The 60,948-nt window shown below is 41.5% G+C and overlaps 5 protein-coding genes across 6 annotated transcripts in view; 2 read left to right on the top strand and 3 right to left on the bottom strand.

The window, feature by feature from the left end:
• Window positions 1–19,293: 19,293 nt before the first annotated feature.
• On the bottom strand, window positions 19,294–21,349 carry LOC113108937 (C-type lectin domain family 4 member A-like). The gene is made up of 4 exons (XM_026272370.1): window positions 21,241–21,349; window positions 20,409–20,878; window positions 20,237–20,340; window positions 19,294–19,973 (listed from the first exon to the last, which is right to left on the bottom strand). Exons 1-4 carry the CDS (start codon window positions 21,347–21,349, stop codon window positions 19,823–19,825), a joined length of 834 nt encoding a protein of 277 aa, XP_026128155.1. The 3' UTR covers window positions 19,294–19,822.
• A 1,318-nt stretch (window positions 21,350–22,667) lies between these two features.
• LOC113106091 (CD209 antigen-like protein C) lies at window positions 22,668–25,151 on the bottom strand. Its single transcript, XM_026268080.1, has 4 exons — window positions 24,360–25,151; window positions 23,612–23,997; window positions 23,440–23,543; window positions 22,668–23,174 (listed from the first exon to the last, which is right to left on the bottom strand). Exons 1-4 carry the CDS (start codon window positions 24,466–24,468, stop codon window positions 23,027–23,029), a joined length of 747 nt encoding a protein of 248 aa, XP_026123865.1. The 5' UTR covers window positions 24,469–25,151; the 3' UTR covers window positions 22,668–23,026.
• Window positions 25,152–26,119: 968 nt separating this feature from the next.
• Window positions 26,120–27,674, bottom strand: LOC113108928 (CD209 antigen-like). Its single transcript, XM_026272360.1, has 4 exons — window positions 27,504–27,674; window positions 26,704–27,134; window positions 26,532–26,635; window positions 26,120–26,267 (listed from the first exon to the last, which is right to left on the bottom strand). The coding sequence occupies exons 1-4, from the start codon at window positions 27,610–27,612 to the stop codon at window positions 26,120–26,122; spliced, it is 792 nt and encodes a 263-aa protein (XP_026128145.1). The 5' UTR covers window positions 27,613–27,674.
• A 19,408-nt stretch (window positions 27,675–47,082) lies between these two features.
• On the top strand, window positions 47,083–53,816 carry LOC113057135 (lipopolysaccharide-induced tumor necrosis factor-alpha factor homolog). 2 transcript variants are annotated; one of them, XM_026224377.1, is made up of 5 exons: window positions 47,083–47,237; window positions 47,502–47,611; window positions 48,254–48,337; window positions 53,102–53,243; window positions 53,319–53,816. In XM_026224377.1, the coding sequence occupies exons 2-5, from the start codon at window positions 47,512–47,514 to the stop codon at window positions 53,422–53,424; spliced, it is 432 nt and encodes a 143-aa protein (XP_026080162.1). In that variant the 5' UTR covers window positions 47,083–47,237; window positions 47,502–47,511; the 3' UTR covers window positions 53,425–53,816. The 2 variants fall into 2 exon arrangements, with proteins under 2 accessions (XP_026080162.1, XP_026080069.1); XM_026224284.1 differs by lacking the exon at window positions 47,502–47,611 and having other exon boundaries at window positions 47,120–47,237.
• A 5,337-nt stretch (window positions 53,817–59,153) lies between these two features.
• LOC113105402 (lipopolysaccharide-induced tumor necrosis factor-alpha factor homolog) overlaps window positions 59,154–60,948 on the top strand; it is a 2,486-nt gene continuing 691 nt past the window's right edge. The window contains exons 1-4 of the mRNA XM_026266845.1: window positions 59,154–59,247; window positions 59,658–59,755; window positions 59,834–59,935; window positions 60,286–60,439. Of these exons, the coding sequence (XP_026122630.1) occupies window positions 59,668–59,755; window positions 59,834–59,935; window positions 60,286–60,439 (344 nt within the window). The 5' untranslated portion in view covers window positions 59,154–59,247; window positions 59,658–59,667. The remainder of the gene's footprint in view (window positions 59,248–59,657; window positions 59,756–59,833; window positions 59,936–60,285; window positions 60,440–60,948) is intronic.

The following is a 60,948-nucleotide window of genomic DNA, read 5'->3' as shown; positions in this document are numbered from 1 at the left end:
GCTGGACTAAAACATATCAAGAAACGCTCTCAAACTCTGACATCAGCTACAGTATATAAAAAAAAAAGCTTCATCAATATATCATGTGCTAATGAGATGTTAATGGTTTTTGTTTTAGAGGTAGTGGTTCCTAACACGAGCAGTTCACAAAGCACTTGTCCATGCATTTAAAAAGTGAAAGAGAGCACAGCACAGGGTTTCAAGAGATGTTTTTTAACAGTTTTCTAAAAACATGACGCTCATGGTGCATCATGCTAATTAAATAACAAGACGTGATGCAACGAACAAAGATGTGTGTACATCACTTAATTAAAAATAAAATAATCATCATTTTAATATCAATTAAAAAATAGTATTAATCCAAACAATATCAATTAATATTGAATTTGAATATGAGCACATTTATCCTCAGGTGTGGAAAGAAAATAGTCAAAATACAGCCTAAAATAGTCCTAATGTACAATATAAAATATAAGTAACTGTATAATAAACAAAAACATACAAGATAAAAATGAAATATTATATACTCACTACTTCATATACAACCTTATAATACCTATTTGTCTAACTACATCATATATAACCTTAATTTATAATCATCTTTCATTTCTTTATATTAAATATGAATGTTCAAATTCATATTAATTATGCAAGAAGTCACTGAATTGTTTCTGCATCGATAACCTGAAGTCAAATCGCAGTAATGCACAACTTGTCATGACTGGTTTCTTGTTTCTTCCTCATTGCATTGACCGTCTGTGTGTTCACTGCTAACAATCTCCACTACATCTTCTGTTAGTCCGGTGTCAGTGTGCTTTATGAGCTGTCTGCACGTCCAAAACGCAAACGAACAACTCTAAATATATCCCTCCTCTTCATTTGAATCTGCAGTTAAGAAGTTATTTTATTCGTCTGTTCTACCACACAGTACACCACATTCAGCCTCTATAGTTTACTGTAAAATAAATGTCACTTGCCTTAATATGTTATCTAATGCAATGCCATTCAGATATTTATACTTAGCTATGACAGCACTTGTTTATTTTGGTGCGGCTGCTTCTTTCATTGTGTAAGAGACATTCTCTGGAGGCCTTGCCGTTTGAAGGTTAGCTAAAGCGTTGTGATTTTAATGTCCTGTGACTGAAATCTTTAATAATGAAGATGCTCTTATGTAATGTGTGATTAGTTTGATGGCGTGGGCTGAGAAGGCCATGACAGCGATTCTCCCCGAGGAGCTGACGCACCTGTTTCAAACACCTTGAACTCCTGCGTCCCTCCGCGGCAGGAATACTGAGTAATCGACCCTCGCTGTCCGTCTCGCACCTTCATTACTGTTAAAGAGATAGGTCACCCAAAAAAACATTTAGGTTTACTCTGAAACCTCCAAAAAGAACAGAATGTCCAGCTGAATTAGTCAGTTTTTTTATCTCGTTTTCAAATTCTTATAACTTTAGAATAAGTGCTTCGGTCCCCAGTGTGTCGATTTATGATGTTTCTGTTAATGCAAGTTGCCTGCCGGAAATTCACATTCACTAGAACCAAAAGCTGCTTAACTGCGGCTGTTTTATGACTGAGGAAGTGGAACTCATCCAACATTCATTTGCATGTCAAGGTGCAGAAAAAAAGAACAAAGAAGAAAAGGAAGAACATTTCATGACAAGCACATAATGGAGATGGCACAGTGAGAACAAAATTGTTAAAAAAGAAAATCTCTGGTCTCTTACGTGTGGTGACTCGCTCATATTGAAATGTTATAATTGAGTCAGTTGGTGTTTAGCACACTACAATCAAACTCATTTCCATTTTAATGAGGCTGAGAATACGGAGAAAAGGGAATCAACACCAAACTGATTGACCGCTTTTAAAGGAAGAGGGAGAGAAAGAGCAAATGAGAAGAAAATGGGAAAAGAGAAGGTTTTGAGGATGAAAGGAAAGCGATACATACTGTGCTATGAAGCAGAACAACTGCTTTCAACATTGATAATAATAATACATGTTTCTTTAGCAGCAAATCAGCATTTTAGGATGATTTCTGAAGATCATGTGACACTGAAAACACAGCTTTGATCACTGGAATAAATTACATTATAAAATATATTCAAGTGGAAAACCGTTGTTTTAATTGTAATAATATTTCACAATATTATTGTAAATACTGTCTGGATAAGAGACATCATTCAGAAACATTTTAAAATCGTATCGCCCTCAAACTTCTGAATGCCGATTCATTTTAAAAGCATTACTGCCTCTTCAGCTTCTTCTTTTGATTACTCATTTCTGGACCAAGTGCATGTTTTCTTTTGAAATGCAGTCATTTTAGACATTCCCACTCATGTCAAAAATGAGGACTAAGCAGGAACAAATCCACAAAATCCAACATGTAAATACACCGTACATAATTCATAATTCTGTCATGCAATATCAAACTGCAGCTTAGATCAACTGCTTTGATTTTCGGATCGCTACAAAAACTGCACATTTATTTCATTTGTGTGAATCTGTGTATAGGAGCAGGTTTTTATATCTACGTCCCCAGACAAACATTTTTGTAGGGGCATCCGACCGGGCATCACACACAAGAAACAAAGACCTGAGATTGATTAAATAATAAATAATAGTAGATAATTAATTTAAGGTGTATTTTAGGCTTTGGGTCAATTAGATATGAATAGGAAATCCCAATAAGAATATTAAACAGGCACACATGTGTGTGTGTGTGTGTGAGCTTGTTTATGTGGTTAACGAGGACACAAATTTGTATAATGACATAGGTATGACACAGGTATTACAATGAGGAGGTGGTTTATTAGGACATTTTTAGTGTCCCCGTAATTCAAAACGCTTATAAATCATACAGAATTAGTTATTTTGAAAATCCAAAAATGCACAAAGTTTCCTGTGAGGGTTAGGTTTAGGTGTAGGGTTGGGGTAGGGCAATAGAAGATACAGTTTGTACAGAATAAAACCCATTACGCCTATGGAGAGCCCCATAAACCACATTTACCAACGTGTGTGTGTGTGTGTGTGTGTGTGAGAGAGAGAGAGAGAGAGGGCAATGTTTTCCAAAATCTTGTAAACCAGCACATAAAGCTCAATTAGATTCAGAAGTAAATATTACCATTTCTCTGGAGCACAGGGAGGCTGAGACGCAGGCTGGTCTTACTCTCCATCAGTCGTGTGTCTGTGCATCATGAGTCTGACTGCACACCCAAAAAAGGTAAGGACCGACTATAATAGAGACTGACACTCGTGCACATTCCAGTCAGGCAGACTCAATCAAGATCTCTTCTGAGAGTTCAAATATGTGCGTTCGGTCCATGAGAGCTGCGGTTTCAAAGTCCCTTATAAACACTGTGGCGTGGACGCTTGTACTAAATGAAGTGAAACAGACAAGAAAAATAAATGTTATTTCTCAAACATTGGCCATTCTTCATGTTTTATGCAACTCTGCCTGGTACAGTAATAGCTGAATAGACATCAGTATTCAGGCCTGCATTTTTTTATTATTCTGGTCTGTGCACATCCACAATGCATCACTGTATATGTCTACTATTGACAAGATCACAATGCATTGTCACCCACACTTGGTTGACTGGCACTGACCTTCACTGAAAATTGAAAACACTCCACATTTATTGATGAAAAAGCACTGATTTGTTAGGATTTATGTACAGACAATGCATTCTTCTAGGTCTGTTTTTCTTGACAATCACGATTTTCTCACTAGTAGAGAAACTCAACTTTATGTCCACCTATGTGTTTTATAACATGTCACTGAAAAATTATTTAGGCCTAAATGAAAGATTTATGTATTTGAATTGAATATAATATTTCCATTCATTTAGATTTCACAGTTTTAAACAGCATAATTTAAAACTAATATACATAATAATACAAAAAAAACATGATGTTTTGCAATGTCAGTCATACATAAATTAAACAGGTAAAATATAGGAAATTAAAGATTAAAAAATATAGGAGATTAATATACAGAATTACCAGGTTCATGTAATTGAATCCAATTTCTTTCAATCTTATACAGCCATATTTCATCTATGTTCATATTTTATAACTGAATAAAATGAATTGTTTTCACAGATTTTTGTATGCTTATTCTAGAATAAATGAAATCAAAAATCAAATCAAACATATGCAAACAAAAAATAGTTTTATGTATGACTGACAAATATTCATCCAGTTAAGTTTAGTATTGTATGTTAAAGCGGTGTTAACAAACACCTTACATTTAATGATGGATGGATAGATAGATAGATAGATAGATAGATAGATAGATAGATAGATAGATAGATAGATAGATTGGCTGGATGGATGGATGGATGCATGGATGAGGGATGGATGGATGGATGGAGGGATGGATGAACGAATGGATGGAGGAGGGAGGGATGGATGGATGAACGGATGGATGGATGAACGAATGGATGGAGGAGGGAGGGATGGATGGATGAACGGATGGATGGATGAACGAATGGATGGAGGAGGGAGGGAGGGATGGATGGATGAATGGATGGATGGATGAACGAATGGATGGAGGAGGGAGGGATGGATGGATGAACGGATGGATGGATGAACGAATGGATGGAGGAGGGAGGGATGGATGGATGAACGGATGGATGGATGAACGAATGGATGGAGGAGGGAGGGAGGGATGGATGGATGAACGGATGGATGGATGAACGAATGGATGGAGGAGGGAGGGAGGGATGGATGGATGAACGGATGGATGGATGAACGAATGGATGGAGGAGGGAGGGAGGGATGGATGGATGGATGAACGGATGGATGGATGGAGGGATGGAGGGATGAACGGATGGATGGAGGGATGAACGGGTGGATGGATGGATGGATGGGTGGATGGATGGATGGGTGGATGGAGGGATGGATGGATGGGTGGATGGATGGATGGGTGGATGGGTGGATGGATGGATGGGTGGATGGGTGGATGGAGGGATGGATGGAGGGATGGATGGATGGATGGATGGATGGATGGATGGATGGAGGGATGGATGGGTGGATGGAGGGACAGATGGATGGATGGAGGGACAGATGGATGGATGAGGAATGTGTCTGTGAGTGTCAGGCAGCAGGTATTCCTCAGATAAGAAGGACAGAAGGGCATGATCTCCCTCGCTCTCCCTCTTTCTTGGCAGAGATGGAGGATACGCTTCAGTTCTGACAGAAGCTTCTGGAGTGACACGGACTGAGAAACAATAATGAAATTTTCAGCAGAGCGAAAAGATGATTTTGATGGTCGTTGAGATGGCAACAAAGGGGAGGATGTGTTCACCCCATCGTGGAATGATATGACTTTCATTTTCTTCTGCCCTCAGTTCCAGCATGTTAACAGTGTTTCGTTGCGATGAACAGGATATGATGTCATTCTCTAGAGAGATACATAGCGAATAATGATAACTTCAAAATGAAAAGACACACAATCTAATATACTACAGCTTTTAATGTTGTGTCCCTTTAAGTCAGTCTGCAGCCCATTCTTTAGAGCAGTGGTGTGAAACTCATCTCCTGGAGGGACACAGCTCTGCACAGCTCTCCTCCAACAACAATCAAACACACCTGATCCCGCTAGTCAAGGACTTCAGGATCATTAGAAACTTCCAGTCAGGTGTGAGTTGGAGCTAAACGCTGCAGAGCTGTGGTCCTCCACGAATCGAGTTTCAGACCATTGATTTACATCCTCGATTCCATTCTTAAGCTCTATAATACCTACAGTAACCTCTATAATAACTTCAATTCAGACTGTTTTCACGCTGAAGCACTATACACTATGGAAAGTAAAACACATTACACATTCTTAAAATAAAAACTCCATAAAAACTGTCATGTTTGTTTCCTCCAGACAGATTCTGGCCGGTGGGAGTTGTGCCAATTTCTATTATTCTGTAAGCACTCATGACTTCCCACAACCTCTTCCTACACGTCATTTCCAGTCAGACTCTCTCTGTGTGTGTCATTCCCATGTTTCAGTATAGCTGTGGCTCAGTTACACACATGTAGCCCATCACTTGGGAATCCAGTGAGTCGATTACACCTCGGAGAGCATGGAAACCCACCACGAGGTCATGAGACCGTACTATCATGTCACGGCTATTTCTAGCACTGAATAAAAACTAAATAGTGAATCAATTAGAATGCCTTCACACCTTTAAATGCGACTCTCCATTAATAACATTCATGTGCTGTTTACAGCAGCAGGACAAACTGTTTATCTGTGTGTCTACAATACAAATTAGAGTCATTCAATACCAGTCCACAGTGTTATCAGAAGTGAGGACAGATTCATGACATGCGAGAAGCACGTGTGTCACACCGCTGACGGTTCTCACGATCACATGTTTATGACATGCTCGCTGAACTGTGCTGAATTCGTCTCTGGGCGCTAAGTTTCTGTCAAGTGTTTTTACATATGGAGTGAAACCATATGGAAACGTTTTGGTCAATATTTCTAGAAAAGCTTTAAATAGCACTAGAAAAGAATGAAGTACAACAGGAAATTGATCACAGACCTCTGAACCTGGAATTACAAAAATCTGCACATTGTGTTTGTATAGCAGAGGTTACATATCAGTGTCTATTAGAGCATCCCACAACGTCAGAAACTGTATGATATTTTACGTGTGTTTGTGTGAAACTGCATCATCCTCCTCACTCAGTACATCGGTCATCTCTGTGAGTGAGTGTTTATGAATCTTCATCCTTGTGCACTCGTGAGTTTTCTCAGACACCTTTTGATCCAAACGTGTTTTACAGCAGGGGGTCTCGAAGTCTCCCGAGCGCACCTCACTGCTGTGCTGGAAGAGCAAATAATGCACATGTAAAATGCAGAAATGTTTGTGTAAGTGTACTGACATAACATCCCATTTGGCTTCTGTGGGGGGGGGGGGGGGAATATAACAAGCATTAATCTTAATGAAAAGTATGTTTCTTTAAAAGTTATACTAAATAGAATTAACTATAACTATAAAATGCAAGCCAATTTAAAGTGCCAGTCGTGGTATAAAAATAAACACACAAGGGTGTAAGATGTTGAATCGTTCTGTCTATATCCCTGTGAAATTTGATTTCTTATCTCAGGGGGTTATGATAATTTGTAAATGATGTTTCTGATAAGGAAAATGACTCGCACAGATTCAAAAAGCTGCCAGTTGTTTTGCATTTTTTGCCTAAGAATATCTTAACTCTTGGCAGGCCAGTCAAACTGCATTAAAATCACAGCTGATAATATAAAAATTAAAGGTCAATTGTGCATTAGTTAATGCATAAATGTGCTTTTTTTGGTATTCCATGCATTCATTAATTTTGCATACAGTGCACACCACACATGCTGTACTGCAGAAATAGTACGGGAAGTATGATTTCAAACCTGGCAGTAACAAGAATAAATGCAGACAGAAATATGAATGATGGCTTTGATGTCGAGAGGGGGAAAGAGGTTAGAATGAGAGGTTTTGAAGTGAAGTGAGCAGCCTAGAAAACACACACACACACACACACACACACACACACACAGGCCTCATGTGTCACTGAGGCCCTAGCAGTCACAGTATTGACTTTGATGAGAAATTCTGTATGAAGCTTCGGACCATCCTGTCTATCAGAATAAACATCCACTTGGAGGCTCTAAGGGGAAGGAGCATAGAAAAGTCCAAACCCTGTGTTTAAAGAGAGGAAAGCTTGCATCCAATTATACTGTTTTAACATAAATTAATAAACTTCGTATTATGGACGTTTGTCAGTCATACATCAATGAAATATATAAGGTAAGATTTCTCTAAGGTAAGATTTCTCACTCAAAAAGCATGGCATAGTTAAATATGAACTATTTGCATATAATAATAATCATGTTTCATGGATAGATGGATGGAGAACTTTTCTGTGACTCAGTCAAACAGAGAACAGAGGACTCGATGCTAAGCACAGCACAACCTTCAGAGCTCCATTCATCCATCCACCCACACCATCCCTTGTTTTTATCTCTCTCACACTCCTCCGTTTCTCACGGCACAGTCTATTCTGCACTTACAACCGAACTCATCAAAAATGAATTATTCATTCACACGTGTTGAACTGACCAATCAGGATCATGCAGTTCCCATGATTCCTGAGCTGAAAGGCTGAGCACAATCAAGGCAGAATGTGCTGTTTCATGCATGGCTCTTACAGATGTTATACTCTGCTGAATCTTCGTCTGTGAAGAGGGTTTTGAAGGTGTTCATGCTGTATTTATATAGTCTGCTGCTGCTTTAGAAGCTTGTTAATGAGGTAATCAGTGATTGAGTTGACACTAATTACCCATACTCAGACCTTTAAGATGATTAAATCCAATATAAACTGTGTGGGTCTCAGTGGAAACAGGAACTCTTTCTGTTTTTTTATTTCTTCACTGCTAAATCATTATCATTGAAATGATGACATACTAAATATTAATTATTAGATAAAATATCAAAACTATGACTTACTAAGAAGCCATCATGACATACACATTTTCTGACATGATTAACTTTTTATGTCTTAAATATGACTTTTTTATGACTAAAATCAGAATTATTCTAACGCTTTTAAAAAAAAGGTTACTAGTTTCAGAGCGTTGAAAGGACATTTTACAGAAACTGCAAAAAGTCTAGTTTACACAAAATGCTGCATTAACTAAAATCAATGAATGATCAAGCACGTATTAAAATATTCAACAGCCGTGTGAGTTGGTGGGCACATTAGAGCTCTTGCTGTTGCACAGCCAGTGATTGTCTTTTTTGACAACAGTGTTGAATCACACAGTGAATGAGCATGAGCTGAGCAACATTTAGCTAATGCCTTACACCGACAATTAACTCTGTGCTTGATTGTGTGTACATTTTATTATCCTAATGGGAAAGAAATTTCCAAAAATGGCCTAAGAAAAAAAAAAACTATTAAGATTAAACCACATCCTGGACACAGCCTCAACATGATTTAAGGCCCATAAATACTACAAAATGATGCCACAACTCAGGAGCCTATTTTAGTGTTAGAGTTGGTCTGTTGTTATCTTATAGTAGATGTGATTGGATGCCCTCACTTGGATGGAAATGCAATGGTGTATGTCTGTGTTTGTAAAACAGAGAAATAGAGGTTATAACTCCTGACCACACACATTCTCCAAAACAATATTGTGCTTCTTCTCTACTCTTTCTCTCTAAACTAGCATCCTTCAAGATATGACGAGTTTTCATTTACTTAATGCTTTCATCTTCTCCAGATCTCATATCAAGAGGAGGTAAAAAAGAAGAAAAGAGAACAATGAGCAATAGATGTGTGTTTTCATCTCCATATGCAGGCCTACAGCTAAGCTCATAAATAATTATACAGATATAATAAACGATTTTCATCTGTTTATGAGAGACAGAGGTGTGGAAACTGCATAGAAATTGAAAAGGTAAAGATAATTTGTTATGATTTGTTGTATCTAAAGTAACCATATTGCTGTGTAACTACATGATCATGTGTAAGCCTGATTTAGAAATGTGACAAGACGCACATTTTCTCTGCAAACACACACGTAGGTCTCCAAAAAACAGCTTTCAAGGTTTGATCTAAAGTTTGAATCAGAGCTAAAGGGAATAATATCTGAACGCGTTACACTGGCGACAGCTGCTGGACAAAACCATGTAAAAGCCACATGAACACAGACCAAATACATGCATGACACTTTTACAAATCAATTGCAAATGTCAGTGTAGTCTATTAAATGTAATCTACAAAACAAATACATACCATTCAAAATTAAGTGCATGTTTATTTAATTTTTTTTTAATTAATTTCTAATTATTGTTTTGAGTGTCTGGTTAATGCTTACATTTATGGGCAACTTAATGTCACTCAAATATTTTTCCATTATTCACACACGACACGAAGCTTCATTATAAAACTGAACCCCGATCAGCTAAAGCTACAGTAGACACTGGTTTATTTATTGCCCTCTGGCGGCGAAACAATTAACCCCTTCATTAAAAATGTCCACATGATCAGTGCAAACTGTCACATGACTAGATCAGCTTATTTCCTGTTTGCACCTTGAGAAGCTCCAAAACTAAAGGCTAATAAAGTGTCTTAACATAAATATATGACAAATATTTTTTGATCTTCAGCGTGTCTAGTATTTGTGTGGTTATAGAATGAGTAAACGTGTTGATGGTCCCAATAGTGACCGCTGGGACAACAGTGAACTATAGTAACTATAGAATATAAATCCAATTGCAGTTGCAAATGAAAATGACAATAAAAAGTTGTTAGGACAAAATATTTCCATAAATTAAACATTCAAATGTTACAGAAAAAAATACAATACAATGTTGTAATAGCCTACTTGAAACTATAATATAAAAATTTGATGTTATTTTTTACTAAAAAGTAACAATTTTGATTTTTTTTTTTTATTAGTTTATTATTATTATTTTTTATCTCAGTGTTCCTATAAATGTTGCATAAGGTTTTTTTTATGCCTAATAGTATAAAGGGTTACTAATGACACATCATTTGGATATTTTCATGTCTGGGAAAAAAATGGGATTAAACTCCAAAAAGATTCAAACCAAAGATTCAAACCAATGCGTGACGTGACGAAGCCTCGCTTGCTGAAAGCAGTGAACAAGCTGATTGTCTGGTTACAATCTGGACCCCCGATTCAAAACAAAAAAAATGTGAGAAAAGAGTTTGACTTTTCCTATACACATTTTGTATTTTTATATGTACTTGTATATGGCTTTCATTTGTATTGATACTTTGCATGTTTTTCTGATGTTGTATGTAGCATACTTAAGATTCAATATAATCGGAGCAAGGTAAATTAAACTATACTTTGGCTTTTGTGGCATTTTTTGCCTTTTTTTTTTGCACTTGTGCCAATATACAAATCCCATCATTTCATCTTGTGATCAAAAGCACTCAATAATAACCCTATACAGACCTATACAGTCAGATTTTTTACTTAATAGTTTAACAGTTTTGTCTGTATTTGCATCAATCTGTTTGCTCAAAGCAGTCTTTCCACAGATGCCAGTTTGTTTAATTCATTTTCATAAATATTTTTTAATTTCAATGATATTGTTATATTTTTGTAAACACTGATAAAGACTTAAAATACAGTGATAATGGGCTTCATATGTCATGTACGTTTGAGTTTTCATTCATCATTAAACATAAGTCAGTGCTATACAGCTTTACTTTGGACACTGCTGACTTGTAGACAAAAACATTTTTAGAATCAGAATCTTGTGTTCTGCATAAGAAATAAAGCCATATAGGTTTGAATTGATATGGGTCACAGGATACACAGACCAGAGAGAGATACCATTCTAAACAGGATTTAACTCAACAGCATCAATTAGGCAATGGGGGATCAGATAGGAGCAGGAAGAAGATAATACAGGTGTACATTTTGTAAATGTTCATTTTTGTGTGAACTATTCCTTTAAACATTGATAGTCAGTAGTAGTACTGCCATATTTATATTTTATATAAAATATAAAATATTATATTTCATCAGGTCCCGGTCGACCTGTGGTGGGAGATACTGTATGATGCTCACGGATCCGTCAGAGATTCTGCTCCACAAAAACTTCAACTGTGTTTTTAAACATTTGCCTACCTACTAAATCAGGGAACATAATTATTTAAATAATGAGACAGAACGAGATGTGTATAGGTTGTTGTAAAGCACTGCAGCTACCTTGTAAGCATTAACAATAACTTTATATACTGTATAAAAACGTTATAATATGAGAAGCCATAGGTGGTAGGTTAACCTCAGTTTGCTAATATTATAACCAAGTCTAGTTACAGCTTAGTGACATTGTTTGCACAAATAATTGGTATATTTTTCCATCAGGTGGTGTTTATAATGTTTTGGGAGTCACTGCAAGTAATGAGGGAGTGTGAAGATGATCTGAAGCAGTGAAGGCCAGCTGTTATTAACCACCTCTACTGGACTGCAGCTTCCGCTCCTAATGGAGATGCAGATGTGATGGAGGCCTCTTCTTCTGAGACCAAATTGGAAAATGTTTCTCCTCCTAGACAACCACCAAACTAAGACATTGCTATATTTTTTCTAATTGATCTGGCTGACAGTTTTCGTAAACCAGACTATCAAAACCACCTAAAATCCCATAGACTTTCATTGTCTACTGCCAGGGCAAAGCTTAAAAAAATCCCTGCTGAGAATACAGCTAAAACCAGCCTAAGATGATCAGTTGCTTTGGCTGGTCTCCCAAGCTGGTGGTTTTAAAGTGGTTTTGTCCACTGTCACGTTGGTCTCAGCTGGTTTTAGCTGTTTTTTACTGAATCAACTGGTTCTAGCTGGATTAGCATAGAAACATGCTTATAACAGGCTAGTAACTTGCTAATCAGGCTAGAAACATGCCATCGACATGCTAGTAAATTGTTAATCATGCTAATTACATGTCAGTTACTTGCTATTCATGCTAACAACATGCTAGTAACTTGCCAATCATGCCTGCAACATGCTAGTGTTTTGCTAATCATACTGGAAACATGCTAGCAACAGGCTAGTTACTTGATAATCATGCTAATTACATGTCAGTTACTTGCTATTCATGCTAGCAACATGCTAGTGACTTATTAATCATGTAAGCAACCTTCTAGAACTGTAAATAACATGCTAGTCACTTGTTAATCATGCTAAAAACATGATAATCACTTGCCAATAATGCTAACAACATGTCAGTTACTTGCTAATTATGCTAATGACATGCTAATAACTTGATAATCATACTAACTACACACACATTTCCTAACATGTATGCCTATGAAAGATGATCGAACCAACCAGAGTAGGTATGGGGCGGGTTGTCATGTGCAACTCCGCCTCCATCTGCAGGCTGCAGCTTGGTGCTTCTGTCAGGATCCTGCCCTGACAGCCCTGTCCATCTTGTCTCTGTTCCATGTTTCTTTGTTTGTTTTGTGTCTAAGCACATGGTTCTGTCTTTGTTTGTGTCTGCCACGTGCTCCCCTTGTCCCACCTCCTTGTTACCCCTGGTCACGCCCCCTTGTTTAGCCCTTGTCTGCTTGATTGTTTTCACCTGATCCTCATGTGTACTTTCTTATATATTGGGGTTTCTTACCTTGTGTCTCTGCTGGTTCGTTTTTGGTGTTTACTGGTTTCTTGGGCCATAATTGATCCTTTTGATCTTGCTCAAGTTGTTTTTGATCTCCTGTCTAGTCAATCAATATCCTTGGTTACTTTTTGGCTTTTAGTTCTATCTAGTTCTTGTTTTTTGATTGCACACATCCTAATCTAGTTTTTGTTTTAACCCTTTGATTTAGGGTTTCATTTACTCCGTTTGAGAGTGCAGTTCCTTTTTGGATCTTGGCTTTTTGTTTAAAACTGATTTATTTCTTTGGATAGTGTTGTTCATTTTGCCTTTTTTGTTTACTCTTTATTTTCAATCTTGTTTTTCATTTTGAGTCTAGTCTTGTGTTTGTGTATTGTCCTGTCTTGCCCCACTCAGATTTCCTGTCCACTGTATCCCACTGCCTGGAAGCAGCTCTCCTCTCTCACGTCAAGTCTCTGGTCTTGTGAGTCTCTACCTGGCGACTAGTTTGGTGACATTGGAGTTTCACTTGAAGCTACGGGTTTCCTGTGTCTACCTGGCCCTTCCTCTGGAGCTGCCTACTCTGTGCTTGGGCCTGTGGTCATCTTGGACTGTCTCAGTGGTCATCCCTTCTGCCCGTATCGTTGTCTGCCCAGCCCGTCTGTTTGAACTGTTTCACTGCAAATTCCCCAGCTGTTCCAGTCTTCGTCTTGTTAATAAAATACCCTTGTCTGCTCATTCTGCATTTGGGTGCCATTTCTTGCAGATCCCTGACAGCTTCTCGTTTTGTCCAACAAAACCAATATTTTTCTATACATTTTACTTATTTTTTCATGTTATTTTACTCATTTTAAATGATTGATTTTAAGCATCTCATTTGATTAATTCTAATTCATTCTAATGTGTTCAGTTTAATTAATAATATTGCTTGTAATCTGTTGCCACAATTTTATTTAGTAAATATAGAGTATCACTTTTTACAATGCAGTTGGTAATAATGCTAGCAACATGCTAGTTACTTTCTAATAAGGCCAGAAATATGCAAACAACATACTAATCATGCTGGAAATACACTAGTGACATACTAGTCCCTTGCTAAATATGCTAGCACATGCTAGTTTTTAATGTTTAGAAATATATTCATTTGTATATTTATTTTTTATTTCTGAATGCTTGAGACTATAAACTCCTCCTTGAACCACAACCTTATCGTGGTGGAGGAGTTTAAGTACACGAATGATCCTAGGAGCTATGTTGTCCGGGGCTTTATGCCCCTGGTAGGGTCTCCCAAGGCAAACAGGTCCTAGGTGATGGGTTAGACAAATAGTGGTTCAAAAGCCCTTTATGAAAAAAGGACCGTGACGTCGCCTGGCATGGCACAGCCGGGGCCCCATCCTGGAGCTAGGCCTGGGACGTGGGCTAGAATGTGAGCGCCTGGCATTCGGGCTTAGCCCGAAAAAGCAACGTGGGGCCGACCTCCCGTGAACCCACCACCTGCAGGAGGAATCATAAGGGGCTGGTACAATGTGGATCGGGCAGCAGTCAAAGGCAGGGGCACGCGGCGAGAGGCGGCGGGCTGGTGTGGGGTTGCTCATAGCTCCCCAGCTAAGTTGCCATGTGTTTGAGTTTACCCCGGTGAACGAAAGGGTCGCTTCCCTGTGCCTGCAGGTCGGTGATAGGTCTCTCACTGTCAATTGTGCTTAGGGGTGTGATTGGGAGGAATGGCCCCCCTGATCTGAACCCAAATGGTGTTCTGTTATTGGACTTCTGTGCAAGTCACAGTTTGTCTATAACGAACACCATGTTCAAGCATAAGGGTGTCCATCAGTGTATGTGGCACCAGGACACCCTAGGCAGGAGGTCAATGATCGACTTTGTGGTCATTTCCTCTGACCTCCAACAGTATGTCTTAGACACTTGGGTAAAGAGAGGGGCGGAGCTGTCAACTTATCACCACCTGGTGGTGAGTTGGATCCGATGGCGGGGGAGGAAGCTGGACAGACCTGGTGGACCCAAACGTATTGTGAGGGTCTGTTGGGAACATTTGGCTGAGCCCCCTGTCAGAGAGATTTTCAATTCCCTCCTCCGGCAGAACTTTGACCAGATTCCTAAGGAGGCTGGACACATTGAGTCAGAGTGGACCATGTTCTCCGTCTCCATTGTCAATGCGGCCACTCGGAGCTGTGGCCGTAAGGTCTCTGGTGCCTGTCGAGGTGGCAATCTCCGAACCCGGTGGTGGACACCAGAAGTAAGGGATGCTGTCAAGCTGAAGAAGGAGTCCTACCAGGCCTGGCTGGCTTGCAGGACTCCTGAGGCAGCTGATGGGTACCGGCAGGCCAAGCGCGCTGCAGCTTGGGTGGTTGTGGAGGCAAAAAGTTGGATCTGTGAGGAGTTTGGTGAGGCCATGGAGAAAGACTATCGGTTGGCCTCGAAGAGATTCTGGCAAACCATACGGCGCCTCAGGAAGGGGAAGCAGTGCCCTGCCAACACTGCTTACAGTAGAGGTGGGCAACTGTTGACCTCAACTGGGGTTATCATTGGACGGTGGAAAGAATACTTCGAGGATGTCCTCAACCCCACCGACATGCCTTCCGTGGAGGAAGCAGAGGCTGAGGGCTCAGAAATGGACTTGTCCATCACCCAAGCTGAAGTCACTGAGGTAGTTAAGAAGCTTCTTGGTGGCAAGGCACCAGGGGTGGATGAGATCCGCCCTTAGTACCTCAAGTCCCTGGATGTTGTGGGGCTGTCTTGGCTGACACGTCTCTGCAGCATCGCATGGCGGTCGGGGACAGTGCCTCTGGAATGGCAGACCGGGGTGGTGGTCCCTCTTTTCAAGAAAGGGGACCGGAGGGTGTGTTCCACCTACAGAGGAGTCACACTCCTCAGCCTTCCTGGGAAAGTCTATGCCAGGGTACTGGAGAGGAGAATTCGGCCAGTAGTCAAACCTTGGATTCAGGCGGAACAATGCAGTTTTCGTCCCGGTCGTGGAATGCTGGACCAGCTATATACCCTCACCAGGGTGCTGGAGGGTTCATGGGAGTTTGCCCAACCAGTACACATGTGTTTTGTTGATCTGGAAAAGGCATTTGACCGTGTCCCCCGAGGCCTCCTGTGGGGGGTGCTCCGGGCGTATGGGATACGGGGCCCTCTGTTAAGGGCTGTCTGGTCCCTGTATGACCGGAGCAGAAGCTTGTTCCGCATTGCCGGCTGTAAGTCAGACTTGTTCCCGGTGCATGTAGGACTCCGGCAGGGCTACCCTTTATGACCGGTCCTGTTCATTATTTTTATGGACAGGATTTCTAGGCGCAGCTAGGGGCTGGAGGGAGGGTGTTCGGTTTGGGGACCACGTGATTTGGTCTCTGCTTTTTGCAGATGATGTTGTCATGTTGGCTTCATCGGGCCAGGACCTTCAGCATGCACTGAGATGGTTTGCAGCCGAGTGTGAAATGGCTGGGATGAGAATCAGCACTTCCAAGTTCGAGGCTATGGTTCTCAGCCGGAAAAAGGTGGCATGTACCCTTTAGGTTGGTAGAGAGCTCCTGCCTCAAGTGGAGGAGTTCAAGTATATTGGGGTCTTGCTCACGAGTGAGGGAAGGATAGAGCGGGAGATTGACAGGTGGATAGGTGCAGCTTCTGCAGTGATGCGGTCGATGTACCTGTCTGTCGTGGTGAAGAAGGAGCTGAGCTGCAAGGCGAAGCTCTCGATTTACCGGTCAATCTACGTTCCTACTCTCACCTATGGTCATGATCATGCCTCGGTATCCCCCCAGAAGAGCTGGAGGAAGTGTCCAGGGAGAGGGAAGTCTGGGCATCTCTGCTTAGACTGCTGCCCCCACGACCCGGCCCCAGATAAGTGGAAGAAGATGGATGGATGGATGAGACTATAAAATCTGTTTTAATACATTCATAGCCTAGTTAACTGTTTTGAGCTACAACTGTAATTTATAAATAATACAGTTTTTTTTTTTTTTTGAGGGAGGGGGCACAACAATACTATGCTGCTGGTCACCGTGATTTTGCCAAGTAAGACATGTTCCTGGATCTACATCTTCTGATGATCCTGGATCAACATTATTGTCCAAAAATAGACTAAACCCAATCACTACCCCTAAACCAAATGTTACCCATAATTTATTCCTAAAATCAGTAGGAAATAACAGCTGATTAACAAGGGAGTAGAAGCACCTAACTCTGATTGTAAGCTTAAAACAGATATTTTCTGAAAAGTTATATCTCAATTGTGATTGGTTGATTGGAATGTTGTTCCAGGATCAAAAAGGATGTTGATCCAGGAACATGTTGTACTTGGTGAAATCACAACCGCCCTACTCTGCTTATGGGCACCCATTTGGCTAAAAAAAAGGAAATAATTTATAAAACACGCAGCAATTTCTTAATCAGTGTACAAACAGATATATTTTTTCCAAGTAGTTAAAATAGTAGTCAAAATATATGACAGGTAACGAATAAAAAAGTATGTGTGTGTCAAAAATGCATGCTGTTTTATTAAAATAATTTTAAAATATAATAATTATTTATTTAATTTTTTTCTTGTGACAAATATAGGCCAAATACGTGAGAATATTGACATTTTGGATAGAGATCCATAGCTGTGTCTGAAATCGCTCACTCATTCACTCATTCACTAATCCCTACATAGTGTATGGCAGTTGAGTTCACTATATCAAGAAGGAGTGAACAAAAAAATAAGTGAACGGATTCGGACAGTGACACAGTGACGTACAGCCTACACTGCGCGTGAGACTTGGAGCAGTTGCAAAAACATTGCCATATGTAATTTTATATTACATGTACCTAATTTTAGAAAATAATACTAATAGCAATAATACTCAAAATTACTTTATATTGCAGTTATACATACCTCCGCGTCAGCTTCTTGGTTTCATCGATGGTAACGTTATATAATTATTATTTTTTTTTGTTTTGAGCTCAGATAAGATGGTTGTAGAGCGTCCCCAGGGGACTGTTAATTTTACATCAGAATAGACTACCTTTTATTAACAAAAATTTTTAATTATCCACCAAATTATCATCATTTTTGTAAGTTAATGATGATGCCACCTCAGTAAATTAGTCAAATATTAAACTGGGTTATTGCCTACATAACATATTTTAATATAAATAATGTTGGAAAAACGTCAAAACAGAAATAATAAAGATGTAAACTTCATCTCTCATTCAAACTCGCTCGCTCCCGCTCTCTCTTCCAGATCGACGCTACTCCGCATTGGATTGTGGGAAATAGTGCTTCAGCGAGTGTACATCGGTTGTACACTCGAAATCAGAATGAATTGTGGGTAAAAAGTAGTGGACAAATGTAGGGAATGAAGTCGTTCACTCGGAATTCGGACAGCACTAAAAAATGGCTGACACCCCATATAGTGCACTATATAGTGGATAGGGAGCGGTTTCCGACACAGCTCATGTATGTAGCCTAGCTCTCTAAAATAGGCTAAACACTTTTAATGCCCCAATGAAAAGTAAACCACCATTTGTTTAGGATAATATATCAATGTTTAAAGATAAATGTTTCAAATCTAAAGTATGGTGTAATACTGTGCAGCTTAGACAAAATATAAGCACAGGCTCATTTTGACATTTATCCTGCTTGAATTAGTTCTAAGAAACGCACATCACTCCATAAGTACTAAATAAGTACTCAGTATCTCTGCGATCAACATTTTGATAAACATCCTCTAAATCCATCTCTCACTATATCGGACAGTACGTCTTCACAGATGAGCCGTTGTCTTTGAAATGTTTATTAATGTTTCCAAAAGTGTTCAGGCTACACAGGAAGTGGTTTCATTTCACACTGGTCTTTGACAAGAATAAAGTCTTTCAGTCACACTTAAAAACTCTCGGCAGAGCCGTACTTAGTTTGTGTTTTGTACATTCAACCTCATGTTATCAGTTTCAAAAGCCAACAAAAAGAATCTGTAAACACAACACAGTCATGTACACCTAAGATGGCTTGGTAATTTTCTTTTTTGGGTGAATTATCCCTTTAAGCCAAAATAATCTGTATTTTTTTTAATAATTAATGTTTTTTTTTTAATGATTGAAAGATTTTTTTAAAAATCATAAATTGGTAGAAATAAAATGCTGGCTCTGCTGTTCCTCTTCCTCTCTGATCAGTTCAGTCTGATAAACCTGCTCTCTGCTGCACCCTGCTGGACTGAAGGAAACAGAGCAATAAAGCAGATACACAATAATGATGTGTGAAATGAAAACAAAAATGCACAGTTTACTCTGGTAATGATAGAAATAAAAAAATGTATTCAAACAGAAATCAGTTCAACTCAAAAGACACATACACTCAATATAAGAGTAAGAAGGTGATTAAGAGTAATCTGGACACTTTAGACTTCTGTAGTTTACTGTGATTGTCTCCTCAACACTTAAGATCAACACATGAGATCATGATAACAGTTGAACTAAGATCATATTAATATAGAGCTGCTTGTGATGCAGCAAAACATGAACACATCAGAGGTTTTGTGTCCTAGATCACCAAATTCACATCATGAGAAACAAAGATTATTATAACAATAAGAAAATTTGATTTTCACATTTTCCTTCTAACAAATTTCAAAGGCAGGGATCTCAATCAGAACTTATGTGATTACAATTAGAATGATTATATTAGATAATAAAAGCAAAACCAAAAGACGAGATGAACCCTATTTCTCACAAATCCCCTTTTTCTTCACAGAGCATGAAAAATCATTCCAGCTGTTCAGTGGTGACCATCCCGGCTTCTCTCTTTCATAATTCAGTTCAATACAGTCCTGATTTCCATTGTAGTTGTTTGGCTGATCTTTGAACCAAAACCTGAACAACGTATCAAATGTTCAGATTTTCAGGAATACAAATTTATGAAAATCAACAATACTCAGTATAATAGTATGTTTCAAGAGTTAACTAAAGTAGTACAGAAGCTGGAGCAGGAGAGAATAAGAGTTTTCTTTAAATAATTTACAGTAAAAGTTCTTTAATTGTGGTTGTGTTGTTTGTGGAAGAGTTTTCTCTTCTGCTTTCTTCTGAAGGTTGTGATTTTATAATGAGAATCAAAGACAGCGATGTTTATCTCTTACCCTTGTTTCAGTGGTGAATTATCCACCCATTTCATGACGCCCTCGTTCTCTGTGTCAGACAAACCAATCCACACTCTCTCACTGACTAATGAAGATATGAACCTCTGTGTGAAGAACAACAGGAATAAGTGTGATTGCTCTCATTCATTAACAGACTCTCACACAAACTCACCTGCTTCTCTTCAGTGTTGATAATGACCAGATCAGCTCCACGATCCCTGCAGTACTGTCTGCTGTCAGACCAGCTCAACTCAGTGGACATGAACAAATTAACTAGGCCCTTCTTGTTCAAAAAGTCCAAATCTCTCTGTAACTGGCTTTTCTCAGCAGTGAGATCTTTGACTCGGGTCTCCAGCACCAGGTTCTTCTTATTCAAAGAATCAAAATCTCTCTGTAACTGGTTTTTCTCAGCAGTGAGATCTTTTACTTTGGTCTCCAGCTCCAGGTTCTTCTGTGTTAGATCAGTGTGTTTGTACTGTAAGCTGTTGATGGTTCGATTGAACTCTTCAACTGTGTTCTTGTAACTCTTTGTCATGTCTCTCTCTGCTGTGATGGTGATGTTGAGCAGTATGATGAAGACCAGCAGAAGAACACAAATGAGCCCGAGACCCACTGAGATCAACACCAAACGTCTACTTCCTCCTGACAAACATGAACAAAACACACAACTATCTGTTAATACTCTTCATGTTATTCGAAATTAAGTTTCAAATCAACCTGGTTAAGTAATCTACTATTGCTTTTGGTAATAGACATGCCTGTTTGTGTTTTTTGAGTATGTTTTTATAAGTCATCTTAAATTGCGATTATAAAATATGCAAACAAGAACATTTTGAAAAAGTAAATAGAAAGATAAGACCATGCTAATACACTTCATTTACAAATGGAAACAGACATTTCAGTCATATAAATATTTGAAATTGTATGTGGCGGTTCTCATTTCCTCAAACTTTAATAACACCATCTGTGACAACATTTCTACTTTACAGTAATTTTCTTCTTACTGTGCTTGAGATCTTTTTCTTCATCCCGGCTGTGACTCTGAGTTTGAGCTCCAGTTGTGCTCTCAGTATCTCTGCGATCAATATTTTGATAAATAGCTTCTAAATCCATCTCTCACTGTATCGGACAGTACGTCTTCACAGATGAGCCGTTGTCTTTGAAATGTTTATTAATGTTTACAAAAGTGTTCAGGCTACACAGGAAGTGGTTTCATTTCACACTGGTCTTTGACAAGAATAAAGTATTTCAGTCACATTTAAAAACTCTCGGCAGAGCTGTACTTAGTTTGTGTTTTGTACATTCAACCTCATGTTATCAGTTTCAAAAGCCAACAAAAAGTGTCTGTAAACACTCAAATGGACTCAGACAACCTTAAACAGGCCAAACTTGTATTTATGATGAAGGACATGTACAGTAGCAGCAAGTGCACTGGGTGCTTCTCACTACTCAAACTGATGCTCACTTCTCTGTCCTCCAGTCTGTGACCAGTTAAACGTTAAACCATCTAGAAGTACTTTTCCATTCTCTAACTGACCCATGAGGAGGTGAGAAACAAGTAGTCAACAAACAACCAAAAACAAGGAAGAGGTACAGGGTCAGAAACAGGGAACTACAGGCTTAACAATATCAGTGTGAGAGTGTGTGTGCCGTTCTTAAAGTGTGTGACTGATGAGATGATGAGACTGATGACTACAAGTGTAGCTCGGTCCATGCGAACACTTTAATACCACGCTGTTTTGTCCCACTTTTGGTGTGTTTGGCTTCCCATATACGACAGATACCATTTATAGTTTTAAATATTGAAAAAAAAAAACACATGGATTCACTACAGGAGGCCTTTATTAACTCTCTGGATCCTTGTGGAGCACATTATGGATGGTTGCACTTTATGGGACTTTTGGACCATTGATATAAAACACCCATTGACTGCCATTATTAAGCTGGGAAGAGCCATGATATTGTTTATATATTACTTATAGATTGGATTGGATTCATCTGAAAGAAGAAAGTCATGAACACCTATGATGGCTTGAGGGTGAGTAAATTATAAGGTAATTTTCTTCTTTTTTGGGTGAACTATCCCTTTAAGCCAAAATAATCTGTATTTTTTTATTCATTAATGTTCAAATATGAAAATACTTGTTGACAAAATATTATTTTTTTAATGATTGAAAGATGAAAAAAATCATAAATTGGTAGAAATAAAATGGTTTCTCTGCTGTTCCTCTTCCTCTCTGATCAGTTCAGTCTGATAAACCTGCTCTCTGCTGCACCCTGCTGGACTGAAGGAAACAGAGCAATAAAGCAGATACACAATAATGATGTGTGAAATGAAAACAAAAATGCACAGTTTACTCTGGTAATGATAGAAATAAAAAAATGTATTCAAACAGAAATCGGTTCAACTCAAAAGACACATACACTCAATATAAGAGTAAGAAGGTGATTAAGAGTAATCTGGACACTTTAGACTTCTGTAGTTTACTGTGATTGTCTCCTCAACACTTAAGATCAACACATGAGATCATGATAACAGTTGAACTAAGATCATATTAATATAGAGCTGCTTGTGATGCAGCAAAACATGAATACATCAGAGGTTTTGTGTCCTAGATCACCAAATTCACATCATGAGAAACAAAGATTATTATAACAATAAGAAAATTACATTTTCACATTTTCCTTCTAACAAATTTCAAAGGCAGGGATCTCAATCAGAACATATGTGATTACAATTAGAATGATTATATTAGATAATAAAAGCAAAACCAAAAGACGAGATGAACCCTATTTCTCGCAAATCCCCTTTTTCTTCACAGAGCATGAAAAATCATTCCAGCTGTTCAGTGGTGACCATCCTGGCTTCTCTCTTTCATAATTCAGTTCAATACAGTCCTGATTTCCACTGTCGTTTGGCTGATCTTTGAGCCAAAACCTGTACAACATGTATCAAATGTTCAGATTTCCAGGAGCACAAATTTATGAAAATCAACAATACTCAGTATAATAGTATGTTTCAAGAGTAAACTAAAGTAGTACAGAAGCTGGAGCAGGAGAGAATAAGAGTTTTCTTTAAATAATTTACAGTAAAATGTCTTTAATTGTGGTTGTGTTGTTTGTGGAAGAGTTTTCTCTTCTGCTTTCTTCTGAAGGTTGTGATTTTATAATGAGAATCAAAGACAGCGATGTTTAGCTCTTACCCTTGTTTCAGTGGTGAATTATCCACCCATTTCATGACGCCCTCGTTCTCTGAGTCAGACAAACCAATCCACACTCTCTCACTGACTAATGAAGATATGAACCTCTGTGTGAAGAACAACAGGAATAAGTGTGATTGCTCTCATTCATTAACAGACTCTCACACAAACTCACCTGCTTCTCTTCAGTGTTGATAATGACCAGATCAGCTCCACGATCCCTGCAGTACTGTCTGCTGTCAGACCAGCTCAACTCAGTGGACATGAAGAAACAAACTGGACCCTTCTTGTTCAAAGAATCAAAATCTCTCTGTAACTGGTTTTTCTCAGCAGTGAGATCTTTTACTTTGGTCTCCAGCTCCAGGTTCTTCTGTGTTAGATCAGTGTGTTTGTCCTGTAAGCTGTTGATGGTTTGACTGAGCTCTTCAACTGTGTTCTTGTAACCATTTGTCAGGTCTCTCTCTGCTGTGATGGTGATGTTGAGCAGTATGATGAAGACCAGCAGAAGAACACAAATGAGCCCGAGACCCACTGAGATCAACACCAAACGTCTACTTCCTCCTGACAAACATGAACAAAACACACAACTATCTGTTAATACTCTTCATGTTATTCGAAATTAAGTTTCAAATCAACCTGGTTAAGTAATCTACTATTGCTTTTGGTAATAGACATGCCTGTTTGTGTTTTTTGAGTATGTTTTTATAAGTCATCTTAAATTGCGATTATAAAATATGCAAACAAGAACATTTTGAAAAAGTAAATAGAAAGATAAGACCATGCTAATACACTTCATTTACAAATGGAAACAGACATTTCAGTCATATAAATATTTGAAATTGTATGTGAAGGTTCTCATTTCCTCAAACTTTAATTACACCATCTGTGACAACATTTCTACTTTACAGTAATTTTCTTCTTACTGTGCTGGAGATCTTTTCCTTCATCCCGGCCGTGACTCTGAGTTTGAGCTCCAGTTGTGCTCTCAGTATCTCTGCGATCAATATTTTGATAAATAGCTTCTAAATCCATCTCTCACTTTATCGGACAGTACGTCTTCACAGATGAGCAGTTGTCTTTGAAATGTTTATTAACGTTTACAAAAGTGTTCAGGCTACACAGGAAGTGGTTTCATTTCACAATGGTCTTTGACATAAAGTCTTTCAGTCACACTTAAAAACTCTCGGCAGAGCTGTAGTTAGTTTGTGTTGTGTACATTCAACCTCATGTTATCAGTTTCAAAAGCCAACAAAAAGTGTCTGTAAACACTCAAATGGACTCACACAACCTTAAAAAATAAACGCAGCATCAAGTGCACTGGGTGCTTCTCACTACTCAAACTGATGCTCACTTCTCTGTCCTCCAGTCTGTGACCAGTTAAACGTTAAACCATCTTGAAGGACATTTCCATTCTCTACCTGACCCATGAGGAGGTGAGGAATAAGTAGTCAACAAACAGGTCAGAAACAGGAAAACGAGGAGAACACTACAGGCTTAACAATATCAGTGTGAGAGTGTGTGTGCTGTTATTAAAGTGTGTGACTGATGAGATGATGAGAGATTGATGACTGCAGCTCGGTCCATGCGAACACTTTAATACCGTGCTGTTTTGTCCCACTTTCGGTGTGTTTGGATTCTCATATACGACAGTTAGCGGAAGCTGGAGTTTACCATTTATAAAGTTTTAAATATTGATAATATTTAATATTTCTTTTGTTTGAAAAAAAACCCCACATGGATTCACTACAGGAGGCCTTTATTAACTCTCCGGATCCGTGTGGAGCACATTTTTTTATGGATGGTTACACTTTATGGGACTTTTAGACTATTGACAAAAAACACCCATTGACTGCCATTATAAAGCTGGGAAGAGCCATGATATTTTTATATATATAACTCTGATTGGATTCATCTGAAAGAAGAAAGTCATGTACACCTAAAATGGCTTGGTAATTTTCTTTTTTGGGTGAACTATCCCTTTAAGCCAAAATAATCTGTATTTTTTATTCATTAATGTTCAAACATGAAAATACTTGGTGACAAAAGTTTTTTTTTTTTACGATTGAAAGATTTTTACAAAAATCATAAATTGGTAGAAATAAAATGGTTTCTCTGTTGTTCCTCTTCCTCTCTGATCAGTTCAGTCTGATAAACCTGCTCTCTGCTGCACCCTGCTGGACTGAAGGAAACAGAGCAATAAAGCAGACACACAATAATGATGTGTGAAATGAAAACAAAAATGCACAGTTTACTCTGGTAATGATAGAAATGTAACATTTTATTCAAACAGAAATCAGTTCAACTCAAAGACACATACACTCAATATAAGAGTAAGAAGGTGATTAAGAGTAATCTGGACACTTTAGACTTCTGTAGTTTACTGTGATTGTCTCCTCAACACTTAAGATCAACACATGAGATCATGATAACAGTTGAACTAAGATCATATTAATATAGAGCTGCTTGTGATGCAGCAAAACATGAATACATCAGAGGTTTTGTGTCCCAGATCACCAAATTCACATCATGAGAAACAAAGATTATTATAACAATAAGAAAATTAGATTTTCACATTTTCCTTCTAACAAATTTCAAAGGCAGGGATCTCAATCAGAACATATGTGATTACAATTAGAATGATTATATTAGATAATAAAAGCAAAACCAAAAGACGAGATGAACCCTATTTCTCACAAATCCCCTTTTTCTTGTTAGAGCATGAAAGATCATTCCAGCTCTTCAGTGGTGACCATCCTGTGTTCCCTCTTTCATAATTCAGTTCAATACAGTCCTGATTTCCACTGTCGTTTGGCTGACCTTTGAACCAAAACCTGAACAACATGTATCAAATGTTCAGATTTCCAGGAGCACAAATTTATGAAATCAACAATACTCAGTATAATAGTATGTTTCAAGAGTAAACTAAAGTAGTACAGAAGCTGGAGCAGGAGAGAATAAGAGTTTTCTTTAAATAATTTACAGTAAAATGGCTTTAATTGTGGTTGTGTTTTTTGTGTAAGAGTTTTCTCTTCTGCTTTCTTCTGAAGGTTGTGATTTTATAATGAGAATCAAAGATAGTGATGTTTAGCTCTTACCCTCGTTTCAGTGGTGAATTATCCACCCATTTCATGACGCCCTCCTTCTCTCTGTCAGACAAACCAATCCACACTCTCTCACTGACTAATGAAGATATGAACCTCTGTGTGAAGAACAACAGGAATAAGTGTGATTGCTCTCATTCATTAACAGACTCTCACACAAACTCACCTGCTTCTCTTCAGTGTTGATAATGACCAGATCAGCTCCACGATCCCTGCAGTACTGTCTGCTGTCAGACCAGTTCTTCGACTCAGTGGACAAGAAGAAACAAACTGGACCCTTCTTATTCAAAGAGTCAAAATCTCTCTGTAACTGGTCTTTCTCAGCAGTGAGACCATTGACTCTGGTCTCAAGGACCAGGTTCTTCTTATTCAAAGAGTTGAAGTTGTTCTGCAGTTGGTGTTTTTCAGTCTTTAGATCAGTGTTATTGTCATGTAAGCTGTTGATGGTTTGATTGAGCTCTTCAACGGTGTTCTTGTAACTCTTTGTCATGTCTCTCTCTGCTGTGATGGTGATATTGAGCAGTATGATGAAGACCAGCAGAAGAACACAAATGAGCCCGAGACCCACTGAGATCAACACCAAATATCTACTTCCTCCTGACAAACACGAACAAAACACACAAATATCTGTTAATACTCTTCATGTTATTAGAAATTAATTTTCAAATCAACCTGGTTAGGTCATCTACTATGGCTTTTGGTAATAGACTTTTGGTAATATGCCTTTTTGTTTTATGAGTATGTTTTTATAAGTCATCTGAAATTGCGATTATAAAATATGCAAACAAGAACATTTTGAAAAAATAAATAGTACAATAAATCCATGCTAATACACTTCATTTACAAACGGAAACATTGATATTTCACTCTTAATATTTGAAATTTTATGTGACGATTCTCATTTCCTCAAACTTTGATAACACCATCTGTGACACCATTTCTGCTTTACAGTAATTTTCTTCTTACTGTGCTTGAGATCTTTTTCTTCATCCCAGCCGTGACCCTGAGTTTGAGCTCCAGTTGTGCTCTCAATATCTCTGCGTTCAACATTTTGATAAACATCCTCAAAATCCATTTCTCAATGTATCGGACAGTACGTCTTTACAGATGAGCAGTTGTCTTTGAAATGTTTATTAGTGTTTACAAAAGTGTTAAGGATACACAGGAAGTGGTTTCATTTCGCAATGGTCTTTGACAAAGTCTTAGTCACACTTAAAAACTCTAGGCAGAGCCGTACTTAGTTTGTGTTTTGTACAGGTCCTTCTCAAAAAATTTGCATATTGTGAAAACGTTCATTATTTTCCATAATGTACTGATAAAATTTTAACTTTCATATATTTTAGATTCATTGCACACCAACTGAAATATTTCAGGTCTTTTAATGTTTTAATACTGATGATTTTGGCATACAGCTCATGAAAACCCAAAATTCCTATCTCAAAAAATTAGCATATCATGAAAAGGTTCTCTAAAACGAGCTATTAACCTAATCATCTGAATCAACTAATTAACTCTAAACACCTGAAAAAGATTCATGAGGCTTTTAAAAACTCCCAGCCTGGTTCATTGCTCAAAACCGCAATCATGGGTAAGACTGCTGACCTGACTGCTGTCCAGAAGGCCATCATTGACACCCTCAAGCGAGAGGGTAAGACACAGAAAGAAATTTCTGAACGAATAGGCTGTTCCCAGAGTGCTGTATCAAGGCACCTCAGTGGGAAGTCTGTGGGAAGTAAAAAGTGTGGCAAAAAACGCTGCACAACGAGAAGAGGTGACCGGACCCCGAGGAAGATTGTGGAGAAGGACCGATTCCTGACCTTGGGGGACCTGCGGAAGTGGAGTAGAAACATCCAGAGCCACCGTGCACAGGAGTGTGCAGGAAATGGGCTTCAGAGAAGCAGCACTGGACTGTTGCTCAGTGGTCCATAGTACTTTTTTCGGATGAAAGCAAATTTTGCCTGAGGAAATGCCAAAATGCCTGAAGTCCAGTGTCAAGTACCCACAGTCAGTGATGGTCTGGGGTGCCATGTCAGCTGCTGGAGTTGGTCCACTGTGTTTTATCAAGGGCAGGGTCAATGCAGCTAGCTATCAGGAGATTTTGGAGCACTTCATGCTTCCATCTGCTGAAAAGCTTTATAGAGATTTTTCAGCACGACCTGGCACCTGCTCACAGTGCCAAAACCACTGGTAAATGGTTTACTGACCATGGTATTACTGTGCTCAATTGGCCTGCCAACTCTCCTGACCTGAACCCCATAGAGAATCTGTGGGATATTGTGAAGAGAAAGTTGAGAGACGCAAGACCCAACACTCTGGATGAGCTTAAGGCCGCTATCGAAGCATCCTGGGCCTCCATAACACCTCAGCAGTGCCACAGGCTAATTGCCTCCATGCCACGCCACATTGAAGCAGTCATTAAAGGATTCCCGACCAAGTATTGAGTGCATAACTGAACATAATTATTTGAAGGTTGACTTTTTTGTATTAAAAACACTTTTCTTTTATTGGTCGGATGAAATATGCTAATTTTTTGAGATAGGAATTTGGGGTTTTCATGAGCTGTATGCCAAAATCATCAGTATTAAAACAATAAAAGACCTGAAATATTTCAGTTGGTGTGCAATGAATCTAAAATATATGAAAGTTTAATTTTTATCATTACATTATGGTAATTTTTTGAGAAGGACCTGTACATTCAACCTCATGTTATCAGCTTCAAAAGCCAACAAAAAGAGTCTGTCAACACTCAAATGGACTCAGACAATCTTAAACAGGCCAAACTTGTATTTATGATGAAGGACATGTACAGTAGCAGCAAGTGCACTGGGTGCTTCTCACTACTCAAACTGATGCTCACTTCTCTGTCCTCCAGCCTGTGACCAGTTAAACGTTAAACCATCTAGAAGTACTTTTCCATTCTCTAACTGACCCATGAGGAGGTGAGGAATAAGTAGTCAACAAACAACCAAAAACAAGGAAGAGGTACAGGGTCAGAAACAGTAAAAACAAGGAGAACACTACAGGCTAAACAAGAGTGTGTGTGCCATTCTTAAAGTGTGTGACTGATGAGGTGATGAGTGATTGCTGATGAGTCCAGGCAAAGGATTGTGGGAAATGGAGTCCTGGGTGAATATCAAAAGTCATGGAAGGAGTACCCTCTGGTGGAGATCATGGGCATTCCAGTGGGAAATCTTGAAGGGGATTTAAAGGGTTAGTTCACCCAAAAATCTAAATTATGTAATTAATAACTCACCCTCATGTTGTTTCAAACCCGTGAGACCTCTGTTTATCTTCGGAACACAGTTTAAGTTATTTTAGATTTAGTCCGAGAGCTCTCAGTCCCTCCATTGAAGCTGTGTGTACGGTATACTGTCCATGTCCAGAAAGGTAAGAAAAACATCATCAAAGTAGTCCATGTGACATCAGAGGGTCAGTTAGAATTTTTTGAAGCATCGAAAATACATTTTGGTCCAAAAATAGCAAAAACAACGACTTTATTGACTCCAGGTTATTTACCTGTACATCAGGTAAAGTATAGGATATAATTGTTTAAGCATGCAGTGGCAAGTAGGCCAGTAACAGTTAACAGATTAATGACTTGGTCCTTTTTTATACCCTAATCAGGCAACGTGACCTGGGAGACAACTCATAAAATCCAAAATATATCAAATATTTCAAAAATTATTTTGGATATGTTTTACTTAAGCTCAGATGATGTAAAACATGATATAAAAATATTTTTTGCTTATCATTTTCCACTCTTGCCTGTTTAAGGGTTAAATAATATTGTGAATTGATACACATAGAAGTACACTTACCGGAGCAATCACAATGAAGAAAAAAACAGACACCGCTTAAGGAAACTCGAAAATGAAACAGGAAAAATGAAAATGGCGTTGTTTATAAAAAAGCGATCAAACTGTGCATGCACATCAGCCTTTGTGGGCAATACTAATAACCAACTTAAAGTTGTTAGTTGTTATAACTTGAAATATTAATTTGGTGTAACAAATTGATCTAAATTTCTATTTAACTTACATTTCTGTGTTATCTCAACCTTTTTAATGATAAATTGTTGAATTAACTTTAAAAACTGAGTGTGTCATACAAACTGTGAGTTGGATTTTTTACAGTGTAGCGTGAAAGGAAATTGTGAAATCTGTGAGAAAAAAAATCGCCAAATTGCTAATAAAGAGTTGTTTATGAGGAAGTGTTGCAAATGTTGTTCTGTGAGTGTGTTCACGAAGCACAAACAAGTAATTTCGACCCTTTGCCCAACGGGGATGGGGGTGGCAGGGGTGAACGTGGTCATAGTGTCCATAGGAGAGCTGTTGCTGATTGCGCATGCTCTAAGGGCTGATGGTGTAGTGTGGAAATGTTTTTGACAAATTCACGACATTAAACGTGTAGTTAACATAAGATACTGTAATGGCTACAAACACTATAGTATTGTATAGTATGGTAGTCCTGTTTGGTAAGGTGACTACAGTGGTTTCTAGCCCATGTGTACTTTATGAATGCGATGGCATTAGCTTTTGAGTAATGGCAGGTGCATGCTGATTGCTTGATGAGTAGTGGTGATTTTTTTCTTGGAGACTGAAATGATGGTTTGTGCCAGCTTTGGAAAACAGTTGCCGTAGCTGTTGTTAGGTATGTTAAAATGCTGGATGTAATACTTTTTAAAAGTGTGATTGTGTATAATCATGTGCATTTAAATGTTTTGTGCAGATGGCAATGATGGTTTCAGCCAGAGTTGGAAAACTGTTGTCTAGCTGGTATTACGTATGTGATATATATGGTTAAAATATATTTTAAAAAATAAGTTTGTTTTATATTGTGCTGTACTTAAATGTGTATTTTTGTATTCATGTTATTTGATGTGTGGTGTTTTAAAAATGATTTTGAATGTTTTAGCTCAAAAAGGAGGGTGTCTTTCTGGCTCTGTTTTAGGAGCTGGCCTGTGTCACTGTTTTGAATTACTGTTTTTGTCTGGTCTAAAGTATTGCACTTTTGCACATGATATATTGGGGGTTGTTGAACCCTTATGGTTTCAACTTGCTACCAGCTAAGCCTATTTATGTATTAGAACTTTTGATGAGCTGTTAATAAATTTCAGTTATCTGGATGATTTGAGTGGAAAACTTTATTGCTTGACATTGTTATATATATATATATATTGTCACGGGGTGAAGAACCACTCGACAAGAGGTACGTGAAATCAAAAGCCCCGGAGGGTGGGTTTATTGAAAAGTGAAGGGTGCCTGGTGAAGTGTCCTGATCTGCTTTCCGCTGGTTGGTGCTCCCCGTGTGCTCTCCGTGCTCCTCTGTGCCAATCAAGGGGAAAGTGGGTGTCCTGACGTGCTCCAAAGGGTGTGGGCTGTCGGTCACTCGCTGCTTTCTGTGGGGATAGGAGAGAGGGGTTAGTCCAGCTTTGCGTTCTGGTTGAGAACCTCTTCTCAGTGCAACATGTGCTGCTTTTCCATGTGCTGGCTGATGGGGAGCAGCTGTGACCGATCAGCCGGTGACGAGGACGTGCAGGTGTTTTGGTTTGGTTTCCAGGGCGACGCTGATTCCTCTGGGAGTGCTCGTCACATCCCCCCCCCCCTAAGCGTCGTTCTGGTCCTGCGAAGACATGTAGAAAGTAGGGGTGAGATTAGGGGAGGGTGGGGAATGACCCCTGACAGACCTGCATAAGCTGTCCAGATCCGGGAGAGGCCATCGGCGTTCGCGTTGGCGGCCCCAGCTCGATGGCGGACTTCGAAGTGGAAGTCCTGGAGCGCTAGGAACCAGCGAGTCACCCTGGCGTTGGTGTCCTTGGCGCGGGCCATCCACTGTAGGGGCACGTGGTCGGTTACCAGGGTGAACTTGCGGCCCAGGAGGTAGTACCGGAGCTCCAGGACTGCCCACCTGATGGCCAGGGCTTCCTTCTCCACAGCGGCGTATTTCCTCTCGGCGGGGGACAGCTTCCTGCTGATGTAGATGATCGGATGCTCCTCACCTTCCTGAATTTGGGAGAGGACCGCTCCTAGTCCTGTGTCAGACGCATCCGTCTGCAGCAGGAAGGGGCAGCTAAAGTCCGGGGCGCGGAGTACCGGCGAGGACGTGAGGGCTGCTTTCACCTGGGAGAAGGCTTCTTCCGCCGACGGGGTCCAGCATACTTTCTCCGGCTGCCCCTTCCTGGTCAGGTCTGTCAGGGGGGCGGCTAAAGAGGAGAAGTTGGGGATAAAACAACGATAATAACCCGCCAACCCCAAGAAGGCTCGTACCTGGGTCTTTGTCTCCGGTCTTGGTGCGGCGTGGATGGCCTCAACTTTCTTCTCTTGCGGCCGGATGAGTCCTCGGCCGACTTGATAGCCCAGGTACTTGGCCTCAGAGAGGGCTAGGTGGCATTTTCGGGGGTTGGCGGTAAGTCCAGCCCGCCGGAGCTCCGAGAGCACCCTCCGCAGACGATCCAGATGTTCGTCCCACGCCTCGGAGTGGACCACGACGTCATCCAGGTAGGCGGCCGCGTAAGCTTGGTGAGGCCGCAGGAGGATGTCCATCATCCGCTGGAACGTCGCGGGGGCCCCATGTAGGCCGAAGGGAAGGGTCCGGTCAGCCAGTGGCCACTGGGGGTGGAGAAGGCGGTTTTCGGCTTGGCGGCCTCGGAGAGCGGTACCTGCCAATAGCCCTTGGTTAGGTCTAGGGTGCTGATATACCGGGCCCTTCCTAGCCGGTCCAGCAGTTCGTCCACCCGAGGCATGGGGTACCCGTCGAATTCGGAGACCTCGTTCAGGCGGCGGAAGTCGTTACAAAAGCGGAGGGTGCCATCCGGCTTTGGGACCATCACAATGGGGCTGGACCACGGACTCCGGGATGGTTCTATTACCCCCAACTTTAGCATCTGTTGGACCTCTTCCTCAATAGCCTGCCGACGAGCCTCCGGGACTCGGTAGGGCCGTTGCCTAACGACGACTCCTGGGGGCGTTCGGATATGGTGTTGAAGCACGTTGGTCTGCCCGGGCTGAGAGGAGAACACATCCTGGAACTGACTGACCAGGTGCTGCAGCTCCGTCTTCTGGGCAGCCGAAAGGTGGGGGTTGATATCCACAACCACGGGCTCGGTGAGGCTTAGGGCAGCTACTTGGTCCCGGGTCCCCACCCATTTCTTTAGGAGGTTGACGTGGTAGAGTTGCTCCGCCTGCCGTCGTCCCGGCTGTCTCAGGCGGTAAGTGACCGGTCCAACCCTCTCGACGACCGAGTAGGGCCCCTTCCAGGAGGCCAGACATTTGCAGGCGGAGCTGGGGACCAGGACCATGACGCGGTCTCCCGGTTGGAACTCCCGTGGCTGGGCTGTCCGGTCATAATGACGTTGCTGCGCTTGTTGGGCCCTGGTGAGGTGTTCCCGGACTAACGGCATCACTCGGTCGATCCGTTCCCTCATTTGCCGGACATGTTCGATGACGGTACGATGCGGGGCCGGCTGCTGCTCCCACGCTTCCCGGGCCACGTCCAAGAGGCCCCGGGGTTGACGGCCAAACAGGAGCTCGAAGGGGGTGAAGCCAGTTGAGGCCTGGGGAACTTCGCGGATCCCGAAGAGCACGTAGGGGATCATGAGGTCCCAATCCCGCTTGTCCTCCGTCGCCACACGTCTGAGCATTTGCTTGAGGGTCTGGTTAAATCTCTCTACGAGGCCATCAGTCTGGGGGTGATAAACAGTGGTCCTCAACTGCTTCACCCGCAGCAGCCGGCAGAGGTCAGCCATTAGCCGGGACATAAAGGGGGTTCCCTGGTCAGTCAGGATCTCTGAGGGGAGGCCGACTCGGCTGGCCAGCAGAAACAGCTCCTGGGCGATGGACTTTGCGGTGGCCTTCCGCAGGGGGACTGCTTCTGGGTACCGGGTGGCATAGTCGACGATGACCAGGATGTGCTCATGCCCTCGGGCAGACTTCGGCAACGGCCCCACTATGTCCATTCCAATCCGCTCGAAGGGCACCTCGATGATAGGCAGCGGGATGAGCGGGCTGGGGGGAGGAGTCCGGGGCGACGTGGCCTGACAGGTCGGGCAGGCCTGGCAGAACCGCTTTACCTCGGCGTCCAGGCCCGGCCAATGGAAACGGTCGCGGATGCGTTGGGCAGTATTGGCTGCCGCGAGGTGTCCTGCCATGGGGTGGGAATGGGCCAGCTCCAGAATGGTCTCGGTCTTGGCACGAGGCACAACTAGTAACTTTTTCTCCTCCCCCCTACGCTGGGCGACACAATACAGCAGGCCATTCTCTACGACAAAATGTGGGAGAGGGTGGGGCCGGGGGAGGACGTCCTCTCCATCCACGACTCGCACCTGGCTCCAACAGTGCTTGAGTCGGTCGTCCTCCCGCTGTTCCTTGGCGAAAGAGCCCCCTCCAGCGGCCTGTTGGTAGACATCATAAAACAGATTAGTAGATTGGGAGGGGGCCTCACCTTCTCTCCCACTGTCGGAGACGAGCAGGGCCGGTCGGCGGCGGGGTCCAGGCGGCCGCCTCGGTCTTTGACGGTTCCCCTTGGGGCTGGCAGGCTGAGCAGCGGCGGACAGCAGCTTCTCGAAGCCGGGCCAATCCCTTCCAAGCAGTACGGCCACCGGCAGGTCCTTCACCAGGCCTACCTCCACTGGCCAGGTGCCTTGGGGGGACGAAATGACCATCTCACGGGCCGGTACTTGACGAGTGTCTCCGTGCACACAGGTAATCGGTAGGAAGTTCTTCCGGCCGCTTCGCGAGGCGCACAGCCGCGCCTGGATGAGGGTGACCGCACTGCCTGAGTCCAACAGGGCCCGGAACCGTCTTCCATCCACCTTCACATCTGCTTCGGGGGCTCCCGCCGGCACCCGTTGGTGAAGGATGCAGCCTGCCAGCCAGGCTCGCGGAGGCGACGGTGGTTCAGCACTTGGCATGGGCTCATCTCGCGGTGGGGGAACCGTCGGCCTGCTGACGGGTCGCGCGGTGCCTTCGAGCGGGCGTCGCTCCTGGACCACCCTCCGGGGGAATGGCGGCAGCCGGTCCCCTGCCCCGCTGGGATGGACGGCATCCGCCAGCTCGATCGCCTCCACTAGTTCCCGGACGTCACGTGGGTCCCTCATGCCGACGGCCTGTCGGTGGGCGCGAGGTAGGGCGCGCAGGAGGCGATCGACCACCACTCGTTCCGCTACCTGTGTTGGTGTGGGGTTTCCTGCCAACAGCCAGTGTTGGGCGAGGCGGCTGAGTTCGGCTGCCTGGGCACGGGCTGGCACCCGGGGCTTGTATTCCCACTCGTGGAACTGCTGGGCGGCACTTACAGGGGAGAGGCCCAGCCTCGCCAGGATCTCTCGCTTCACTTCGACATAACTGTCGGCACTCGTCAGGGGGAGCGAGAAGTAAGCCCTCTGTGCTTCACCGGTGAGTAGGGGTGCCAGCGCACGTGCCCACTCGTCCTCTGGCCATCCCTCTCGGTGGGCAGTGTTTTCGAAGACCTGAAGGAAGGCTTCCACATCGTCATCGGCCGTCATCTTGGGCAACAGACGGGTGGCTTGTGCCCGAGGCTCAGGTAGCGGAACGCGCTGGGCCGCGGCCGCCCGGACGGCGGCGAGTTCATCCTCCGTCCTGCCCAGGCGAGTGGCGAGGTGTTCCGCTATTTGCTGCTGGCGGATGCTAACCTCAGCGAGGCGTTGTAAGACGTCCTCCATCGCGGGGCCGCGCGTGCCGCCTTCCGTGGTGCTGCTGACAGAAAGCAAAAAAAAATTAGGAGTTGGGGCGGTGACCTTGTCGGTGATTCCTCACTGTTCTGCCCGCATTCTCCACCACCGTCACGGGGTGAAGAACCACTCGACAAGAGGTACGTGAAATCAAAAGCCCCGGAGGGTGGGTTTATTGAAAAGTGAAGGGTGCCTGGTGAAGTGTCCTGATCTGCTTTCCGCTGGTTGGTGCTCCCCGTGTGCTCTCCGTGCTCCTCTGTGCCAATCAAGGGGAAAGTGGGTGTCCTGACGTGCTCCAAAGGGTGTGGGCTGTCGGTCACTCGCTGCTTTCTGTGGGGATAGGAGAGAGGGGTTAGTCCAGCTTTGCGTTCTGGTTGAGAACCTCTTCTCAGTGCAACATGTGCTGCTTTTCCATGTGCTGGCTGATAGGGAGCAGCTGTGACCGATCAGCCGGTGACGAGGACGTGCAGGTGTTTTGGTTTGGTTTCCAGGGCGACGCTGATTCCTCTGGGAGTGCTCGTCACAATATATATATATATATATATATATATATATATATATAAATATATATATATATCGGCCCCACTGTTTCAGCGTCTATGGCAAGCAGTAATATAACTGAAATTAAAACAACATTATTGTCAGAAAGACCATCGGAACGGAAATTAAGAAACGGTTTCGGACGGACTGATATTTTAGTTGCTACTTCCAGTAGACTGATGCAGGCTGTGTCCAAATTCAGGGTCTACATCCTTCGGAGTACTCATTTGAAGGATGCTACGTCACAGCGCCGCGACGAAGGCTGTCCAAATTCGTAGGATCCTTCAAACGCGGCCCACAAATGCGTCCTCCTTTTCCCCGAATTGGAAGGATGGGTGTGGTGGATCCTTTCGCGTCCTACCTATCCCATAATTCTTTTCGGCAGGACGAAGCGAGCGGTAGCGGAGTATTATTTTCGATGTTTTTTTTAAAACTGGCTTATCAAAAATATATATTTTCAGTGGTTTTCTAGTTAGCCATTTTGTTTTAACGTTAAGCATTTTTTTTTTTACATTTGTACGAGTATATGTAAAAAAAAAAACTTTTACTTTCGTAAACTAGCTTCTTCCTTACTGCCTGTGTGAATATCCCCTTACATACAGCTTATTTGTTAGTGATTGAAGCTGTTTTTAACGCTTCTAAGGACGAAAAAGCAGACAGAAGTGTTTATAAAGCTCCGGGGAGAGAAGGATGAGCTCTTCACCCGCGTCTTGCTTAGTGCTGTCACGGTTGCTAGGTGACATGATATGAGCAACGGGTAAGGGAGGGAACTGAAAGAAGGGTAGGCTGTCCAAATTCACAAACACCGACTTCCGGTTTTTGCGGTCGTCGGAGGACCCCTCCTCCTTCAACCGGGTAGGAAGGATCCTAAGGAGGAACACAGTTGCAGAACACAGTTGCAATAGCCAGCTCCAGACGTGCGCTCTCCATTATTGTTCAATGTTGTGCGTTCATGCAAACAAATGTGAGTAATCATTTAAATATTTAATTAACACTTTGTAGTTATAATTGTGAATGTCTGGCGATCTGTGGAATGTTTTTGAGATGTGTAATGATGATCGCGATTTGACCGCGAATAGGCACTAATTTCCATAAGCCGCGTTAGTCTGATCACAATGAACTCACACGTGTTGTTGTATTTCTTGCTGCGTCATGCCGTGTATTGGAGTTTACTTTCTTATATAATATTCATATATTATCTGATAGTTAAGTATTCGTTTGTGATGAGTGATTTAATCAGTTATTGATATTTTGTGAGTTAATTTGCAGTGAATATATACAGATGTTGTATTCATATTGTATTCTCTTTATCTGTTTAACAGACCACAACACAATAACCTATGTTAAATACTGCCATTTGATCCATCACATCTTCAGATGATGTTGTAAGGGATATCACTGCTTACCTGAAAAGTACTATTAAAGAAAAGCTTGAAAGGATTCACATCGACCATGCCTGATTCTCTAACCGGAATCAATGTCCATATTTGTCCGCCAGTAGAACTGAAAATTTAACAAGGTTGACAGAGGTGGTAACCTGCAACAAATTAGAACGACGACATAAGCTAAAAAAGGCAGAGACTGACATAGAAGTGGCCAAACTGGTGAATTTTTTGCTCAGCCAAGACTTTAGTGTGGATGATGCAGGTCCTGAAGGATCCCCAGACACAACCGTGCCACCACCACAGTCACTTCATGCCAGCCTAGTCCAGTCTCATGTATCTCAGCAATCTCCCAGCCCTGTATTGTCCATGATGCAAGCCACGCTGACTGTCTCAGAGGCACAGAGCACATCAAGGGGACCATGCATAGTTCAGTCACTCAAAACTCCTCCATTGACATTACAAGCAATTATGCCATTACTGGTTCCAGCTTACACCGCACATCAGTTGTCCGCATGTACCGTCATTCAAACCCAAGGAAGATCACAAATAGCACATTATGAGGAGAATATGTCACATGTCTTGCAGCAGACAAGCCCAGTCTCAATACCACTACCTCCATTCAGCCTTGTGCAACAAGCAGTGACTCAGCTTGCGACACCAAACACAGGTAGTGTTCTGATATCACAGACTAAACCTCCTGTTGCACCCATTGCATCAACCTCACATGTGAATACTCCATTACCAAGGCAGTCAGCCCCTCTTATGAGTCATAATCAGCCTATTCCAACCACTCATCATAGAGCACCTCTCTTATCTAACACACCCATCTGCCCTCAACCATATTCACCTCTACCTGTTCCTCAAGCTGGTTACATACCCCAACCCGGGACAGAACTTCTGATGGCAGCAGCCTATGGCATTCCTCGCCCCACACTGCCAGTGTTTGACAGTGGCACTGAAAGTGACTTTGCCTTGTTGAAGTTGGCCTTAGATAATCTCTCAAGTCACCATACTCACATCAGTGAGCAGTACACATATCAAGTGTTGCTGAGTCACCTGAAATTTGCTAGTGCCCAACAACTGGCTAAAGCATATATGCACCACCCACAGCCATACACCACAGCTTTGCAAGCTTTGCAGGAGAAGTATGGCCCGCCCAGGCAGCTTGTGCAATCTGAGTTAGGTGCAATCATGAGTACACCACCCCTTAAAATGGGTGATTCCAATGCATTTGACTCATTCGCCTTATCTGTCCAATCCCTAGTAGGCATGCTGAGAACACTGGAAGGTCAAAACGGGTATGAGCTCATGTGTGGTTCTCACGTAGACTGCCTTCTGAGTAAACTGCCACCTGCTTACCGAGACAGCTTCGTAGAATACTGCCTGAGCCATGGAATTCTACAAACTGGTACAGACAGAACCTATACTCTTCCCGACTTCGCATCCTGGTTACAAATGAAGTCACAAGCTAAACGTATCTCAAGCCGAGCAGCCGCTGTATTTCAGTCCGACACTACAAAGTCATCAGGGAAGAGTAAATACACTCCATATCATTGAGAGCGTTCAACACCCATACTTCTGACATCAGAGAAATCTGTCAAGCCTTCTGCACCGGCACAAGTAAAAGTCATCTCCAAGCCAAAGCCCTATTGTCCTCATTGCGACAATCAAGATCACGATCTCAAACTCCTGTGATAAATTCAAAAGGCTGACCACTGCACAGATCATCACCTGGATCGCAGAGGGCAAACGTTGTTGGAAGTGTGGTCGGAATCATTCAGCTGACTCCTGTTACCTCAAGCGACCGTGTAAAATCTGCAAAGAGCTTCACCTTACCGTGCTGCATGACTCGATTAATGACACCTCCAGAGCAGTGCTTATGGTGAGCTTACCATCGACACAGATCTATCTAGATAGACCCAACCGCTCACAGAAAGTCATGCTAAAAGTAGTCAGAGTTCTCTTGCACAACGGTGGCCAAACAATGGAAGCTCACGCTGTCTTAGATGACGGCTCTGAAAGAACTATCGTCCTTCCCCAAGTGGTTCAACAGCTCGGGCTAAATAGAGCTCCAGAAGTTCTTCCCTTGCAGACAATCCACCAGAGCCATACCAAACTTGATGGGTCCACAGTAACTTTTGAGGTGTCTTCTCTCACCAAACCTACAGAGAGGTATGCCATTCGAAACACTTTTACTGCCTCTGGTTTAAGCCTTGCTGAACATACTTACCCTGTGGCAGCACTCCAGAAAGCACTTGAGAGGTCTAACCTTACAGCCAGTTGACAACGTCAAACCCTTACTCCTCATAGGGTCTGATATGCCACACCTCCTGATGCCAGTTCAGCCAGTGCGAAGAGGAGCAGAGAGCAGCCTCATTGCCGTATGTACCAAGCTTGGTTGGGTACTGCAAGACCCAATGTGTCCATTTCGGTCCCCTAAAGGTCTGCAACAATGTTTGCATATTATGACAGCCCCAACACGTGACGAGCTGTATCAGCATGTTGAGCGCTTGTGGGAAGTTGACACTGTCCATACAATGAAAAGGTGATAACAAGATCAAAACAAGACCAACAGTGCTATAACCATTTGCAGACTGCCTCTGTCAGAGTGAACGTGGATGGTGTCCTGCGGTATGCTACTCCACTGCTGAGGTGCACTCCTATAACTTTGCTTAATGCAGGTATGGAGTCTTTGCTCCCCAGCTTAAGAAACATTGAGAGAAAACTGGCCAAGAATCCTGAGCAAGCACAAGTTTACTCTTCTGAGATTCAAAAGCTTGAATCAGCAGGCTACATTGTTAAGATAGCACCAGATGAGGTAAACAAGTCCACAGAGTCGTGGTTCATTCCCCACCACATAGTGCACCACAATGGAAAGGATCGAATAGTCTACAACTGTTCCTTCCAGTACCATGGTCAGAGCTTGAATGAACAACTCCTTCCAGGGCCAACACTTGGGCCATCTCTGTTGGGCGTGGTCTTTTAAGGTTCCGGCAACATGCAGTTGCACTGAGTGGGGACATAAAAGGCATGTTCCACCAAGTACGTTTATTACCTGGTGACAAATCGGTCCTGCGATTCATCTGGAGGAACATGAACCAGGAAGCTCACCCAAACATTTACGAGTGGCAGGTACTTCCCTTCGGTACGACCTGCAGCCCGTGCTGCGCCACTTATGCTCTTCAGTATCATGCCCAAGAATACCGACATACCATGGCTGGACTAGTTGACATTGTGGAGACCCCATTCTATGTTGATAACTTCCTTCACAGTACCCCCGATCAAGGTTAGGCCAAGGCCATGATAGATGGATTGCATCAGTCCTTGCTAAAGGGAGGCTTTGAAATCCGACAATGCAAACTAAAGCAAACACTGAACACTATAATGGTGACACACAAATTGTGATTTTTCTCGTTTGTGATTCTGCTTGTTAACATCAGGTGTCTTCAATAATGCTTAATCATAACTCAATTAACTTCTTAATTATCTCATTAACTTCAACTCTGCTTCAGTGTTACTTTTAACACTGCTTCAGTGTTTATATGAGTCCACACTCAGAGTGTTAAATTAACACTGGGGAGTGTTAAATTAACACTGGGGAGTGTTAAATTAACACTGGGGATTTTGCTGTGTAGTTAGATTTTTTAAAGAATAGAATTAGAATAGTGAGTGTTAAAGTTAGAGGGTCAAATAAAGATGGAAGAGATGTGTTTTAAGCCGATTCTTGAAGATGGCTAAGGACTCAGCTGCTGGGGAGTTGCTTCCACCAGAAGGGAACATTTAATTTAAAAGTCCGTAAAAGTGACTTTGTGCTTCTTTGGGATGGCACAATCAAGCGACGTTCACTTGCAGAACACAAGCTTCTAGAGGGCACATAAGTCTGAAGTAACGAATTTAGGTAAATGGGTGCAGAGCCAGTGGTAGTTTTGTAGGCAAACATCAATGCCTTGAATTTTATGCGAGCAGCTATTGGAAGCCAGTGCAAATTGATAAACAGAGGTGTGACGTGTATTCTTTTTGGCTCATTAAAAATTAATCTTGCTGCCGCGTTCTGAATTAATTGTAAAGGTTTGATAGAATTGGCTGGAAGACCTGCCAAGAGGGCATTGCAATAGTCCAGCCTGGACAGAACAAGAGCTTGAACAAGGAGTTGTGCAGCATGTTCTGAAAGAAAGGGCTTGATCTTCTTGATGTTGAATAAAGCAAATCTGCAGGATCGGACAGTTTTAGCAATGTGGTCTGAGAAAGTCAGCTGATCATCAATCATAACTCCAAGGCTTCTAGCTGTTTTTGAAGGAGTTCGTTTAAGACTACGTCTGTTTAAGCCACCATTCTTCTCCACTGGCGTAGACTGCTTCGGGCCCTTTCAGGTGAAGATAGGTCGATGTCAAGAAAAGAGATGGGGGATCTTATATAAGTGCTTGATGACCAGATGTTTACATCATGATCTCCTTGAACACCTAGACAAAGACGCCTTTCTCCTGTCGTTACGACGCTTTATAGCCCACAGAGGGATGCCCTTTGAGATACTATGTGACAACGGCACCAACTTCACTGGAGGCGATCATGAGTTAAGAGAATCCTTTAGTCAAATGACACCTGAACTTCAGACACAACTGGCTAAACAGCAGATCCAGTTTCTCCATATCCCACCGAGTGTCCCTCACTTTGGCGGTACATGGGAGCGAGAGGTGAAGTCAGTTAAGACTGCTTTGTGAGTCATTTTATGGGAACAATTCGTGCCCGAATCTGTGCTGCAAACATTACTAGTGGAAGTAGAGGGCATACTCAATTCTCAAAACTTGGCTATGTTTCATCGGACATTGCAGACCCGGACCCTGTGACCCTGAACATGTTACTCATGGGACGCCATGATGCCTCCTTACCACAAGTCCTTTATGACTCCAACGAGCTCTTGGTCAAACACAGGTGGCGACATAGCCAGGTATTGGATGATCAGTTCTGGACTGCTTTCATACGCAGCTATCTACCAGAACTACAGGGCAGACAGAAATGGACATTGGATGGCAAAGGGTTGGCAGTAGGACAAGTGGTGCTCCTAATTGACCATCAACTCCTACGAGCACTATGGCCTGTGGGTACCGTGACAGAGACCTATGCAGGAGCAGACAAGACGATTCGGACAGCTAAAGTCAAAGTCAAGGACAAAATGTATCCTGTTGTGAAACTGATTCCACTTCCTCCAAAGAGGGATGAGGATAAAAACACTTTGGATGGCCTTTCTTAAGGGCTACAATTAGCCTGCCGGTAATTGGGGGCGGCAATGTCAGAAAGACCATCGGAACGGAAATTAAGAAATGGTTTCTGACGGACTGATATTGTAGTTGCTACTTCCAGTAGACTGATGCAATAGCCAGCTCCAGACACTCGCTCTCCATTATTGTTCAATGTTGTGCGTTCATGCAAACAAATGTGAGAAATCATGTAAATTTTTAATTAACACTTTGTAGTTATAATTGTGAATGTCTGGCGATCTGTGGAATGTTTTTGAGATGTGTAATGACGATCGCGATTTGACCGCGGATAGGCGCTAATTTCCATAAGCCGCGTTAGTCTGATCACATTGAACTCACACGTGTTGTTGTATTTCATGCTGTGTCATGCCGTGTATTGGAGTTTACTTTCTTATATAATATTCATATATTATCTGATAGTTAAGTATTCATTTGTGATGAGTGATTTAATCAGTTATTGATATTTTGTGAGTTAATTTGCAGTGAATATATACAGATGTTGTATTCATATTGTATTCTCTTTATCTGTTTAACAGACCACAACGCAATAACCTAGGTCAAATACTGGCATTTGATCCGTCACATCTTCAGATGATGTTGTAAGGGATATCACTGCTTACCTGAAAAGTACTATTAAAGAAAAGCTTGAAAGGATTCACATCGACCATGCCTGATTCTCTAACTGGATCAACTCGATCAACCGCTCGAATTGCTCCAGCTCAGATCTCAAGCGGTGGATGTCCTGCAGCCGGTTGCTCGGGTGTTTGGTGACCGCGGTCTGTGTGCGTAGAGTCCCGGCGTATGTCTCCGCTTCTAGCGCTTAGGACTCTTGGCAAATCGTGATTCCGGTCCGGGACGTACACGTTTTCCTTAACTTTTGCCTCATCAGGGTTTATATCCGGCGGCTGTTAGTCACTCTACACAGCTACCCGCGTGTCAAAATAAGGGCGAGACACTAACATTTGGGATGAAATCTAATTTTGGTGTAAATTAAAGTATTTAACAACCTGTAGTTCTCTATGAGAGATCGCTAATGTGTCGTCATCATGACGTTTCCCCAGTGGTGAACGCAAAGCATTTTGGGAATCCGCGGCACAAACATTAGGCGCTAGACTTCTTTGTATGAGGGAAGAACACAGTGTTCAAGATACTGTCTACCTATAAACTGCAACATAAAGCTTAAGAATGGAATATCCTTTTATCATTTTCCAGCGGGGAAAAGTAATAGTACAAGCCATGTTTCAGAGGTGACAAAAAGGGCGACGAATGGCATGGATAGCAGCGGTAAGGAGGCCAAGCTTACATTCGATAACACTCCACCACACATGATGGTGTTCAAAGCATTTTCACAAAGGTAAGTTACAATTACTTCCTGTAAATGTTAACTGTTAACTAGCATGAAATGGCTAGAAAATGAGCTTAAGTTACCAATGTACTAAAGCGTAACGTTAATCAGTTTTAAATGTCGTACATCTAGGCTACATTGCAATTTATTTGGTAACTGTGTTTGCAGGCAAACCTGCCTATGAAATGTTGGAAGGTGATCCTGCTTTGATTACAGGAATAAATTAGTTTAAAATATATTAAAATAGAAAAGTAATTTTAAATTTTCATAATATTTCACAATATTACTGTATTTATTATTATTATTATTATTATTATTTTATCAAATAAATGCAGCCTTGGTGAGCAGAAGATGCTTCTTTTAAAAACATTTAAAAATCTTACTGACCCCAAAGCTTTGAAAGCTAGAGTATGTTTCCCCCCTGTGTATAGCTAATCTGGATTCCTAAGGAATAGAGGTTGTGATATGACACGATTTCTTTATATTGTTACTGTCAGACACTACACCTGCACCTGAGATGGAAGGTCCTGTGAATTCACCTCCATCACCTCCTTTATCTTTATTAAGGAAGAATTGTGCAAAATGAGTGTTCTTTGGTTGCAAACACAATTACATAACTTAAATAGTAGTAACAACCAACTTTCAGTTTCTTTACATATTTAACATGTAAATACATTAAGATGAATACATTAACATGTAAATACATTTAGATGAATATTATTATATGATTATAAAGAGTCAATAGAAATGATGAAAAACTGAAAATGTATGAGGTAGGTTGTGTGTGATAAGTCACAGACACATGACTCTTCTCTGGCTGGTGCGCTGCTGAGTCTCACGCAGTCTAAATGGAACCACTGTATAGGACAGCTCTGATTATCGCAAGCTAACATGTCATCAAGCTCTTCAGGCTGTCTGTAAAAGCACCACAACACAGCCTTTTCACATGCCCTTCTTTTGGGCTTGAGGGTGTTACTTTGACCAGTCGCGAGAGTTCCCAAATGTCACGTTTCACATTTTTCGTTCTTTCTGGAATATTTTTACTCGAAACTAGTTATTTAGATACAGACCTTAGATTTGTGGGATTTAATCGAAGACATAAATGGCTACAGTCATAAATGTGGCTATAATTCAGACTAGCAACATTAATGAATGAACGATATAATTCTAGTCTGTCTCTGCCTTAAAACAGAATCAGAGAAGGAAAATGCAGAACTCCAGATTAATGCAAGCTGCATGGACGTGTTAAATACTGTTCATGGCACTTATGAATGTACTAGATGAGAAAGATGTTAGATGTTTTAATGCATTCAAAACCAAGGCTTTAAACATTCGATTCAGCAATGTGAAGGTTGAAGTGGTAAGTCGTTTACCCAGGATACGCCGGCCTCTCTCTGTGTTTCTACAGTCAGGATTAAATCGACGTCATGTTGCTTCACTAACGTTAATGACTGACTAATTCCAGGAAACACTGGACTCACATTGAGTTGATATGAATCAACATAGAATGAAACAACACTCATCTGTTTCACTGGGTTAATGGAAACTTCTTCAAAGGGTGCAGTATCACAATAAAGTTTTACGAGCAATTAGAACAACTCACAGAGCAAAATATAACAATGCATTTACAGTGTGTGTAAATCAACCAAAAGAAGTGTTTGAACACACTACAAATATAATCAGAAAGGAATCAAACCATTTAAATTAAATCAGAACATGATTATGTGGTTTATAATCTGCATACGGTACTACACAAACAAGCTATTTATTAAAAATGAAACAAAATTAACAATTAAAAACAGAAGGCAGATCAAATGTCAATATTTTGCGATTTTTCAACAACCAAACGTAATGTTCATTCCTGTTAATTCCTGTTCCATGACTGTTGCATTACATGTAACATTGCTTAACAATGTTGACACCCAGGAAGTGACATTATTTGGATGTTTTTACAACATGGCATGAAGACAAGTTTAAAAAATATACAATTAATTGTGTTGACTACATTAATCAATCTCAACTATTCAACCGTGTTAAGTTACTATAAGAAGAAAATCTAACAACAGCTTCACAAGTTTATCAATAGCCAAAAACCAACCATTGGCTCCCATCTGGTTAGACCCTCCTGAGTTATCATTTAGGATTTACGTCCAATTACGTAACCTGTTCATGGACAGTGCCATCTAAATCACAAGTCAGGCAAAATTTGCTCTAACATTAACAGAAAGAATGTAAACGAATTGAAAAATTACTTTGTAAAGTTATAATGATGCTTTCTTTCTCTCCTTTTCTTGGAAAACAGGCAGGCTGGTCACAACTGATGTGTATTAGCCAGATTGAGATAACCCTATCTCTACCCTTTCGTCTGTAATTTTATGTCCACATTTATGACTAGCCTGCTGTCCACACCCTCTCGCTCACACTCACAGCCGTCCAGATCCTGCTGTACACTGAGAGGAGAAGCAGCACAACGCATACAGAGACTCACAGGTACATACTGTGCACACAGTTTTTTATTAAAGTGAAGGCTGTGCTTTTGTTATACGTCAAGTATTATAAATTCATATGTTACTGAGATTTGCATTGATAAGTCTGTGCTATTATGATAATATATACAGTGTGTGCTGTTTGTGGTATGTACTATAGCGAAGGAAAAATGAGCAGAACAAGATTAGGAAAGAGAGAAAACGACATGACGAATATAAAGAACTGTCTATTTTCCAATTCCTTGTTTTCATGTTTGTGCACTCATAGGTTTTTGATAATGGAGAAAAACTACACCCCCCCACATTATTCTAATCCTCATATGGGCCAGACAGACATAAACTACCCTGGACCGCAGGCAGCATACCCACCTCAAGCAGGTCAGCTGACCTTCCACTTCTGTCAGTTATATGAACCAACAGGATGATTATGCACCAATGTAATCAAAGTTAGTGAAACTTTAGAGTCTCAACCCCAAAATTTGAGCCAATATTCAACGATCATTGTTGTAGAAACTCCCTATGTGTTATCAGTATAATGGAAAGGGGTTATAAGGAAGTCAGATATATGATGTTTTAATCTGTGACCTCAGATGTTCCCTGTAAAACAAACATAGACTTTGGCTTGTGTGATCTGAGATTATGATTCATGGGTGTGAGTGGGAAAATATTTTATATATTTATATATATACAAAATCATCCTGGAAGTTATCAGAAGAATGAAAGTTTTAGAAAATAACTAAAATAAAATATGCCTTGGGTTTCCTGGTCATCTCAGAGTCACACAGCAATGAAGCTAATTTTATGGCTGAACCTCACAGTGTCCATCCATCAACCAAAGCTTCACAACTGGATATTGTGACGTTAATGATCCTGAACACACTACTTAAGTAATGTCCTGTTTTAAAAGGGCTTAACCTTCTTACGTTCTTCAAGTAGTTTGTAAAATTTCTGAACTTGGTTCCGAACAATCAGGAAACAAACAATTCAGTGTTATCAACCAGTGTTTTGGCTCTTTTACAGGTCCACATGCTGCACCTTCCCAGCCACCTCCATATGGGTTTGGGCAGCCAACCGTCATTGTCCAGCCCACGATGGGCCCTGTAGGTGAGTCTTCAGCACCCAAGACCCATTATTTCTAATTTAAGCAGAATCACAAATGAGAAAATCACAATTTGTGTGTCACTATTGTAGTGGTCAGTGTTTGCTTTAGTTGGTATCTTGACCCTTCAGCTGTTAACTTTAGATTTTGTGTGGCTGTGATGACTGAGTTTTGACATACAGACAGACCAGAGCCAAGGAAATCTTATTGTGATGGCTCGTAAAAGAGGAGGAAGCAAATGCAGGCAATCAGAAGAAGTTTATTGATAACTGAGTCCAGAATGTAGGCAATGGTGAAAGAAGGTCTACGGTGGCGTGAGAAGTGCTGGATGGTGAAGTCGGTGGTGAATGTGAAGACGGTCAATGGATGAAACCAGGAACAGACCGGAACACTCACACGAAGACGACAACACGAACACAATCCAGAACACGAACACGGGAGACGGTAATCCAACTTGGGAAGCTGTGACATGAATGAGGATCTGACAACAGACAGAGAGATGGGTGAGTATTTGTAGCTGAGTGGAGATGAGGATCAGCTGGAGCGAGACAATCAACACACAGGTGACAACAATCAACCAAACGAGCACATGGAGACTACGAGAGTACAAATACAAATGCAAAACATGACACGGAGAAAACAATGGATTTCCTACCGTGACAGTACCCCCTCCCCTAGGACGTCACCTGATGTTCCCAGCCTGCTTTACCTGTAGATTGTAATCATCAATAAGGCGGTGATCCAGTATGTCCCGAGCAGGAACCCACCTTCTCTCCTCCGGACCGTAACCTTCCCAATCCACCAAGTACTGAAATCCACGTCCCCTCCGTCTAGAGTCCAGAATACGGTTAACCAAATATGTGGTTTCCCTATTAACGATACGAGGCGGGGGGGAACCGGGGCAGGCGGGTTAAGACGGGAAAAAATCACCGGTTTAATTTTGGACACATGGAACACGGGATGAACCCTCCTGTACGCCGGAGGAAGGCTAAGACGCACTGTTACCGGATTAATGATTTTGGTAACAGAAAACGGGCCAATAAATTTGGGAGCAAGCTTATTCGAAACGGAACGCATTGGAATATTCAGGGTTGAAAGCCACACTCCTTGACCGACGACGTAACGGGGAGGCTTCGACCGGTGGCGATCGGCCTTAGCCTTGGTGCGCGACCTAGCCTGGAGCAGAGCTCTGCGAGCTCTGGTCCAGGTGCGGTGACACCTCTGGAGCATGTGCGGAGGGGACCGAAACCTCGGATTCCGTACTGACAAAATTAGGTGGTTGGTACCCTAAACTACACTTAAATGGAGACATGCCCGTAGATGACACTGGCAAAGAATTGTGTGCGTACTCCACAATAGAGAGTTGCTGACACCAGGACGAAGGATTATTGGAAGCCAAACATCGCAAAACCCTTTCGACATCCTGACTGGCTCGCTCGGTTTGACCATTGCTCTGGGGATGGAACCCGGAAGAAAGACTAACAGTCGCTCCCAACAATTTACAGAATTCTCGCCAAAATTTGGACACAAATTGGGGACCCCTGTCAGAAACCACGTCTGTCGGAAGGCCATGTATACGGAAGACGTGGTCAATGACAGCTACCACTGTTTCCTTGGCTGATGGTAATTTGGGCAAGGGAATAAAATGAGTCGCCTTCGAGAACCGGTCCACTACGGTTAAAATCACCGTATTGCCCTTAGAGGGCGGGAGGGCGGTAATGAAATCTAGCGAAATGTGGGACCAGGGTCTCGAAGGGACAGACAGCGGTAAGAGTAACCCATCTGGAGGTCGATTGGAAGTCTTACCAATAGCGCAAACTGAACAAGACGAAGTCGTGGACGTCACGAGCCATACCAGGCCACCAAAAACGTTCCTTGACTAGAAACCTAGTTCTACTAACCCCTGGGTGACAAGCAACACTGGAACAATGACCCCACTGGAGAACGTCTGACCGTAACCCCTCCGGCACAAACAATCGGTTCGGTGGGCAACGAGAAATATATATCCAGTTCTCTAGCAACGGGGTTCATCCGCCCTTCTTCTTCTCCAGCGGGGGCGGGGTTCTTTTTTGTGGGAAAGAAGGACGGATCCTTGCGACCTTGCATTGACTACCGAGGGCTGAACAACATAACAGTAAAGAATACCTATCCTTTACCGCTTATGTCTTCAGCTTTTGAGAGGTTGCAGGGAGCGTCCGTTTTCACTAAATTGGACTTACGTAATGCTTATCATTTGGTCCGCATCAGGGAGGGGGATGAGTGGAAGACTGCCTTTAACACCCCTAGAGGCCATTTAGAGTACTGCGTTATGCCTTTCGGGCTAACGAACTCGCCGGCAGACATGGTCGATCTGTTTATATATGTTTACCTGGATGACATATTGATTTCTTCTTCGTCTCTCCAGGAACACGTGCAACACGTACGACGAGTGCTTCTGCGGTTGCTAGAGAATGGATTGTTTGTCAAGGCGGAGAAATGCGATTTTCATGCACAGTCTGTTTCTTTTCTAGGACACATCATTTCGACTGAGGGTGTTCGCATGGATCCTGAGAAGGTTAAGGCTGTGGAAATTGGCCATCCCCAGAGTCTCGCAAGGCCCTGCAGAGGTTTCTGGGGTTCGCCAATTTTTACCGGCGTTTCATTCGCAATTTCAGCCAACTAGCCGCTCCTCTGACCGCCTTGACCTCCCCTAGTTTGACGTTCAGGTGGTCAAACGCAGCCGAGGCTGCGTTTGCCAAACTGAAAAGCTGCTTTGTTTCAGCTCCCATTCTCGTCACCCCTGATCGCTCACGTCAATTTATAGTGGAGGTCGACGTGTCAGAAGTGGGGGTAGGAGCAGTGTTGTCCCAGCGCGCATCCTCAGACGGAAAGGTGCATCCTTGCGCGTATTATTCTCACCGTTTATCTCCTGCGGAAGTTAATTCTGACATTGGCAATCGAGAGTTGTTGGCAGTCAAATTTGCACTGGAAGAATGGCGTCACTGGCTTGAAGGGTCAGGTGTACCTTTCATTGTATGGACGGACCATAAGAATCTCGAATACATTAGAACCGCCAAAAGACTTAACTCCAGGCAGGCTCGGTGGGCATTGTTTTTCGGTCGTTTCGATTTTACACTTTCTTACCGGCCGGGTTCCAAAAACATCAAACCCGATGTTTTATCCCGTCTTTTTGAGCGTTCCGATCGTACTGCTACTCCCGAGCCCATTTTACCGGGGACCATCATTATCTCCGTGCTCATATGGGAGGTCGAATCGAAGGTGTTGACTGCCTTAGAAGGGGTAACGCCCCCGGCTCGTTGCCCACCGAACCGATTGTTTGTGCCGGAGGGGTTACGGTCAGATCCTACTGTGATGGCTCGTAAAAGAGGAGGAAGCAAATGCAGGCAATCAGAAGAAGTTTATTGATAACTGAGTCCAGAATGTAGGCAATGGTGAAAGAAGGTCTACGGTGGCGTGAGAAGTACTGGATGGTGAAGTCGGTGGTGAATGTGAAGACGGTCAATGGATGAAACCTGGAACAGACCGGAACACTCACACGAAGACGACAACACGAACACAATCCAGAACACGAACACGGGAGACGGTAATCCAATTTGGGAAGCTGTGACATGAATGAGGATCTGACAACAGACAGAGAGATGGGTGAGTATTTGTAGCTGAGTGGAGATGAGGATCAGCTGGAGCGAGACAATCAACACACAGGTGACAACAATCAACCAAACGAGCACATGGAGACTACGAGAGTACAAATACAAATGCAAAACATGACACGGAGAAAACAATGGATTTCCTACCGTGACACTTATGGTATTAATTGTGGTTTGGACTAATTGTCATGGATTGACCTGAATGCCTGAGTCCAGGTTTCTTTACTTTGTACTTAAATTAGGTGGATAAAAAAGTGATCCAGCAATTTGCCATAATATGACATGTTTTTAAAAGTTAGTTCTACATAAAGAAAGAGTTCTTTAGTTTAGACACACAGACATCAAGAATCAGCGTGAGCATCACAACAATGGTGACCATCAAAAAAGCATGTTGTAGCCAATAAAAACTCATCCATGGCTCCCATCATACATTGCAGCTTGAATAAATTATGAGCTTTTTAACTTTTTATTCTAACTATATTTTATTTTTTGCTGTTTTTAAGTGATTATTTTTGTATCTAGTTTTGTGATGTTCAGAGTAGATCTGTTTATCTGAATATCACCGTTGTTGAGATTCATACGCTGATTCTTGTTATCTGTGTGTGCCTAAAATTGAAACTCTTTAATAAAAAAAATCAGAATCGCTTGCAAGAGATGCCTACAAAATGTATATAAAAAAACAGACTCTTTCATTGATGAGTCAAAGCCGTTACAATCAATAATGAGACTGAAGAGTTGAAGAGACTGTAAATGAGTTCAGAGATTAAGGTCAAGCAACGATTACATTAAAACATAATCACCAACACCCAATGATTTTTGCTCTTGGCGTGACACACTAATTTTAAATTTAAAAAGTTACAAGACAAGATCCCAACTAAAGCAAACACTGATCACTATAATGGTGACAACAAATTGTGATTTTCTCGTTTGGTGATTCTGCTTGTTTACATCAGGTGTCTTCAATAATGGTCAATCATAACTCAATAAACTTCTTAATTATCTCATTAACTTCAACTCTGCTTCATTGTTACTTTTAACACTGCCTCAGTGTTTATATGAGTCCACACTCAGAGTGTTAAATTAACACTGGGGATTTTGCTGTGTACATTTGTACATATGCAGTTGCCCAGATGGGGGTTGTGAATCTCACTGATACGCCAGGCCGCATTACCTGTCCTCACTGCATGACGGACATCATCACGGAAACCGAATATATCAACGGATTGCTCACCTGGTTAATTTGCGGAACCCTTGGGTTCTTTTTGTAAGTATGCACAGATCACTGATATTTAATTCATAAACTGCTGATATTTAGAGCTTGTCTGCTGTGTTTTTTCAGGTGCTGGCTCTGTTGTTTCATCCCGTTCTGTGTGGACGCATGCAAGGATGTGAAACACACCTGTCCAAACTGCAAGAACATCCTCCGCATTTACAAACATTTGTAGCACATGCTACACCAGAGAACCATCAAAAAACGGAGAACTCAAAAGAAGACGCCCAGAAATCAATTTTTGCATTACGTTACAATGCTGTGATCAAAGATATGTCTTTTGTTCTTCTTGTACACAACTACTACAAAGTCTATTAACTTACCCATTGTTGCAATATCTCTATCCAATCCATTCATATATTTCATATGAGAGTTAATGTGTTTATCATTTTGAAATCCTGTAGAACAGAAGCATAGATTAAATCACAACCTGACAAATGTGTAGAACAATAGTTCAGGCAGATATTCCTAATAACAGAATTACACTTTCTCTGGAAGGATGAACGTGTATTTGAAAGTGATGAGAGTTTAATATATATATATTTGAATAAAACAACTCCTATTTAAGCTCTGTTTGCAATGGAACATCACTTGTTATACACACACTTGAAGCTTCAGTTTGGTGGTGTTTGCCTCAACAATCAAAACATCAATATGCCAAAGAGTCTTTTCATGTTGCAATGAGAGATTTGGCAGAGAGTATATAAATATTCAGAAAAATCTGGAATCCACTGACCTGCAGTATCTAGTTTGGCCTAAAATTTGGGCACATACTCTTTAGTGAGGGATCAGGAAACCCCTTTTATAGATGAAGTGTTGTTTTCTTTGATGCCTCATATCCATTTTTGTTGTTGTTGTAAGAACTTGGACACAACAATCTCAGGTTCACTTCGAGGTCCTGAAGAAACATATATTGAGAGGCTTAAATTTAAAAGATATAGACTGGCCAGGGCTCAAGAAGGACATTAAATGGTCAGTGTTATAGTGTTAAGCACTCACAATGCAGAGGTGAACAAAAGGCTACTCTACTCATCTCAGGTATTTTTTCTGAATTAGTGAAACTGGATTAGTTCAGTGGCTGCAGGGACACAAGAGGGCAGACAAACCATTTCATTCATGCTTGTTTGGTGTATATTATGCTTACCATCCTCTCCAGTGTCCATCTGATATACACACAACAAGGATAAAACCGGTATCTGTAATATCTAGTATCTGACAGGCAAAGAATTGCAAATTGGGTTTTCTGAAAGAAAATATTCATTCATCTTTTTATATCTCTTCATAGCATGCAAAATTAATTGAGCATTTTGGAACATATCCAGGCATAAATCCTAATTACAAATCAATGCATTTTCCATTAAGTTATATATTATGTAACCACATAATTAAAAATATACTGCCTTACACATCTTCAGTGCACAATGGACAGATTTAATGCAGCAAGTACTATACATTACTTTAATAACTAGTAGCTTCAATGTATAGTTTCTCATGTTTGTAGCAAGTTGTGACAATCGCGACCAGTGAAACACAGGGAGAGAGAGAGATCCAATTGCAAGTAAAAGGGAAGGAACGGGAACTCGAGAAGGCTGGCAACACCAAGGGTAAGGACTCCATAAAAACAACAGGAAAAGACTGGTATTTATGGGGAGGCTAATGTCAATAAAGTGAATGCACCTGGTGCAATTATGTAACGGAAACAGGTCAATTTAGCTCAAAGGGAATCATTTAATAATTTAAAGGGAATTTGAACATAATCACTGTTTCACGGCTGATCAATGAGACGCCCTGTGATTCACTGAACAAGCCATTTAACATCAAATCTGCGCTGGATATTAATATCCAAACTATAGTGAAACACTATCAATTAGCACAGTAACAAGATCGGCAGTTTAAGACATTAACTTGTAAGCACAAAACACAAGATACTTCTCTTTTCAATATGAATAAGGCTATATTAGATAAATCTAAGATATATAAACTAATCTAACACATAAACGCACACACTCACACATTCACACAAGTTGCAGGAAGATCGAAAGTTAGGAAAAGATGAGTTTAAGAGAATGGAAATGTGAAATCCCAAGTTTACAGCAATACGTTAAATTGCATAGACATGAACAACCATCAATCACGTAATTAGCGCTCGCATTGAGTTCCTCAATGGGGTTAAAATTATATTAGATACACCAGCACAACAAATATCTGGGAATACGTTGCCTTCTTTTGCTGTGAAAGGGACTCCAGTTGAAAGGGGTATCCCGGTGTCGCTGATTGGCTGGAAGTTCAGTAGTGAAGTGACGTCTTGGGGAGCCCGTGCTTGGGCGTTGGCTGAAGCTGGAGTTGTGTGGCTGGTCGGAGTTCAAACGCGCAGACGAGGTCGACGTTACAAAACTTAACTCAGAACACGAAACTCTCAAACGGAAAAGAAAAGAGATAAAAGTTTGACGAGACTAGGTTGTGTTCCTTCTCATCGTGGCATAGTAGCAGCAGGCAGGCACGCTGGAACCGCGCTCAAAGAACAGTGATGACTACACAGCATGGCTAGAAGCATAGCTAGAGACTAGAAACAGACATGGCTAATAGCAGCAGCTAGGGACTAAAAGCAGACTAAAAGCAAAATTTAATGGTGTCCAAAGTATTTAAACTTCCCTGTTGGCCACCCCTCAAATGTTGCCTTGACCAATCAGATATGGTCTTGGCTCAGGGGTATCATAAATCATTTGTTTATCTTACTAAGCATGTGGTTCCTGCCTCGCAGGGTCTAATTTTGGACGTGATTCCTATAACACGATTATGATATATTTTACAAATAAATGATTGTCAGGACAATATCAAGCAAGAAGATTCGATTACATCAATACTAGACATGACTATGTATCCTATAGTTATCAAAAGACATACACAATAAGTGATTATACATGATAGTCAAATGTGTGGGTTACACGTAAATGAATATGGAGTTAAGCAATGGAATGATTCATTTATAAGTCTTTTTGAGTTCATTCTGGTCCATATATAATGTACAAAAAGCAGTTTCTTTGCCACTCTCTGGCACAGGGATGTTCTGTAGAGACAGAGGTTTAAAGGGGGGGTGAAATGTTAAGTTGAAACAAAAATTAAGTTGTACATTTGAAGGAGTATTTTTGTTCCCAAAATACTCCTTCCGGTTTGTCACAAGTTTCGGAAAGTTTTTTTCGAGTATGGCTCTGTGTGACGTTAGATGGAGCGGAATTTCCTTATATGGGTCCTGACGCACTTCTGCCGGAAGAGCGCGCGCTCCCGTATAGCGAGGCTGAGCAGCACAGACATTTCACTGATCAGAGCGATTCACTGATCAGAGCGAGAGCGTCGCGAAAAGTCACAAAAGAAGTGTGTTTTTGGTTGCCAGGGCAAGACAACCCTGCACAGATTACCAAAGAAAAAACAGCATTAGGGGACCAGTGGATGGAGTTTATTTTTACAGAGCATCAACGGAGTTGTGCAAGTGTTTTTGTTTGTTCCCTGCATTTCGAAGATGCTTGTTCACAAGGCCCAGATTGACGACGGATTTGCGTATCGTTTATTTCTTAAGGATGATGCAATCCCAAGGAAAAAGGGTCACGATCGTGTGTTGGAACCGCAGGTGGTGAGTAAAACTGCTTCAAATATCTCTGCCTCCTTGTTAGTGCGTCCACCTCCCATGCCAGAGACCCGGGTTCGAGCCCCGCTCGGAGCGAGTCGTTGCTGCTGCTGCTCTCGTTCAGTTTCAGCCTCGGGATCTGATTCTGGATCATAAATAAATGGCTGAATCTGACTGTAAGCCATGGTTTGTTTTGGATGATGGTTTTTCCCTCACGGTAATGTCACAGCTTCCACATGCTCTCAACTCAAAAGCCTACTGGCGCTCGTGATTCTTTAGCTCCGCCCACACGTCACGCCTCCAGACGCTCGTGTTTTTCCGGGAAAAATCGGTACAGACTATCTTTCTCTTATGAATATAATAAAACTAAAGACTTTTTGGATTTATGAAGGATGCAGTACTACTCTATAGGTACTCAAGATTAACAGGATATTGAGTGAAAATGAGCATTTCACCCCCCCTTTAAAGCCCTTCCCCCCCTTAGGAATTTCAGTCTGGTTCTGCTGGGTGGGGGAAGTCAATGCAAGTATTTAACTTGATCTCCTGGGTTTACATGTGATGTCCAGCGTTGTATTTCAATTACGAACAATAAATTTGACAATCTCTTCTTCTAATTAAAATTGTCAATAATTGTTCTATTGGTGTTAATGTTGAAAGCTGTTGTGCGAACAAGTTGGTTGGTTGGTTATCTTGCTTGGTTCTTGTGGCACTAGAACTGATTTACGACTTCCTGAGGAGTTCGGCTCTCGTTTCAATGCACACAGCTCTGATAGACTCTTTAATTTGTCTGGTCCGACTCATTTCTGCTACAATTAGCAGGAGTGCAATTACTGTGATGACAGGACAAGACTAGTGGAATTCTAGTGCCTACGGTGAAGTGCCTAAGGGGAAGTGAGCCTACTAGTGGACACCCAGGGAACAGAGACTAGACAGCGTGACACAAGTGAGTAAAAAAAAAAGTTTAACCTGCTGCCTGGCTTAGAGAATTATCTTTTGTTCCAATGGGGAAAAAAATAATATCCAAACAAAAAAAAAAACACGGTTATTTGAGCGACTTGGAGTACATTTTTTAAAGTGACATTACACTGTTAGATGATTGTCATGGGCAAAAGTGTGATTGTCTAAAAAAAGGGGGTTTCTATTACAGTGAAGTGTAACGTAAGGTGAAAAACGAGGAGAATGATCAAAGTGAGCTTTATTAAAAAAATAAAAAATACAATTGAACCAAACATGAAGCACTAATAACCAGGAAACGACAACAGAATGAGAGCAGCAAATATACTGCCATTAAGGACAAGACCTTACAAATAATATAGAAAAAAAATGGGGTATATATAGATACACAATAAAACCAGAGCTAACAAGGGACAGGTGGAGGTGATTAGTTGTGATTAGGGTAACTATGGCAACAAACAAGGTAGCAGACAGTAAACACTTCAATATAAATGTCCAGACAATACAGGAACAAAAGTATGTTGGGTGTTTTATTTATTGTTTTTTAACCTTTACAATAACCTTTATCGTTATGTTTATTTTATGTATTTTATTTTTCATCTGTTTTATGTGTTTATTTAGTTTATAGTTTAGAATTTTTTTTCTCCACTGTCTGCGCGGAGTGTCACAACTTAGTTGTAGAGATCAGGACGACAAAAAAATATTCAGATTCCAAAAGGGTCTTTAATAATATTCACAAGAAAATCCAAAAGAAGGCAGGCAAATGAGAGAAAAATGAAACTAACTGTGAACTCAGGTATGCAGCAAAACAAAACTGATAATAAATGTTAAACAGAAGGAGAATTTAGAAAATATGTTTACTTTCATTCTGGACTATTTCTATACTCTGTTTGCATAGAAAGGAAAACGTTTGTAATTACTTAAAATATCCATTTGATACTAGTTAATTTTATTACATTTACAATTCGCTGTAGGTCTGAAGATTCATAAAGAAACTTAATTTAGAAATGTTCATTGTAATTTTGAAAGAAGTCTGCTGCAGCAATATCTAATGATAAAAAAAAAAACTCTCATTCACTTACAAATAGAAAATGGAATATAAAATATGTACATAAAATGTAGACTTAGACTGCAGGAAAATGAATGTGGGACAGTGGGGGAAAAAAGCAGTTTAAATAGTGGGGGAAATTAAAAACAATAATGAACAGTCACAGAAAATATAAATATTTATGTTATTATATACACATAAGAAATGTACTGTATAAATATATACCCCTCCTCTCTCTCTCTCTCTCTCTCTCTCTCTCTCTCTCTCTCTCTCTCTAAAGATCACTGGCTGTCATAACTCCGAGTTTAATACTCTCTCTGTACTCGACCTGTGACATTCTAGGAGTAGACATTCAACAGCTCTCCAGAGACCAGGTATGTGTTCTTATGTATTTCAATTTGACAAATACAGTAATACAACAATGAGGGTTTTGCCATCTTTGTGTTAGTCTGTCTACAATCGCTGGGCAGTGACCTTTTTGTGTTATATTTAATTGTTGAATCGTCATAAAGGGAAACAAATGTCTTTTTGTGTGTGTATATGGTAATGGGCTGGAAAGGTCTACAATAATTTCCTTGATTGGTTGACTCTAGCACTTTTTTCGCCTTCTCATCTATTAAAAACTTGGTTTAAAATAAATAACTGGCACGCATAAGGGTGTGGTAGACCTGATGGAGAGGTCCAGCTGTAAATACATGGACAATATTGTGTTAACCTAACATTAATGAGTTTTGAAGGAGAAAGAGAGATGGAGATTTATACGTGGTTCTTTCTCATCTCACAGATCTGTAATAATGGAGAAAAATCCCAATCCCCCTCCATATCCTAGTTCTAACCCAGTACCCTACCCTGCACAACCAGTTACATACCAACCGCAACCAGGTGAGTGTACTTTTTTCCTTCTATCCGACAAGATAAGTTAAACTGGTTCTGTCAGTTTTTATCACCAAGATTTCGCAGGCCCAGTACCAGTAGTTTATCCTCCTCAACCCACTCAGAACATTCCAATGACTTCCGCCGCTGCAGCTCCAGTAATTCTTCCTACTTCAGCACCTGCACCAGGTCAGCCTACTTCTCTCGTCCTCAGACTTACTCATTAGAAACTCAGCACATGCTGGTGACCAACATGTTTATCCTCACAAGGACCCAACTGACCAACCTCCAAGAAGCTTTCAGTCAAATTACCACTTTTTCTAATTGTGTACAATATTTTAATAATATAAAGTACCTTTCTACACTAAAAAAATACTTTTGTGCATTGAAAAGTATAATGGACCATTAATGAAACTTACAACAACGAACCATTATTTTTAAGCATGTAGGAATTAGAAATTGTTAAACTGAATTTCTCAAAACAATCTAAATATTATCATTATTTAAAACAAATTTTTTTGTTTTGTTTTTCTGCTCAGCCATGCAGGTAGTGATGGTGTCACCGGCCCCACGTCTAGCTGACGTCCCGGGACAGATGAAATGTCCTCACTGCCAGCAGCAGATTGTCACAGAGACCACGTATGTCAATGGCCTGCTTACCTGGAGCATCTGTGGAGTTCTGGGCATTCTAATGTAAGAAACAAAACGACTTACTTGCATTTACAGAACTTTCAATGAACTGACTTTAGATAATAAATCACTGTTATCGTCTTCTGGCATCACTGACAAACTATTTTCCTGTTCGACTCTGTAAAGCTGTGTTGACACAAACAGTATTGTATAAAGCACTACAAATAAACGTGACTTGACTTAATCTGCTACAGCTGAAAACAAAGTACAATCAGTCTGTTTACATGCACTAATGTTTGTCAATCCCAATGAAACCAATCTGTTTTCGGATATGAAATTTGTATATATATAAACCTTAAACCAGTGCTTCCCAAACCTGTCCTGGAGGCTCCCCTGCCCTGCACCTTTTGTATGTCTCCCTTATCTCACAAACCTGATTCCACTTATCAGATAGTTAGCAGAGAATGCAAGAACTAAATTGGGTGTGTCTGATTAGGGAAACATTCATAATGAACAGGGCAGGGGGTCTTCCAGGACAGGGTTATGAACCACTCCCCTAAACTTTACAATCT

The sequence above is a fragment of the Carassius auratus genome, chromosome 1, assembly GCF_003368295.1.
Source record: "Carassius auratus strain Wakin chromosome 1, ASM336829v1, whole genome shotgun sequence".
In the NCBI taxonomy this organism is placed as follows: Eukaryota; Metazoa; Chordata; class Actinopteri; order Cypriniformes; family Cyprinidae; genus Carassius; species Carassius auratus.
The sequence above is the reverse complement of the archived record's forward strand: the minus strand, read 5'-3'. Positions and strand labels throughout refer to the sequence as shown.

Excerpts from the sequence above, each read along its gene's own strand:
- LOC113108937 (XM_026272370.1), bottom strand. The coding sequence starts at position 21,349 with ATGGATTTAGAAGCTATTTATCAAAATATTGATCGCAGAGATACTGAG. Across the intron at positions 20,879-21,240 it reads AGAAAAAGATCTCAAGCACA|GAGGAAGTAGACGTTTGGTG; the intron begins GTAAGAAGAAAA and ends CATGTTTGTCAG. Across the intron at positions 19,974-20,236 it reads AATTCACCACTGAAACAAGG|GTTTTGGTTCAAAGATCAGC; the intron begins GTAAGAGATAAA and ends TACGTTGTTCAG.
- LOC113106091 (XM_026268080.1), bottom strand. The coding sequence starts at position 24,468 with ATGGATTTAGAAGCTATTTATCAAAATATTGATCGCAGAGATACTGAG. Across the intron at positions 23,544-23,611 it reads TCAACACTGAAGAGAAGCAG|AGGTTCATATCTTCATTAGT; the intron begins GTGAGTTTGTGT and ends TTCTTCACACAG. Across the intron at positions 23,175-23,439 it reads AATTCACCACTGAAACAAGG|GTTTTGGCTCAAAGATCAGC; the intron begins GTAAGAGCTAAA and ends CATGTTGTACAG.
- LOC113108928 (XM_026272360.1), bottom strand. The coding sequence starts at position 27,612 with ATGGATTTTGAGGATGTTTATCAAAATGTTGAACGCAGAGATATTGAG. Across the intron at positions 27,135-27,503 it reads AGAAAAAGATCTCAAGCACA|GAGGAAGTAGATATTTGGTG; the intron begins GTAAGAAGAAAA and ends CGTGTTTGTCAG. Across the intron at positions 26,636-26,703 it reads TCAACACTGAAGAGAAGCAG|AGGTTCATATCTTCATTAGT; the intron begins GTGAGTTTGTGT and ends TTCTTCACACAG.
- LOC113057135 (XM_026224284.1), top strand. The coding sequence starts at position 47,123 with ATGTCCACATTTATGACTAGCCTGCTGTCCACACCCTCTCGCTCACAC. Across the intron at positions 48,338-53,101 it reads GCCCACGATGGGCCCTGTAG|TTGCCCAGATGGGGGTTGTG; the intron begins GTGAGTCTTCAG and ends GTACATATGCAG. Across the intron at positions 53,244-53,318 it reads GGAACCCTTGGGTTCTTTTT|GTGCTGGCTCTGTTGTTTCA; the intron begins GTAAGTATGCAC and ends GTGTTTTTTCAG.